At 47.5% G+C, this 72089-nt stretch overlaps 3 pseudogenes across 1 annotated transcript; all 3 read right to left on the minus strand.

Annotated features, from left to right (window-relative positions):
- Positions 1 to 15173: 15173 nt before the first annotated feature.
- On the minus strand, positions 15174 to 28472 carry LOC147717278 (uncharacterized; annotated as a pseudogene).
- Positions 28473 to 33665: 5193 nt separating this feature from the next.
- Positions 33666 to 36636, minus strand: LOC147717279 (uncharacterized; annotated as a pseudogene). The gene has a single exon (XR_015296068.1). The product of XR_015296068.1 is annotated as an uncharacterized LOC147717279 (transcript).
- Positions 36637 to 53695: 17059 nt separating this feature from the next.
- LOC147717280 (uncharacterized) lies at positions 53696 to 55306 on the minus strand (annotated as a pseudogene).
- Positions 55307 to 72089: the final 16783 nt, after the last annotated feature.

Genomic DNA, 72089 nt, shown 5'->3' on the forward strand with positions numbered 1-72089 from the left:
AACTTTAATTTTCCTTTCGGTTTTTCCGACATACATTTTTCCGCAGGGACATTTCAAAGCGTAGATAAGGTTCATGGAATCACATGTAGCGTTTACTTGTAGTTTAATGGGGTGGCCTTTCATAGGATGTTTGATGTTATTGCCTCTAATGATACAATTACAGTTGCTGCAGTTTAAGCATGGTTGGGTTCCTTTATAGTTCTGACTGGTTGGTGTTTGGGTAGAGAGAATTTCTTTGATGTTCTTGCTGCGGGTGTAGGCGAACAGTGGAGGAGTGTGAAAAATGTCATCCCCTTAAGGAGTGCCTCCTACAGGGGATGTATATGCATATCTTTGCGTACACCCATAAGTTTCATATCTCTAGGCGTCTGACGGAAACGCCACCCTGGAGTGCACCCATCCCTGTTTCAAATAAGCATTTAAACTACATTCAACCTTGTTGTGCACCTCCCACTCTTCTATTTTGTTAATTTATAACAGGAGCAGCACGTATCTAGGAAGAGCGAGCCAATTTCAGATACGGCCGTCATCGGCGTCCTCGTCCCTCTCCGATGTCACGAGAGCATCGCTCCCCGGCAGGTAAGTGTCGCAGTTTGTCCCCGGGGGCTTTTGTTTTGCCTGTTGGGAGTGTGGGCTCTCCGCGTGTGATCAACCCCGCATGTCGTCCTCCTATCCACCGTTTACCGGTGAAGGGGCGTTGAGAGTCCAGCTGGAGACTTATGCGGTGGCCTTGCAGCTCTCTCTGGCGTCTCTTCCTCCTTCCACATCTCGGGCGTCAGCGGATCCCTTGCCTTGCGTGGGGCCATCCACGGCGTCGCTGGTGACTCCGGCCCCGGCGCCGACTGGTTCGGCTCCAGATTTGAAGAATGTGGTTCTGTTGGGGTGTGGCCTTTCGGGGGTCCCTCCTTTGGACCACGGCGCCTCTGCCTCGCCACAAACTCCTGCAGGAGTTCCTGTGGTGTCACGGGAGGTCGCCGGGGCTTGGGTCGCATCCCCAAGCCGCTCTCGGTCCTTGGGCAGGGTGGTCCTGTCTAATGCCGAGGTGATGCTGCTACGGCGCCGGCAGCTGCTGGACCGGGTGGCGCTACAGGGGTCAGTGGACACTCCTCATCCTGCTCTGGGTCGAGGCTGGATGGGGACCCCTCATCCTCCTCCAGGCCTTTCTCATCCCTCCACGAAGGAGGCTGCCTCGTCGGCGGCGGCGCATGGATCGTCGGGCCACCTCCGTCACATGCTGGGCCGAGGCTGGCTGAGAGCTTCATGTCACTCCCCTGGTACCTCTCGTTCCTCCACGCAGGCGGCTGCCTCGGCAGAGGTCGAGTCACCGCCGTTCCGGCGCTGCCCCTTGGCCACTTCAGATCCGGCCCGCTCCGGTCCCCGTTGCAGTGTGGCTTCGAGGAGCTCTATCCGGCGTCTCCTTCGGCATCGGATGGCGCCGCCATCCTCCATCAGGCGGCGGACTCTACGGCGCCAGACTGGCGTCGTATTGCGGATTCGTCTTCAGACGCTCCCTCGTCTCAAAGGTTGGGTGCATACTGGTGTCATCCTCCCCGGAGACAGGTTGCCACGTGGTGGTGTTTTTGCCGGCGTCATCAAAGGGTGGCTCCCCACCATTCCCAGCGACAGGTCCCCCACTCTTCAGTCCCTTCTGACTTCCTGGTCTGGCCGTTGCCCGCCTCGCTTGGCTTCGGGGACAGCCGCCTTAGTTTACAGCCGTCGCCACGGAGGAGCTGCTTTCTCCACCGTGAGGCCCTACAGAGGCGGGTGCGGCCTTCACTCACGCGGTGTCCATGGTTGTGGGCATTCTGCGCTTGGGTGACCCAGTTGCTCATTTTCCGGCAGACCGTCTCTTGGAGGTTCTCCACCAGGGCTCTGGTGGGAGGGAGCTGTTGCTTCCGTTTGAGGGATCGCTTCTTTCTTCCTGACGGGGGCCTCAGGGGATCCGGTGCCTCAACTTCTTCTGCACGGCACCTTCTGGCGCCGCGAGACCCGGCATGTCTTTCCCTCCATCCGTCTGCCTCAAGTCCACTTTTGCGGACTGCTTTTCCCTCCCTGCCGCCACTGTTGACTCCGCTGCCAGGCTGGACTCTTGGGGGCGCAACATGTTCACCTCAACCAGCTCTGCCCTGCGGGCCCTTAACACCTTATGTGTGTTGGATAGGGCCTCCTTTTGTTTGTGGGACTCGGCTGAGACCTTGGGATCCACAGCTTCACAGGAGACTGTTCAGGTAGACTTACGGCATCATGCGTTGGAAAGCCGGGAACTAGCGGCGTTTATTCTCCGCTCCGCTCTGGACATCTCGGAGGTGCTAGGCCAGGCCATGGCTTCCTCAGTCACCCTCCGTCACCAAGCCTGGCTTCGGGACGGCGTGTTCCCTGAAAATGTTCGGTAGCGGCTGATTGATCTTCCGTTCAATGGCACCCTGTTGTTCCATGCCCCGGCAGAATCCACCATCCAAAGGTTCTTGGCAGAGCTCCGTCCCCCTCCTCCCCCTCCACCTTATACTCCTCCTTCCCCTCCTCAGTGATTGCTGAGTTGAGCTAGTTCTGGACCTTCTTTTGGGCCAGTTGCACTTGCTGTGGAGTGTGTTTCATTGCCACTCAAGTCCTCCTTGCTGGGACTGTGGCGTTGTTGGCTGCTGGACAACCCCTGTGTGTGTGTTTTTGCTGGAATTGTCTGTACGGACTTGGCCCTCAGATTAGGCCTTCTGTTTTCTCTTGGGCTGCTTAGCAAGCCTTCTGCGGGGGGTTCTTCCCCGTGGCTCTTTCGTTCCTTCCTCTGCTGCAGAAGTTTCTTCCAAAGAGGGTTCTCATGTCTTGGGACTTACCTTACCCTTTGTGGGGTAGTGGTAGCTGTTATATAGCTTGCATTCTGCTCGGGAGTTCAGGTCACCTTCGGGCCCATGCTCTCCGTGGTGTTAACGTATGTTGCTATTGGTTCTTTGGGCCGTGTACGCGAACCCCTCGTAGTAGTGTGTCTAGGCCTTTCCCCACCTTCCCGCTCCTGCGGGCTTGGATGGTTCTGTGTTTCTCCCTCAGCATTCCGTTCATCATTTGTTGCAGATGCACTTTTCGCCCTAAGTGGGATGGGTTTGCCCAGACGTGGGTCCCTTGCCCACTGTGCCACTGGATTCAAGCTAGCCTGGCTGATGAAGGGTGACTTACCCTGAAACCGGTCCCAGGATGCTTGTTTCTGGTCCAAGGAGGAGCTGGCTTGGCAGTTCGGTCTGAACTGTTCCCATGAGGCACAGGGCCAAGACTGATTTGCATAGGGCTGGGTCCAAACTGGGGTGGCGTAGTGGGAAAAAGAGCGATGTATTTAACCCAGATCTCTTGACTGGGGGAGAATGTCTGAATCATTCAGCATTCCGTCCATCATTTGTTGCAGATACACTTTTCGACCTGAGTGGGATGGGTAGGCCCAGACGTGGGTCCCTTGCCCACTGTGCCACTGGATTCATGCTAGCCTGGATGATGAAGAGACACTTACCCTGAAACCGGTCCCAGGATGCTTGTTTCCGGTCCAGGGAGAACCTTGCTTGGCAGTTCGGTCTGGACTGTTGCCTTGAGGCATAGGGTCAAGACTGATTTGCATATGGCTAGGTCAAAACTGGGGTGGCGTAGTGGGCACAAGAGCGATGGATTTAACCCAGATCTCTTGACTGGGGGAGAACTTCTGAATCATTCAGCATTCCGTCCATCATTTGTTGCAGATATACTTTTTGCCTTAAGTGGGATGGGTATGCCCAGACGTGGGTCCCTTGCCCACTGTACCACTGGATTCAAGCTAGCCTGGCTGATGAAGGGTGACATATCCTGGAACCGTTCCCAGGACGCTTGTTTCTGGTCCAGGGAGGACCTGGCTTGGCAGTTCAGTCTGGACTTTTCCCTCTCAGTGATGGACAGAAAAAATAGAAAACTCTCAAGGTTTGAGGTCATTAGTTTTTTGTTTGGTATGACTTGGGAAAAAGTTTAATGAACGGTCATCAAAACCCACTGTGTCAGAATGAGCTCCGAGCCAGCCCCCTCCAACCAATCCTGATGCTTCTCGCATGCTCGTTAATATTAATAACAGTAGATTCTGGATTGGTTAGTGGGTTGGCTCTTGGACCCTGCGCTCAGATGGACTGGAGAACACCGAGGACCAGAGGACTCGCAGCCAGTGTGTAAGTCAACATTGCATTTGTAATGCATATTTAAGCAATATAAACAGTAACTAAAGTGCTGACATGCATTCCATTAAAGTTTCAAAGATAAACATTTTCAACTTTAAAACATTGGTGTAATGCATGTCTGCGATTTTTTTTTACTGTTTATATTACATTCATATTATTATTTATTATACTTACCCACAACACACCTATGTAGTGTTGTGCATTTGCCACCCTATTCGTGCTAAATTTTCTTTGTGTGTAAAATCAGTGGCTTCTGCGTTTTTTTGCACACACTATAAATTATCTTCCACCGACAAGCAACAACAACATCGCTTTGCACCGAGAAGCCACATCCCAACAGGACCATAGGTTCCTGCACAGCGCTGCTGTCCCAGCACCATTGTCCTGCAGCACTCCTTGACCCAGCCCGGTGTTTTTACAGCTTTTTGGCCCAGTGACAGGCAGTGTGAGTAACTCGAACAAACTTCAGCCTCAACTCCAAAACTCTGTTTTGGGCCATATTTAGAACGAGCCACCGTTGAGAGCTTTGGCAGTGAGCCTTAAGGCATTGCTGGTGACTCACAGTGCCAGTTTGCTAGGCCTACCACTTTCATATGTCGCCAGCCGCCACTGTTGGGATGGTGGGCATCCTTCAATTTGAAGACGGTAGTCCATCAAGATAAAGGAGGTAATGTGTAATTTGTATTGCTGTGGACCATCTGTCCAGCTATAAACCCAGCCCTAATTTACTTAACTGGCTACGGTATCGTGCCTAACAGCCCGCTTATATAGAATAGAAATCGCTGCTGGGTGGTGAGCATACTACAAGGCAAGCTTGGGTTAGGGCTTCAGAGCCGAGGTAGCATGATGTGTAGGCAATAGCCAGGTCCAGGTCTCAGTCTTGTAAAGCTAGAATACTTCTGCATGCTTAGGTGCATTAACATAGCTTACCGTAGACTGTTATAGTATGGCTGATGTATGATAGAATGGAGATGGATGCAGCACTGCAATGGAGAGGGATCAAGTGGAATTATAGTTCTGACAGCATTCTTGACTTAGAACAGAGATCTGGGCCAGTCCCACTGAAGCTTCTCACGTGTCCCGTGGCATAGGGCTTATACATCCAGGGGGGGTCACACATTTCATTTCCTTTCGGTGGAGGAAGCTGCAGCCTTAGGTGGGGCACAGTCCAGCAGCAAATGGCTCATTCGGTGAGAAATCTCCAATTCCCTTGTGTCTGAGCAAAGCGTCCTGCAGGGAACAAGTGGAGTAAAATGTATAATAAACCTTTCATACAGATTTAGCAACTGTAGTACACTTGGTGGTCACTTTAAAAGTTTCAGTGAGGTTTTGAAAGGTTTTGTTGACTGTACTCCCTGCATTGGTCAGATTGTGTGCTTCGAAATAAGGTCAAGTTAGTCTGTCTGTGTCCAGAAATATATATTTATTTATTTATTTACGGTTTTATAGAGCGCGAACAAGACCCGTGAGGGTATCAAAGCTAACCCCTGATTGATTCCAAATCATAGGAGGCGTGTCATTGGTCTGATTGTGACACGTGACCAGAAGGCAAAATATAGAGCTCTGTAACAACAATATTAACCCACTGAGCTATCGTACATAAAATAGAATTCTGTGAGCAGGACCTTACATGTCGTTCTCTGCAACAGACTTTCCAACTCAAGAGTTATTTAATGACTCAAACCTACGACCAGAATATGCATACAGTGCATCAACCAACTTCCTAACCTATGGCATAGCAGGTGCATTTACACTATCAGCTACCTTAGAGCACGGCCTATTTGGGACCAATTAAGTAAGACACGTGATATTTTCTGTCATTCTTATAATTTTTTTCCAAGTTGTCAATTTCTTTGGGGTTATAGTTTGCAAAAAATAATGAAGTTTCCGATGAAACACCAACGGGCCCAATTTCTGGTTTTCCAGGGTGATTGTTTTCCAGTATAGGTTGCATGCCAGACACTTGTGTGGGTGTCTACCTTAAATAAAGACGTTATGCATATAAGGTTAGAGATGCATTAGCAGAAAGCTGGGGGATTGCCTGATCGCACTGCAGGTCTGGGTTGCTTTGCTTGCTTGTTTTATAGAGTGCTAACATGCTGCAGTATGACTCTTCCGAAGCACTCTGAGGCACTGTAGGCAGGGCGGCTTTCCCGCAGAGCAGAAAAAAAAGAAAAGGAAAATGATAATATTCTTGTTATTATCATGTTATTTTTCTTTGCTACAGGGCTGGGTTAGGGCAGGGCTGGGGTCACAGGGGGAGGAGTGGTTTGCACACTCAAGTGCCCATGGCTGCTTGGCACAGTCATGCACACTTTGCATCTTCGGCACCAGGATATAATGCACAGCCTGGTGAGAAACATGCACATTCTCCCTCTCCCCATCTGATTGCCAAACCATGGCGCTCAGGCCAATCACAACGCTGGATTGTAGCATTGTTATTGGCTATGGAAAGGCTGGGTGCTTTCTGGTTCATACCTCGCCAGGAAGGGCGGCAGAGCGAAGGAGAGGCGGAGGCCGTATAAAAGGTCATTTTTTAAAAATGTTTTTGTTTCCCAACCTCTCTACCACCATTGTTCCCTGCCAGCCGCCACTTTCTGTAGGCATGTATAAAGGTCACAATAAAGAATGAAAAATAAAAACAGTCCTTGAAATTACACATAGCAATTCCAAATTGCACCAACTGAGCCAGCCTAGTGAGTGAGCCTGACTCTTTCGGAGGCAGCTGTGAGTCTCCCCACCCCCAAATACATTTTATTTAAATCGGATCAAATGGTGCATTTTATAGCAATGTTTTTCAAATAAAGTCCTTTTAAAAGCATAGGCTTCGCAGAAGTTCTGTAAGTGGAAACCATGAATTATGTAATGATATCACAGCCTGCGCAGGTTCTGGGATCACTATTTCTCAAGAGCACCAAATCATGCACTTGACTCCGGGGAAATGGTTTGAATTGAAATACGCAAAGAAATGGAATGTGTGCCCACAGATTGTGTCTGTGAAGTATTTGGGGAGAGCAGTTGAGAAGAAGTGGCACCCTGGGAACAGCTCACAAAAGACTCACAGTGTGATGGGTAGCTGTTGAAAATATTATATAGTGGCGGCTCCTCACTATGGCGGAGGAGCATCGCCCGCCAGGCCAGCAGCCTCAAAAGTTGAAAAATAAAACTATAATAAAACAGATTTATTATCATTTTACTTTTCAACTTCTAAGTGCTGAGTCCTGGGGGCGAGGCCATCGTGAGGCCAGTCACAAAGGTGGAGTGATGGTCCCTGCTATGCACATGTCGGTTTGGTCAACTGTCTGTGGACGGTCAAACCGACATGTGCACTAGGCTATCTCCAACCCGAGCTGCGTTGCCGGGTTGGAGACAGCAGGCACAGGCTCCTAGTCTCTCTGGGAGCGTACATCTAGGCTGCTCAGACCAATCCTGACGCTTCTATCACGCATGAGAGCAGCATCAGTATTGGCTGTAGGGGAGCCTTGGAGCCTGTGCTGAGTCAGGAGAAGAAAAGGGGTGATGAGTCGGTTGGCAGATTAGTTCTTTTTTCCCTTCTTTTTATGTATATTCGCAGTTGTCATCCCATGACATTTTCTTACTCTCAGTGCCCGCCAAATCTTAAACTTTGCCTAAAATTAAACATTTTCCTCACATTTTTATGACCTTTACTTTTTCAAGCAGTGGCAGGAATCTACAACATTTGCACTACCCACCATTTCCACACTTCTCCAGAAGTGCCTGCGACACAAAACAGCGCACAATGCAACATTGAGACATCTGCAATAGGGGTGGCTACAGTTTTTGGGCCCTGGCTCAGCCTCCACTAAGGGAAACCTACCAAACCCAGATATTTTTGAAAAATAAACACCCGAGGAAGTCCAGTCTTGTGTGGATTCCACAAATTGTTCTTATTTACAGGACTACCATTGTCCCTGGCTTGATCCATTCCTTTTGCGGGTACTAGGCACTTACAGCCCGATTCATCATCGGCATGTTTTGCGAGTCTGTAATAGCGAATAATAAGGAATCGCTATTACAGACTCGCAAAACGGGATTCATGTAGGAATCGCAAAATAAATTGCGATTCCTACACATTCCTTATTTGCGATTAGCAAATTGCTAATCGCAAATAAGGAATAACTCCCCATTCATTCCTATGGGAATGAATGGGGAGTTATTCCTTATTTGCGATTAGCAATTTGCTAATCGCAAATAAGGATGCGATTTCAAGGGTGCTAGGGGTGTCCAAAGGACACCCTGTAGCACCCCTGAAATGTAATCTACATTGGTGTTGCGCACACACATGTCCAAAGGACATGTGTGTGTGCAACATGCAACTTAGAAAAATGCATTTAAAAGCAATTTCTAAGTTTTCGCTATTTACCACGAGGTTTGACCTCGCGGTAAATAGCGGCCCGAAATTGCGATTTCGCAATTTAAAAATGGTTAATGAATTGCATTTAAGGAATCTCAAATAGAGATTCCTTAAATGTAATTCCTCGCAATTTAGCGAATTCGCAATTACCGATTTTTGCATTTGGGATGATGAATCCCAAATGCAAAAATTGCGCTCGCAAAGGGCCAGATTCGCAGAATCTGGCCCTTTGCGAGCCGATTTTTCTATGATGAATCTACCTGTTAGCCACACAAGTAGGGTAGTGTTTTACAGGACAAGTGTGAAAATGCTGGTCAGTAGGAATTTTGTGAATCCATGCAGATCCCTGAAGTTTCGTCACAGAAATGCAAGAACAATGTGTGATGTTAGGCAATGTTTGTCATTTGCAGTGCTTTTTAGGTAAGAAAACTCAGTGAGATCCATGCAAAGCGCACCACCCTGGACTCTCCCCGTGACTAGTTTTCAAAACTGTCTGGGTTTGGTAGGTTTCCTTGGGTGCCATCCGATCCAAGGCCCAAACACTGCAGCCATCATCATTGCGAAATCAAGTAATTTTTTCGACAGTCAATGTTGATGTCACCACATTGTGTTGTTTTGAGACCTTATGTGTTGTCTGTGCTAGAAAACATCAGAGGACCCAGACAAATCACATCGCCGTGGACTCCGCTGGGTGTCTTATTTTCATAAATATCTGGCTATGGTAGGTTTCCCTTGGTGGCGTCCAGGCCCAAAATACACAGCTACTCACATTGCAAAAAATGTGAAGATGTTTGTTTTTTGCCAAAGTTTTGGATTTGAAGGGTATTGTGGGTAAGAAAATTTAGGGAAATTAATGTAAGTCAGACAATTTTGGACCTCCCTTAGATAACCTATGGGAATCCCCCAGTTTTGGATGGTTTAGCTCTGACAACCCCTGTTCCCTCAAGCCATTGGAGGAAGCTTTGCACCAATTAGGAACATTTTACTCAGTTGGCGTAAACCTGGCAGTCCACCCACCTCTAAATTGGGTGAACAGAACGACTGAGAGTTTGGCAGACATGGTACTGCATCACCATTGTTGCAGAATCTCAGCTAAGTGCCTGGTAGCTGTGGCGCAAATATCAGCAATTTCCAGGGAAAATAATGTGATGTAATGACTCCCAATGTAAAAGTTACCCTGATGCAGTGCAAAATAAAATCTCCTATGTAATAGTATCTGTTCTATAGTAATACAACGTTTTGGGTCAAGCTATACTGGTTTTTACAGACCGACTCCCATGTTATCGCCTCCCCTGCACCTCAGGCCTATAACTCAGTAGAGGGATTTGAACAACTGGTATAGTCCTCAGCATCAGACATTAACATCATTACAGCTGAGAAGTTACACAGGCTAAAGCCACAAAAGCTCTGGACCAGCCACACATCAGAAATACAAATTATGCATATCAAGATGCAGTTCTCATACCACACAGTTGTGCATTTAAAACCCAGATATCACATCACACCAACGAAGAGCTGCATAAAAGACTCTGTTTTCCAGATGGAAAGAGGGATGAGATAGAGCCTAGAAGCTAGAGCTGCCAGCTTTGGAACCTGGGGACACAGATTCAAATCCCAGCATCCATGCTTAGCTCAATATTGTGGTTTTCCAGGCAAGTCATTTAATCACCCTGTGTCTATATGTGTGAAAGATATTTGTCTAATCCCTTCTTGATGTACAGGATCTGCCATTCTCTCCCAACCCTCCCACCCCATTATATGTACAGCGCCCACCTGCTTCATAGCTAGGTTTGCGCTTCATTATGCATATATACATACATAAGCACCAGCGCACTACTCAATCGCAGCACGGCTGAGGCATTACAACGCATCCCCTTCGCACTGTGAACTAGAAAACATCCAAATTAAAGAGCAATCACTGTGCACCCACGGGAATGTCTGTCTGACAAGCAGGATCAACTACAGATTGGACTGGTCAACCTCTGGCACTGTGGTTGTGAAGGACACTGTTCCAAGATTGCTCCAAAGAAAGAACAGAAGAAACTGGAGGAGGCAGACGTACTTGAAAAGTGCAAGGGTCCAGTGCTTACCTTGTAAAACAATTAAGCCCGGCTTTACAATCATTCCAAGCAGCGCTGTGCGGCAAGTGAAGTTGCTGCACAGAGCGGCGTGAAAGGGGGAGAGCAGTGCTGTGTCATTTTTTCAAAGACATCATGCAGGTCTGCTTCCTACCTGTGCTGGTGCACTTTGGGCTTCCTGGTGCTAATGTGCACACCATTGCGCTAGAGTGCAAAGGTGCCTACATTGTGGGCAGGATTTTTATTTGTGCAGGAAGGAGCAATTTCCAGCACAAAATCAATACTTGGAGCTTTTTTTTTGCATCTTTGTAATTGTGCTGCAGAATGCAGCACGTGTGCAAAGAGAGAAAGAAAGATATTTTTACTTGTTATTCCAGCTTTAAGCAGGTACACTACTGTGGCACAAACTCATGACATTGCATCAAAATATAGAGGAATTGTCAGTCACAACCCATGAAAGGCTCCCTGATGCATAGTAATACAAGGCATAATAATGTGCTTTGTGGCTTTTTTTTTTTACAAAGCAATGGAAACCAACATTTTGCTGCGCTCTAGATATTAAAATGGATTTTGCATCGGGTCTGCATTATAAAAGTAGTACACACCTGACACAGAATCTTTGTAAATGTGGGTCTACGTGCTTGGACTCAGAGTTTTTCTCAGTAGTCAGTGGTCAGCCCTACATATATTGTGGGTGCTGAATACCAAGACTGCTTATTTGGATTTCACCTCATGTCTTTTTCATTCACCACTGGACACCCCTCTCCCACTTTATCTCACTCTTGCAAACACTTTTTCATCCCTGCTTCTTTCCTTTGCCACTGTTTTTCCATTTTTCTATTCCTCTTTCTTTCCCCATTTTGTGTTTTTCTCTCTCTTGCTCTGGGTAAAACCCTGATGAGGAATAATTCATGCCAGTCCCAAACATGACTGCTGGTGTCTCCCACCTGCAACCACCAGCTCAAGGGTCCCACTCCCTGGGTCTCACCAACAAGGGTCATGAATATGGGGAAGGTTTAGTTAGGTATGTGTAAATGAGTAAGTGTACCACCATACAGAATTAGTGAAGTGGTGTGTTTATGTCCCAGGATTGTTAGTTGGGAGAATATGCTGTCTGGGGGGTGGGGGTGGGGGGGGGGGGGGCAATGGACTCTACATGGTCAGTGTGCATGGTGTGGCACTGTGTTTAACTGAGGAGATGGAAAGGGTAACCTGTGGCCACATTATAAATAGTTACCTAGAGAACCACAGACGTGTGTGCCTGCTTTGTGTACCCTCGCTTGTGTAGCAGCTCCTCGAACTCTCGGTCAGCGTGCCGCTCCACACACTGCCAATAGCTCACTGATATATGGGACTGCCATAGTCCCCAGTTGCTTTGCATCTCATTGTTCTTTGTGACTGTATTATATTCTGCCACTGTTGTACTTTTTCTTTTGCTCTTTCCCTCGCTGCTCCCGCCGTTTTTTCCTGCCCTGTGCCCACCCACCTCCTGCAAGCCACTCCCACCTCCCAGGACAACTTATGGAGGCTGCAACAGGCTCACCGAAGACAATCCTGTCTGCGTTTGGACAGCGCCCAGCTTAAGAAACCCTGGCCCTATCACCACCTGAAAATACACAGCCGGCAAGCTTCATTCCCTGGACCCAGGACTCTGCAACAACTGCTTCCGGACGTCTCCCCGATCCATTGTGGGACCTTTCACTTCCTGGCACTGCTTCTTCTCCTGCAAAACCAAAAATCCAGCATGCATGCAACCACCACTATGCTTACCACGACCAGCCCGACCATCTTCACTGCCTCCTGCTCAAAGCACAATCCCCCTTTCAAGCACGCAACCGAGATTTGGGACACCTTTATCTTCCTCACCCCAGACATCATCTTCCTCACCGAGACCTGGCTCAACCCCACATACACCCCTGACATCGCATCAGCCATGCCTGTCGGCTACAAGATTGCAAACCAAGCGCACATATATATACATGTCATAAGCTCACCTGGATAGACCATGCCATTGTCCACTTCACCTTCTCGGGATCCCCTGGCACCACCTCCAAGCCACACAGCACATCACACCGCACTTGGACCAAGATTTCAGAAAGTAAATGGACTGACGCTCGCCTTACCTCCTGCCCTCACCCTGCAACCAACCTAGAACAGGCAGTCAAAAACTTCTCTGCCTGGCTCACAGACTGCACTGACAGAGTCGCCCCCTGTAAACCCACTAAGCTCAAAAGGTCTTCCACACAAGCCAACTGGTACATGATGGAACAATGAACCATGAAGTGCACCTGCAAACAACTCGAAAGGAAATGGCGCACCAGCAGACCGAACAACATTCAAAACTGCCCTCAACCAATATCACCAACCTCTGAAAAAGACAAAAAAAGCACTCTGGCTGACCGCATCAAGGCAACACACAACACCAACAGAACTCCAACCACAGCAAGGAACTCTTCAACATTGTCAGAGAGTTCTCCAGCCCTCAGCCACTGGAACCATCATCACTCCTTTGCAGGAACCCTGTAACTCCCAGGCGGACTTCTTCCACAAGATCCCCACCATCTACAGCAATTTCGAACCCCAACCTACCAACCTCCTCAGCCACCTCGACCCCACGAATGAGGAACACAATCACCTGTTCACCACCTGGGGCCAGCTCAACACACAAATCACAGCAGCCATTATGATTGTCATCCACTGAGGGGCACCCAGGGACTCCTGCCCCCACCAGATCTTCAACCACGAGAGCAAGACGACCAGAAGTAAACTTACCGCCATCCTCAGTGCATCCATCACCACGGCCATATTCCCCAACAAACAGAAGCATGCACAAGTCAAGCATCTACTCAAGTAACCATCCACCGCCCCCAACAAACTCAAGTACTACCGCCTCATCTCTCTGCTCCTTTTTCTTGCAAAAGTCCTGGAGAAGGCCTTCAACCGCCAGCTCAGAGAACACCTGGAAAAAAACTATCTTTTGTACACTTCCCAATCATGATTCCACTCCAACCACAGCACAGAAAACACCCTGATCGCAGATACAGAGGACATCAGATTCCTCCCTGACCAAAATAAAATGGCAGCACTGTTCCTCCTCAACCTCTCAATAGCGTTCAACTCAGTATCACACCACACCCATATCAAACGTCTTCACGACATTGAAATCCAAGGAGACGCCCTCAAGTGGATTGCCTCCTTCTGTTGCAGGGATTCTGCTGAGTCACATAACTATGCTTGGGATCATGGAACCTTAGTGGGCAGGGATAGAGTCATCCTACCACCTGAGTGTCCATGAGCCCGGGGACTGACTAGCTATAGTGTCTCACTTGCCCTCCTACAAACTAACAGAGGGATAAGTAATTGGACACCCCAGAATACAACACTCCCGGCCCTCTCAGGAATAGCGGTTACAGGACACACCCTTTTGCTCTCACTTTCATACCAGTCCACAATAAGATTAGACAGAGACACGAAAAAGTGTAAAATTTTTATTTTAACTAACATGCTCTAGTATACAGTATTTAGATGGAAGATCTACATCACAGGGCTGTCACGCTCCCTTCTCTGGAAAGATCCCTCTCCAACTATGTGTTACCTACCAATGTATACCTATATGACCAAAATACATGTTCCCAAACAACAGCTGCATCTGCGTGTTTTGTCTAGGTGCTAGGGCATGACCAGAACAGAATAAAAATAGGCATTGTTGTTCGACTTTGTCTGCAGTGTTCAGACTAAATCCCAGGAAAGAGCAAAACACAAAACAACAGTATGTTCTGTGTGAAAATTGCAGTGTGACACAAAGCAAAAATATGCTCGTCTAGTAACATGCACAAAGCAGAGGACAGTCTGGCACGGGCTCATGCTAACTTAGGGAAAACAAAAATGTCTACCTGGACCAGATGACACCCTCCCTTTGATCTGGACAGTAGCAAGTAATGGACACAGAAATCACTGGTAAACAGAATCAAAGCATTATAGGTGAGTATCCTGAAGAATGCCCAATAGACTGATAGGACAATATTTTGTACACAAAAATATATCCAATTACAGTGTCATCAAGGCCCAGTATGTATGCGGCCAAGTGGAACACCATCAACTCCAGTAAGGCATCAGAACCTTACAAATTGAATAGTGCAGCCATCCAATTGAGCAAGTGAAATGAACAGACTTGTTCCTCATATCCAGTGGTTGCCAGGACCATCCAAGGAGTGTCGGTATTGACTTCAGTGAAAGAGATCCAAGAGACTCTGTGCAGCTGCAAAGGAAGCCATGTTGGCCACTGGCCCCAATGATGGATTGTACACAAGCTGCATACCCAAGGAACAGTCCTGGTTATGGGACATTAACGGACCCATTAACAGTTCATAATCAAGGGCAGGGTGTGAAGGTGTAGCCAGGCATATATCCAGAGCTCACTGGAAGGGGCACTGGATGCAGTAAAACATAGATTGTACACAGGTGAAATAGGCATAGCGGAAAGTCAGACAGAAATTGACATCTAGTGCTTCTAGTGGCATTCATCCAAAAAGCTGATGCATCTGCTCACGGCACAGCTGCAGCTGTTGCTGTCCGGGCAGAACCACAGATCAAGCAGCCATTGCAGAACAGTAGGAGGAGGACAACAATGCCGTAAACCAAGAAAAGCAGCAGTGGGAAACCACCGAACACGCTGGAATAAATAGATTGTATAAAATCAGGAATTACTCCAAAAATCATCTAAAAAGAGGACACAAGGTCAGAGCCCACAAGTTTAAAAAAGTTAGCTAGGCCTCCTGTACCAGACACATTAAATAGTTGATGTATCAATTCCCCCGAAACGAAGGGGGAGATTTGTGTTTAACAATGATTGTATTTCACTGCACATTCTTGCCACTTGCAATTCGAAAGTCTCACAGGCTGATGTGAGAGCTACTTCTTGTTGAAACAATAGCGCTTTGAGTCTGCTCAGCTTATTGAAGTCTGTTTTCAGGGTTGGAATGGAAGGCCACAAGGAAGAATCTACACTGCGGAGGGGGAAACAGAACGTTGTTGCAACAAGTTACTAGCTGGGAAACAGTCAACATAAGGGATTCCCGCCAGCAGACCGCAGCAGTCCTCCTGATTATTAAGAACGAGATAACTGTTAATGGAAAGCAATGTGAGTGTGGGAATAATAGTGGGAACAGGAGTTCCTTTTAGAAAACAAGCCAAATTAGAGGCCGAAATATTACAAGCGCTGTGCAATTTTACTTGTTGACATACAAAGGAATGCCTGGCAGTGGAATCCTACTCTACTCCATTTAGAAAAACTTCTCTTTCTGCTGGTTGACAGTGATATGTAAACGGTAAAGACCATACCTCATGTATGTAACTACTACCCAGGGGCTCATATCTACCTACGGGAAAGTGTTTCATACATGCTGTGATCGTAAACAGAGATGGGCAATGAAATGAGCCCACGTATTAACCATATTGCAGAATCAGTTTCTGCTACCGTAAATGGAAGTTGTTCAAGTGTTTCTATATGTATCATAGTGTATGTAGATTCTTTCGTGGCCATTAATTGTTGTTTATGTGGTAAATTGAAAGGTAGGAACAGCGCACTTGCATTCAAATAATTCCAGGGAACTTTCCCATTTTTGAGCGCTTGTATGGTCCACGCAAACTGTATAACTGATCGAAGTTGGTGTTGTCTGTGATATAATGTAGACACTTCATTTTGTACAATATCAATAACAAAAGATACAATATTGTTCAAAGTATATATATATGAGATGACAATGTGTTAATACTGTTATCGACCATGGTGAGGACTTAGTTCAGATTTTCCTCATCTATTTGTCGTAGACATACAGCAGCTTCTAATTGTGACAATTTCGAAAACTCATTATACGTAACATAAACAAAACGCTTAGTTTGGGGAGATTTGGACTCAAAAGGAAATCGGGCAAGAATTATGTCACCAGACAAAAGAGAAAGATGTTGTTTTACAGAAGACAGTGTGGAATGTTCTAACCATTGTTGACATAATTTCCCCACAGAATAAGTGGTGACAGCCTTGGAATGGGGGATGGGAGGGTCTGAGGGTAGCGTGGATCAGGTCTACGTAGTGAAAACCCTGAAGTAGTATTCATAAAATGTGAATGACAAACATTTGTGTCCAACAGTCACAGTGCCCACCCCGCTGATTCACCGTAGAGGAATTAAATGTACCATTTCGTATCATGCAATTAAGTTGATCTTCCTATAATTTGTATATGTTTGCCAACTATCATAAAGGGCCAATGGTGGAATAGTGGGAGAATTACACTCTTTAATTTTTTTTTTTTCACAACGATTTTATTGATAAAGATGAGCATATGAAATAGAGTGGCACCCCACAATCAGGATGATACCACCAGACATTTTGATATAATCGCAACATAGGACTGAGTGTCCAATCGAGGAGCCAATGCAAATCAAGGATACAAGGAAACGTTTACCCCACCTTCATCCCTTTAGTTAACCACCCACCCAACTCCCAGAACCCTCCCTGGAACCCGCCCTAACCCCATGCATGTGTGTACGAACTGTGCTGATGTAAGGTCTTGATGAGGCAATTGTATGCGTAGGAAATGGGTTTTGCCGGACCATATGGGGCTAAAGGTCCTCCTCTTGTTCCGCCGGGGGGTCCAGTGTCAAGCCCCTGTAGTCCGCCCACCTCTTCCATACCTTAAAGTGCTTGCGGGGGCATCCCCGTGCTTCAAAGATCGATTTCTCCAGACCCATACAGAAGTCTATGCCAGCCTTCCATGCACTCAGGGGGGGGGCCGCACGTCCTTCCATGCTCGGGCCAGGTCCCTTTTGGCTACTACTAGCCCCAGGAGGAGCAGGTGTCGCTTGTAGATATTGCCACCAACCCCCTCTAGGACGTGCAACAGACCCAGGCGATGAGTACGGGGGAGGGTCCAGCCCAGCACCTCCGACAGGCATCCCCATACACCCCTCCAGAAGCCAATCAGTTTGGAGCACAACCATACTGTGTGGAGCAGCGTACCCACCTCCACCCCACATCGCAGACACTCTGGGGACTCAATCAGGCCCGCCCTCCACAGACGCTCACGGGTATAATAGGCTCTATGAAGAATCTTGAATTGTATCAGTCGAAACCGTATTGCGATAGCCGCTCCCCTCGGGGATTCTAAGGCCTCCCGCCAATCATCTTCATCTAACGGACCGACATCCGCCTCCCAGGTTGTCTTCAGTGGAAGAAGGGTGGAGGAGCAGTGGGTGACCATCGTCTGGTAGATTCGCGATACTTTTTTGTCCCCGAGGTCACCCATGAAGACCTTCGCCTCAATCGGGCTAAATTTAGGGAGTGAGTCAAGGTTGGTGATACTGGGCGTCAGTGCATGCCGGAATTGTAGGTATCGAAAAAATTGAGATTGGGGCATATCGAATTTGGTGCTAAGTACCTGGAAGGACTTGAGCGTCGTCCCGGACATCACCTGGCCCAGCTGCGAGATACCTATTGCGTCCCAGCCATCGAAGCCTGATAGCTTAGATAGTTCGGGTAGTATACCGTTACGCCACAGTGGCGTTTCCGCGGTCAGTCTGCCCCACCAGCCCATGCGACGCAAGGCCTGTCGCCACACAGCAAAGACAAGTTTAGTGACCCTCGGCAACGAACGACGCAGCCGGGGTGAGTAGAGGATGGTGTGGAGCGAGTTATCGCCCATCAATGTACGTTCCAGGGCATAGGCTGGGTCTCCACCGTCACCATACCACCATTCGTTCAGAATGAGAAGATGAGCGGCTTGATAATACGACTGCAGATCCGAGGTGGCCAAGCCCCCACAGTAGGTGGACAAAAAACACGTAGTGCCACCCTGGCGGCACCTCCAGCCCAAAGAAAGCGGCCCAAAACCGAGTTGACCTGCCTAAACCACTGGGGTGGGATAGGATACGGATGATTCTGTAGTTGATAGAGTAGGCGCGGGAGCGCAACCATCTTGAAAATCGCAGAACGGCCAAAGATTGACAGGGGCATTCGAGACCAAGTTTTTACATCCGTCTGGACACGCTCCCAGACGGGCAGGAGGTTGCGTTCCCAGGCAGTGTCCGCCGAGTCCGAGAGAAACACCCCAAGGTACTTCAGACCAGCTGTAGCCACTCGTAGCCCCGAAGCCCAGGGATCCGTCACCGTGCCTCCTTCCAGCACCCACAGAGTGGATTTATGTAGGTTCAGATATAAGCCTGAAGCCTCCCCAAATAGTTGCATAACCTCTAGGACACGCGGGCCTGAGCGCTGCAAGTCGGTAAGAAAGAAAAGGACATCGTCCGCGTATAACGCAATCTTATCCGATAGGGTGGCATTCCACACAAAGCCCCGAATCAGCGCATCAAGGCGCACTCTGGCAGCCAGGGGCTCCATGGCCAGAGCAAATTAGTAGGGGGAAAGAGGGCACCCCTGTTTGGTCCCGCGGCCAATGCGAAATGTCTCTGACACCGCCCCGGCGACCCGCACCGAGGCTGTGATGTCTGTATATAGGAGCTTGACATAGGACAGGAAAACCGGGCCCAGGTTGAGACAAGGCAACAATGCAAATAAGTACGACCAGCTAACAGAGTCGAAGGCCTTGTTAATGTCAGCCAGCAACAACGCCGCCTGGTCCCCCAAGGCCCCAACAGCGTCGATCGCCGTCTGCGCACGTCGGATATTATGTCTCGTTGCCCTGTGGGGCATAAAACCTGCTTGGTCCGAATGGACTAGGTCCGTGATATGTGGAGCCAGTCGGTTCGCCAGGGCCTTGGCCAATATCTTAGCCTCAATATTAATTAAAGAGATGGGTCTATACGAGTCATGACTATCTGGGGGTCTACCAGGCTTCTGAAAGACCACTATTTCAGCATGGCGCCAGTCCGGGGGCAGTACACCCCGTGCACGCGCCACCTCAAGCACCCGGCGATAGTGTGGCCCCAGCTGCACATGAAATTTTTTAAAGAATTCACACGGGTAGCCATTCGGGCCAGGGGCCTTACCAGCATTGAGTTGCCCCAGCGCGTCTCCCAGCTCCTCAGCTGTGAGGGGTGCATCTAGGGCCTTCTTGGTCTCGTCCGATACCGGTACAGGCGGCAACTCTGCGAGAAAACGGGCTAGCTCGCCCTCTGACAATTGGTCGCGCGGGGCATACTGGGCTGTAAAGTATGTGGCGAAGCTTGCCGCCAACTCGTTTGGGTCGGTCAGGACCTCCCCACCATCATTCGTGAGACCCGGCAGTATGAGGGGTTGGAAGTTGTGTTGGCACAGTCTATGGAGCATTGAGCAAGACTTGTCCCCCCATTGGTACACCCTACTTCTCGTGGCCAGCCACGCCTGTTTGGCTTCATCCATCAACAGGGATGCGTACGATTGCTGTGCCTGTAGAAGCAGCCGTAGCCCAACTTCATCGCCTCCCTCGCGGTTTTCTTGTTCCAGGGTCGCCACTCGCGCAGCCGCCTCTGTAGTCTGTTCTCGACGCTTCCTACGGGCCGCTGAGCACCATGCGATATCCACCCCCCGTATGGTAGGCTTCATAGCCTCCCACACCACTCCCACATCGACACCCTCTACTAGGTTTTCACGCCAATAGTGGTCTATGGTTTCTCGCAAGTGTTTAGTATAGGCAGGTTGCAGGAGATGCCACGAGGACATTCTCCATCGAAACGGCTGCCGTTTCCGAAGGAGGTCGACTCTAACTGAGACTGGGGAGTGGTCGGATAGGCCCCTCGGCAAGATGTCAGCGCCCTTCACTCTACATAAGCATTCTCTAGGCACAAACACACAATCCAACCGCGAGAAGGAGCCATGTACAGCTGATACATAGGTATACTCACGGGCTGCAGGGTGCATATGCCGCCAAGCATCCACCCAGCCCAGCCCCTCACTCATAGCATTCAATCTGGTGGGTGGAGGGGAAGGGGGGGGTCTCGGTCACTGCCTGACGTCTCCGGCGATCTACACATACGTCCATCACGTCATTCCAATCTCCCCCGATCACTGCCAGTGATCCGGAGACATCCTCCCACACTGCAAACAACCTCTCGGCCAGGGCCCACAGCAGGGGGGGGGGGCGTAAACACTCCCAAACACCACAGGCTCTGTGCCCATCATGCCCTTAACAAACAGGTAACGACCCTGAGGATCCACCCATTGCTTCTCATGGACGTACGCCACCCTGCGGTGTATCAATATGGCCACTCCCCTAGATCCCCTGGAAAACCCCGCATGGAAAACCTGCTGATAACCAAACCTCTGTAGGCCCAGTGCCTTTGTGCCCATCATGTGAGTTTCTTGAAGCAATAGCACATCTGTAACTTCCTTTTTCCCCCAGCGTAACACCGCCCCACGTTTAATTTTGTCCAGGAGACCCCTGACATTCCACGTAATCACTCGCATAGAGTCTTCAGGGAGTCTATGAGTCGTTTCAGCCATAGTCCATTGGGATCCACCATGTGAGCCCCCTACGCCAGCGCCACCCATCACACACCATATGGAACATCGTTGTGACACACACATGCATTCTACTTTCTACCCCCAAAAAAACCCCCAACCCCTCAGTCCCACAGTCCCCAACAGTTCCCATCCCCAACTCAGCAGCCACATCCCCGGCCGCCCACGCCCCGCCTCCCCCCACCCTATACCTCAATGAACTATGAAGTACCTGTCGCGGCATGGGTAGTCCCGAGACCAAAACAGAGGGCCCGGGCCCACCCATACCAATGGATCCCAACATCCCAAAAAGAACAGTGAACTCACCCCCCCTCCCTCGGTGTCCCTCTCACGAATGGGAGAGTGGTAGCCCCTACTATGTAGTCCCCGAACCCCCCACCCCACAACCCTATCCACGATCAGAGGACAGAAGCAGTACTGTCTCAAGGCAGCAATACAGCTAGTGATTCATGTGTCCCAGGCGACCGGGTGCACCCAGCCAGGATTTACAGCATTAACAGCAGAAGAGGGAGCCGAGGCCCCGGAGTCTTCAGTGATCCGTTCCAGATTGATCCGAATCCTCGGTTCTACCATTGCCCTGCGTGCCATCGACCAAGGCCGCGCGCTTGCGCGATTTGGAGCGCTTGTTCCGTCTGTTCTTTGCCGTCCGGTCACTCTGTGCCTGTGGTGACCCCTCGGGAGAGCCCGGATTAGCCCTGGTTGGGAATTCGGTCTGAGCCGCACCGTTTCATCCGTCCACCTGAAAAGGTCCTCCGGTGTATCAAAGAACAGTGTCTGTGATTGGAAGATCACCCTCAGACGCGCCGGGTATAGCAGGGAATACTGGAGCTTAAGGCCTCTCAACTTTGCCTTTGCGGCCAAGAAAGAATGGCGCTGCTGCTGTACAAGTTTAGTATAGTCAGGGAAAATCATTATCTTTCGGTTTTCATAGAGGAGGGCTTCCTTGGTTCTAGCTTCCCTCAGTATGGCGTCCCTGTCATGATAATTTAACAGCCTAGCGATTACCGCCCTAGGCCGTTCGCCCTCAGGTGGCCTTTGCGTCAAGGCGCGGTGTGCTCTCTCAATAATGAAGCAGGCAGATAGCGTCCCTGGGGGCATCCATGTCTCTAGCCACTGCGTGAGGAATTGTTCCATGTTGCCCTTTTCACAGCGCTCCGGAAAGCCAAGGAAGCGGAGGTTGTTACGGCGTGCCCGCCCTTCGGCATCCTCCACGCGGAGCGCTGTGTTCCGCTGCGCAGTTTCCATTGCCGCCATTTTCTTTTTAAGGGTACTCATGTCTTCTTCCACAACCGACACCCTGGATTCGGCCTCCGTAATTCGCGCCACGGCATTTCTCAGGTCCTGGCGCAGCAGGGTCACGTCTGCGCCAACTGCCCCTATTTTGGCGTCTAGCATGTCCCTTGACTGGGTGATGGCCGCCATAAGGGCTGAATTGTCCGGCCCCCCTCCAGGTGGACCACTCCCCGACGGTCCAGGGCCCCCACCGGGCCCCGTAAATTTATCAATCGTTACTTGCTTGGTGGGGCCTCCACCTCCTCTGGTCATGACTGCTGAGATTATAAGTGCCACGAAGAGTGAAAATGTACGTGTGGGACCCCAACTGCCCACGTTGAAGTCTATCCAAAGGGGGGGGACCCAATACACAGTCACTGGCCCCGGGGTGGGTCCTGGAAGGGTCGCTCCGGTATGGCCCAGTTCCGGATTCAGAGCGGGGCGGGCCTCGAGTACTGCCCCCAAGAGCTGCCCCCCCAGCCGCCAACGGGCAGGGCCTCCCGCGACCAGCAACCCTCTCCCTGAAGGTGTACAGACTGAGTGTGTCTTGCGCCACCGCGCCGGTGTCTCCTCCGGTCCTGGGGGGGTGGGGGGAGGGCCACTACTCACTATTACCGCCAGTCGCCCTGCAGGTCAGCTGTGCCCCGGGCCGTCCACCGCTGGGCGAGACCACCAAGACGTCTGTCCCTCTCCGAGTCCGCAGGCCCCCGGTTGACACGGGGCCGCGAAAATCGAGGTCCCGGCTGCGCCTGGGCCACCAGGCCGCCGCAACTGTTCCCGACTGTTTGCTGCACCCGGGCCTCCTCTCGATCTAGCCGGGCCCCGGGATAAGAATCGCCAGCAGTTCCTCTGCGTCTTTCAGTGTCTAGGATCGCTGAATGTCGCGGCCGTCACCAGGCCAGTCGACTCACTTCACGGCTCCCCGGCCGGGGAGCACCAAAATCGAGGCCCCGGCTGCTCCTCAGCCCTCCAGGCTGCACCTCTCGCCTCGCAGCCCAGCCCGGTCCAGGAGCGCGGGACCACCGCCGAGCACACCGGAGGGTCCCTGGCACTTCTGGCAGCATTCGCCCCGCTTCGGTTGTGGGTTTTGGGGGTCAGGGACCAGGATAATTAGCCGGATTAATGGCGGGCAGGCGGGAGCTCTAGCAAGCTGCGACCGCCATCTCCGCTTGCGTAGCCACGCCCCTACACTCTTTAATTTTAGCCAATTCCAAACAAGTAGTTTGTTGGACGGTGTCATTAAGAAAAAGGATTTGGGTCGGTATTAGACATGCGCAGAACAAGGACTCAGTGCCCTGCACTTACCAAGGCTTAGTGCCCCATACTGATTTTAAATCAATGGTATCCTTCCAAAAATCATATCCCTTTGTGCCTCATTTTCAATGAAAGAAAGGAATAGAATAATTGAGTTTGGGTCAACATATTTTTTTTTAAGACATGGGCGCTAATTTAAAGAAATAAGAAACCAGGTCTGAAAGGTTATAACCGGTCAAATATGTGTATTTTCACTTTTGCGCATTTGAACTACCCTGTGATGTAGCAGGGCAGTGCTCCCATTGAGTATAATTAGAAAAGGGCCGCTGTCCGTTAGTTCGATGTAGAAAATTATGTCCATAGTGTTGGTAACAAAATAGCTCGGCATAGTTAGCAGAAATGAAATATAAATCTTCGATATCAAATACAGTGTAATGTTGTAATTCAGAAAAAATAGAGAAAGCACAGCATTGACATTCCAATCATCTGACTGTAGCCCAGGTATAATCACATCACCCAATGAAACCCAGAATACAAATGGTATCTGAAGGGTCTTTGTAGGACCATATACATCGAATGGTACTTTATCCCATACAATTACATCAGAAACTGGGACCGCTGAAATGTTAACAAGCGACAGGTCTCTTTTCATTCTACGCGAGGAAGAATGTGGAGCCAACACTCAGTCAACCGATTCCACCCTCGCGCACTCTGGAAGGTAGTGGCCATTAATCAAAAGGAAGAACAAAGTCACAAATTCCATCCACATGAAGAGGAACACCATGGAAAACATGACCTACACGTATGCCCAAGGGGGGACCGGATAAGAGTGTTTCAACCAAGAGATGAGAACACAAATCCTTGCCAGTGTAGTGGAGAAGACTGTAGACGAAGAGGAACTGTTTGATGAGAAATTATCCTGATCTATATAGTATCCAGAAGAGCTCCGCTCCAAATTTAAAACAGATGTGTGTAGGTCCACAGGGCCCTCAGCAGGTGAATGAGAATACACAATTTTGTTTATAGGACTTGAGATTGGTAAAACTGACAATCGGTCCCATGAAGACTCGACTTCCCCCTCCGGCAGCCGGGGACAATCAGAAGGTACGAGGCTCATAGGCTGTTAAGAAATACTCCCTTGTGAGGCACTTTGAGGCATACTATTAAGAATTGGCCATACAGTGTAAATTGACATGTTCAATAGAAATGAAGCGATTTATCTTTGTGTCCAGGTAGTGGAGGTAAAATCACTATTTGGGTGCCCATAAGACCAAGGACTGGACAGGAGCACTCTATGTGGGTCTGAATTTTTTCTTGACCATTATTTTCGCACGAACCAGATCACCAACTTTGGGAAGCCAGTCAGAAGCAGGAATCATAACTGCTGCATACCCTGGTGAGGTTGAGGGCAAATGTGTTTTTGCCAGAGCGCCACTACTCTTTTGTAGATCCTGCAATTCAGCTTAGTGGTTATCTACGTCGTAGGTTGCGGCAGCCGCTACAATGTCTAGACCATCAAGGTCTGGTACAAACATTTTAATGCCAAAGACCATTTTGTACGGGGTCCGCCCACCCAGAGATCTTCGAGGGAGATTATTAAATGCATGTTGAACCCCATAGAGGTGAGTCAACCAGCTATGGCCCATACCTTATACCCTTGATGTTAAAGACTGCTTTAAGTCACGGTGCATCTGCTCCACTAAAGAATTGCCCTCTGGCCTATATGGAGACGAGAAATGCACCTGCACTCCCATAGCCTTCATCGAATCACGGTATGCCTTAGAGGCAAAAGCCGGACTTTGGTCTGAATGGAAATTGCCACAGGCATAAGTCCCGACAAAGACATGCAAATGTTTTATAACAGTATGAGCATTTGCAGTGCGCTGTGGCCAAACCTAGAGGAACATTGTGCAAGAATCCACTGCAACCAAAATACATTTGAATGCATTGTTGGATGTTGAAGGACCGCAGTGATCAAGATAAATACACCCAAATGAATTATTAGAAATCAAAAGATGAGTCTCAGGTGGATGTGAGACAGTAGAACTCTTAATTTTTTGACAAATATCACAACAAATGGCATGTTTACAGGTCTGCTGATATAACCCACACCACCAATATCACTGTTGTAAAAGAGAAACTGTAGCCGACACTCCTGCATGAGCAGAAGCCAACCGTTCATGGGCAGCCACAATGAGAGATAGTCTGCGATCACTGTCGGGAATCAATTGATCACCAACAGTAGGGATAGTCATAAATGGCACATTTTCAGAATTCATTTGATAAGTATAACGCAATGAGAAACCCTGTGGAAAAGGAGCTCCATCCGTGGATGCTGCTACAGCTGCTTAGATGTCATCGTCAATTCTAGGCTTATACCTAGTAACTGCTGCTACTTTGATTGTGGCTACTGCTGATTTGGCTGCTTCATCAACCAATGGATTTCCAATAGCGTGCACCCCAGCACGTTGATGTCCTAAAGTATGAACTACATGTTTCAGAAGCAAACGATCTTCATGAGCAGCCACTCAGATCCAAAGCAGTTTAAGCATGATTGTGCTACTTTAGAATCCCAAAAATCATTCTGTTTCCAGAAAAACAAATTGTCATTGTAAGACTGTACACAGTAAAAGGAGTCACTCACTATAAGTGTGGGCGAATCAGAGTTTGCATCTTCAAGAGCTAAATGTAGAGCTCCCAATTCAGCCAATTCAGCCATACAGTCACCAAGGGACTGTGTTTGAACGAAGGTAGACTGAAAGGCTCTGTCCATTATTGCACCTATCACAATAGCGCAAGCCGCAGAATAGGCTTGTTTAGAACCAATGGCCAGTTGAGCTGAGCCATCAGTGTAGATGATACATTTGTATTGGTCAAGAAGAAGAAACGTCAAAGGCAGAGGGTGAACATGTTCATACTGTAGAAACTCTTGAGTTTGTAATGACGTGTCAGAAACAAAATCGACATCAGCTGACGTCAAGGACGTAGCCCACTGGATCCATCAAGAATGCAGAGCTTTAGAATAAGGAACACTAGCTTTCATGACCGCTTCTAAAGTAGGCACAGGAGAAACGACAAAAATGTGTTTACCTGGTGAAAGAGGGCCTACTTTTAGAATAGCCAGCTGCACAGCAGTAAGAATTTTCTCAGTGTACACATCATCTTCAATGCGAACCGCGGCGCAATCTCTTGTGTAGCGCCCACTCGTCACCCTTCCTTCTTCCGTCTTCCAAAATACCAAAAGTGAAAAAGAAAAAAATTAAATAAAACATGTAATAACAAGCAACTGTTCTGTTTGGAGAATAATGTTCATTATGCCCCATGTTTGAGCTTTGAGAAGCTGCTATTTAAAGAAATCTAGGTCTTGAGGGAACGCTACTTTTGTAGTTTTGTTTGGTCTTTTTTTCCCCTGTTCCCTGACCTGTCAAGTAATTTTTCTAGGGGGTTGCCTTGTTAATTCAAAACTCTGCAGAAGTATACAGATGCAATTTATAGGAGATGGGAACCGTGTCACCCTCATTAAAAGTCACGTGAGTGAAATAGATTGAACCGGGAACAATCTAGATAACCAAATTGGTTGTATTTAATCTAGTTTGTAAATATTGTGCTGCGAGCAAATCTGATTGTAACGTGCGCAGCACTGCTGTGTGTTTCGGTAGCCAAGAGCAAGCAGAAAAGGAAAGAAGTAACAATGCGTAAAGCAGCTTGATATGCTGATCATAATCAGGAATGTATGTTCTGCCAACATTTTACAAACCCAGTAGAAACTGTAACTTTTTTTGGCTAGTTAGAGGTTGCAGTTGAGCACACTTCCCCAGAAAGTGAGGTGCTAAACCCCTACCTTCATTTGTAAGTTGATAACCAAGAAAAAGTACAGCTAGAAATGCTATATGCGATTTTGCAAAGTTGAATTTGTACCCCAAAGCTTCAAATCCAGTTATAATGTGCTCTACTCATGCAAGACGAGCATTCAGTTTATCATCCGTCAGTTATATGTCATCAACATATGAAAAAGCTTTGGGATCAATTTCATTTAAAAGGGACACGTCACGTGATGCAAAAACTCTGGGGCTATTATTATACCCAATGGGCAATCTCGCAAAGTGCTTCTGAAAGCCTAGAGCGCTGAATGCAGATAAGTCACGGCTCTCTGAATTCAAATTGTGACTAAAAAATCAGTTCAAAATGTCCAAAGTAGTTTTAAACTTTTTGCGTAAATATTAGTAACCAGTTCTGTGGCATGCGTATTTTGTACAGCAAAGGTACGGGTATGACCATTCAAATGTCTGTAATCTAAAACTACGCGATATGAACCATCAGGTTCAAAAGAGGATTATTAATCGCAGAAATACAGGGTTCAATTACGCCCTCATGTTCCAATTGAGTAAGAATTTCTTTAACTGACGCTTTTGCATCATGTTTAATTGGATATTGAGTTTGAGGCTGAGGATTTGAGCGTACAGGCACAACATGAAAAGAAGAATCCTTATCCCAACCCGCTTGGTTGCGGTATAAGGCAGGGGCTAAGGCAAGAGCCCACTCTGAAGCATAAGCATGTTTAGTGTCTTCCAGGACACATTAAGAAAAAGAAGGAATAATCACCTCCTCGCCTTGAGGAAAAGCAAGATCAAATGGGGGAGGCCAATCCACCTCTGGTAATAAAGAGTCATGAGAAGACGTCAAATTGTCCCAAATACAGCATTTAAGTTGCATTTAATATCACCCTCTATTTGAAGGTCTACATGATAAAGTCTACCTGGAGGAGCTACGTGGATATCCGCGGTTTCTACAGTTATAAACGTGTCAGTTGCTTTTGCCTCCAGAAACGGGCGGAGGTTCTGCCGCACTACGGTAACTTCTGCCATGCTGTTGAGGAGAGTCACTGCCCAATTCCTGTCCAGGAGAAGGGTTCTCACCATCTGGGGCATACATCGCCATCAAGGCAGCAACTTTTTTCTTCTGAAAAGAGGCTCGATACGGAGGACTTTCATGTCAAACTGGCGGTGCGGATCCCGCTTGAATTGCGTGAACTCGCTTTGTCTGCGATCCTGACATCCCCCTCCACCAAAATGTTGATCTGACAATTCCTGAAAGGAACGAGGAAAACGGGGATCAGGGACCTGGAACCTCTCTGGAGTTTTCCTTTTAGAGCGATCACGGTAAACATATCTACGTTCAGAAGCCTCAGGTGGTGACCCAGCATGAGGCTTTCGTTGCTGTTTATTTCTGTCCCATGTCTTTTTAGGAAAGACTGGACGTCCCTCCTTGTCAGGAGGTGGCTTACCTTGAGATTGGGTAGAAGGTCTGATCCCCAAATTTTTGGGACCCAAGGATGTATACACATCGGCAATAATAATCAGTAACTCACGCTCCTGATCAATGTCAGCCATCGCCGAAAGGCATTGGCAAACCTATAAGCAAACTGCCTCACCTTTAATGTTAGAAAGAATCATTTCGGAGATGACTGGAAAAATACCCACTAATTTCATCCCCAAATTCAGACCAGCCCTGTGTTCATTCTGTATTTGCTTCAGAACGCTTGGCATTAGACACCCCAGAGCACAACACTCCCAACCCTTTCAGGTATCGCCGTAACAGGACACACCTTTTCTGCTCTCACTCTCGTACCAGTCTACAATAAGATTAGACAGAGAACAGTGTATAGTGTTTGTTTTAACTGATGTGCTCTATAATGCAGGATATGTGCGACAACAAGTAGAAAGATGCCTAAAACAAATACAGCCTGCATAGCAAGTAGTCCGTAAATCATAAAAGGCGCTGTCATTATATAAGAAAGTCAGACCTAACCCCCCTTCCCTGATTATATAGTAGAAGATCTCTGGGAGTTTAGCATCAGACCCTGTACCTCAGTCTATAGATGGAAGATCTACTTCACAGGTGCTGTCACGCTCCCTTCTTTGGAAAGATCCCTCTCCAACTATGTGTTACCCACCTGTGTATACCTATATGACCAAAGTACATGTTTCCAAACACAGCTGCATCTGCATGTTTTGTCTAGGTGCTAAGGCCTGACCAGAGCCGAATAATAAGGGGCATTGTTATTCGACCTTGTCTGCAGTGTTCAGACTAAATCCCAGGAAAGAGCAGAACGCAAAACACCAGTATGTTCTGTGTGAAAATTGCAGTGCGGCACACAGCAAAAATATGTTCGTCTAGTAACATGCACAAAGCAGAGGACAGTCTGGCATGGGCTCATGCTAACTAATGGGAAATGACAATGGCTACCTGGACCATATGACACTTCCTCACAGGGAGAACCCAGAGAATATGCCTTTCACCCATCACCTCTGAGCCCAAGAACATGATCTGCGACATTCCCCAAGGTTTGTCCCTCAGCACCACCCTGTTCAACACCTACATGACTCCCTTGGCTACGTTGTCAGACAGGATGGACTGAACATCATATCCTATGCCGACGATACCCAGCTCATCCTCTCAGTATCAGAAAATCCCTCTGTCAATCTGACAAACTTCTGCAGGAGCATGACGAACATCGCTGACTGGATGAGAGACAACTGCCTACAACTCAACACAGACAAGACAGAAGTGCTGATTTTTGGGAGCAACACATCCCCATGGAACGACACCTGGTGGACTCCCGAACTAGGACCCTCACCTACTCTGACCAACCACGCCCTCAACCTCAGCATCATCCAGTGTGCCCAGTCTGGCCCTGCTGCCTGGCCCAGCATGAATCTTGGATGTGGACTGCCCATAAACTGATAAAGTTAAGTGTCTGAAAATGCACTTATGGTAAATATCAGAAAGGAATGAATGTGTACCTCAATAGTTAGCCTGCCCACAGAAGATGGTTGTAGTAGGATTACGGCATCAGAGATACGGTGATATTTATAATTGCTGTGTGTTCTTTATGCCCTGCACAATGGTTTGTCCGGAAACCTTTTATTGGTTATTTTTTTAAAATAGGACTCACTTTAATGATCCCAGTTCAAAACAAGCATTAAAAATGCAATAGGCCTTGCCCTTAATTGAGTTAAAGCCATTTGCTTTGCTATACAATACCATTAGCAAAGCAAATGGCTATAACTTAATAAAAGGCAAGACCTATTGCATTTTCAATGCTTGTTGATTAGTGTTAAGTCAGCAGCGAATAATGCATTTTCACCGCTACCCGTTGGGAAAATAAGAAATCTAGGGCCAGATATAGGAAGCCTAATACCGGTCGGTAACGGCCGAAATGACTGAATTTCGGTTGTTACCTGGCCGTTACCAACCGGTATTAGGCATTTGAGATGTAGGTGGCTACATTTAGCCTTCCAAGGAGCACTTGAGAAAGTCATCAATGCGGCCCAGATAAAAGCTTACAAGACCATGCTACAAGCTCCCAGACAAGCAAGGAACACCAGGCTAAGGCTGGAAATAGGACTGAACAGACCGGACCTGGCACTACAGGGGGACCTAATAAAATATTACATCAGAGTACTGAAAGCCCCTGAAAACAATCTTAAATATTTTTCTTAACTAATTTTCAGGGCGGAGGACTCCCCATGGCACTTCAAGCAATAGACCAACTGAATATCGAGCCAAAGAGCATGCCCCTTCACGAAATTCCTTACTCTGCCTGGGCCAAAGCTGTGTAGCACCAAGTCCAGACCATCTCCTTTGAACTGGATCGATCCTCACTCTGGTTCAACTCTCTCACACTGGCCCTGGATAAGTCATATACTCCTAGGAAAGTTCCACTATATTTGCGAGGCTCACTCTCAGCCCAAGCAATAAAGAAATTTCTGTACTTGTTCCTCACGGCCCTCAAGATTTCAGATTTCTACCCAAAATGTGTTTGTACAGACATCATCTCCTGCCGGTTATGCAATTACCACAGAGAATCCTGGCTACATCTCTTATGCTGCTGCCAAAAGCTGGCCATATGCTGCTGCCAAAAGCTGGCCAGCGATCGTTGTTGTTTGCTGTGCCCGGCCCTAAGGGACATGGGCCTCAGAATTTGCAGTGAGGCATCGGAATGGTGCTTTTCAGAAACCACAACTTGCTTACTTGCCAGAGTTGCCAAGTTTACCCATCAAATTAGAATTGCACTTGATTCCCTTCAAAGGGCCGCAGATTTCACGGTCCCTGTCATTCTGTAATGAAAATCATCTGGTGCCCCAACTCTGTCAGTCGTCACCTAACCCAGGGACAGACACTGGAATCATAAAGTGAACGTGGGCACACTAGGGGGCACACTATGAACTTTTATCAATGACAATTGACATCTTGAAGGGAATAAGCCTGTTGGATTTTTACATATCATTGATCGCTACAGGAGTAAAAGTGTGAAAGGGTTGGTGACCCAATATTTAAACTCATTTTTTATTTGAAGTTTTAAATGGACATAAAGCTGTAATTAGAGCCCATGTACCAATGGTGCTATTTTAAAACTGGATCCCGGTTTGCTCCTGGGGGAAGGGTGGTTGGGAGGGGGCATTGTTCATGTGTTTTATACTGTAAAGATTTTAGGTAATCACACAGTTAACAATAAAAAGAGATAATGTCACAGGATTACATCACACACTACTCAGTGCGCACACATCTGGCGTTTTACAGCTGCGGGGATGCTGCTGTTCGCGCACGCTAATTAAAGTAAACAAAGATGGCGTTGGGCTGTCCACATGCACGTGCATTTTTTGATACCTCCGTATGCGTGCACATATTGAAACGATTACAAAAGGCCCTTGCATGGCGAGGGCAGCGCTGCGCACTGATAATGCCAGGTGAGACCTAAAAATGCACAATTCAATGACCCAAGTCAAGCACACAACACAGTGCAAAATTGGCACAATACAAGTCCTTGCGTTCATATGTACTAATGTGTGCCATGTGAATGTGGCATTGGGTTGTGCCACAGTAAATACATGACTATATCATGTGCTTGGTATATTGCATTGTCTAACGTTTGTTTGTTGCTCCACTGGGCTTTGTAGCATGTCACTAGCTAGGGGTGTGTGAAGTTGTTTTGCTAGTGGATGGTTCTATCAATGTATTAGGACTACCAAGAATTTAACTCCCACTTTCCAAACAAATTTAAATTTAAATTTTTATATTTGGCTCAATTCTAGGCGGGGGTGCTACACATACTGTCCACAATGATTAACATACAGCTAATATACTCTCAACATATCTGTTTGCTGGGATTGGTGCCTGCTGTGAAGGGTGCTCTTGGTAGGATGGTGAGGGTGGCTCTCCTGATGGCTAAAAGGAGGGTGGCAATGACTTGGGAGAGCACGGCAGCTCCAACGACTACGCGTTGGCTCCAGGACTTGGCAAGCTGTTAAGACCGTCTCATCCTCTATGCGGAGGAGCTTCCCTCCTCATCCAGACCTGCTTGCAATATTTGCGTTCAGTGTCGATAGACGAGCCCCCACAGACTGTTGTAAGTGTACCTCATGATGTATAGAACAGCAGCATGACAATATCTGATTCATTATCTTTATAATCACATGTCAGTGCTTCATGATTTGTAATTGTCGCCACGTTATGAGACTGTTCTACTGTTTTGTATGGGACTGTTGCTGATGATATTGTTCATTATACATGCTTAACTAAAATTTCAATAAAAAAAATAAAAATAAAAAACTTTTCAAACTAAATTTCTATAACTCCGCCCACTCCAAAAAATGCTCAGCCCACCACATATCCTTTTTATTACATTGGGTAAACTGTGCAGCTTACTGGGGATCTCAAACTCACACCACCCCAAGCATTTCAGACTAAGCTATGACCATGTGTTTACCTATAGTGATGCTAATAAGGAATGTGATCACGTCTTGAAGCTTACCATAAACTGCAAGGGACCAACCTTAATGCAGTCAGTGTGCCAGGCATGAACCAGCTAAGATGAACAGCTGATCTGATCTGTCAGTGTGTACGTGAGTCAGTGAATAAGTATAGTTTCTTCTACCTCCCTTGGTGCTAGGTTGTACACGGGGAGTTGATTCGATGCAGGTGTGCAGTGTTTTTTCTACCACATGCTTGGTTTTCATTCAACCATCTTCAACTGAACAGAGAGATTGGACAGTAACTTCAAATATATGTCATCTTTATTTTTGGGAAAAAAGTGCTCAAACATCATTACAGTTCAAAAGTAAAGCAAACGTGCAATACTGCAGAACTTTATATAATAATAACAGTTAATTATAAAAATATCATTACAAAACAACTTGCATTAAATCAGGAATAACTGTACAAAAAAATATTTAAGAATATATTTTGCTGTGTAAATTAAGAAAAACACAAGATTCATAAATTGGTTTGAACGAGGATCCTGTATAGAACGTACGCAGTTTCATTTACATAATGTATTAATCTCAATGTGCATTATTGGAAGAAAAATCATTCTTCCGATTACAGCTTTATGAATCCAAAACACCGCCACTGTTAAGCTGTTTTTCAGTTCCTTAACAACATATTACAATTTAAATATTCCGGTGCAGCCTGACTGTGTGGGAAGGTATTTGCGTTATTATGTGGTTGTTTGTAATTTCCATCTGCTGATTAATTTCTGCATGCCACTGATCTGATATCCTACGCTTCCCTTAAGTCACTCTTGGCTAAGCAAAGGGCAAGTTGCATTCTGGGACTTGTAGTTGTACTTTTAACACTATCAGATAAATCCCAGCAAGGTACTAGTAGCTATAAAGCCAGGACTGGCTGAAGGAGGGACTACTCAGCAGCTAGGCACATGCACTTACATTCTATGCCTCTTACACTATCAGGTGAGCTAAAGTACTCTTCAAAGCGGAAGCACATGAACATAGCTAGACGTTTCCTAGGTCCATGCGTGATGTGCCGCTCCAGCTCAGATTTTTTTCCTTTGAATTCTGGAACTTCGAGTCTTGTTTTTACGGTGAATTAAACATGACTATAAGTCCCCAAATTCTAAGAAAAACCCTGGACTGGAGCCACACATAACGCATGAACATGAGAAACTTGTCAGTTCTTACATCAACATAAAAATTGGTCGCACACAAAAACTTGTAGAGACTCAAACGCACACAGATACAAACAAATACACTAGCAACGTGCAAATGCCGACACAAATACACTAATAAGTAACCTATCATGCGCACAAGCTTCAACATAATCACAAATATATAAGTACTTGAAAATACACAAATACAAACATTTGCATAAAAACAAGAATGCAAACGCACATACAATGATGACCGCACGCACAGATTCAACAAACACCAATATTTTATGCACACAAAAAACGCACACCTTTTCTACCAGTGAAGTTATATGCCGAAGTTGCAATTAGCCGCTCACAGCTTGGGATAGCTGTCAGTTAGCCTAGTGCCATGAACTACGCCTTCAGCCAGTTCAGTCTTCTTCTTCAACTGCATTTTGCATTATGTGACTTGTGGTTGCCCTTTTTCCATTCAACGTGTGATATTTTAGCACACACAGTGTGTTCCCCTAAAAAGGAACGACAAATTGATGGAGTCATGCACGATATGGAGGTGCTTAGCAACTATACAGGTTGCAAATAGTTTTAGAAATACTACGCATTAGGATTGGAAATCAATTATCTATTCCCCATATAAACCACTTGCAGTTATAAAGGAATGTGGCTCATGGAATGCTTCATCTGCATATATGCACACCTTCATTGATTTATACATGCAGTAAATACAGAGTATATTTGTGCAGATTATATACATCTGTTCTGTCCATCTAACACTTGCCATTACACCAATCAGGCTGCCTCTGAACACATGTACACCATACAAACAGCTTGCCATCGTACTTTTCGAGTAGTGTCCCTTAAACAGAAGTAGATGTCAAGAGACAGAGAAAGAACACGCTGGAACATCCCTTGTGTGCTCTTGTCTTTCACCACATGTCTCAGTACGTCTTGGTAGAAGTCCGATTGAACTTTCAAAGTAATGGAGATTCATACTGTCAAATAAACATCTGGCATTCCAGCTGCTGTAATTCTATTTGCCAACAGTGCAAATCTGTGCCAACGAAGGCCCCAGGTAAGCGATATCATTAGTGGTTAGGTTGTCCATTGTGGAAGCAGACGACTTGTAGTCACCATCTGTGATCTTGGACACGTCACTTTGTCTTTGTGTGCCTCAGTAGCCATAGCTGTTAAACACGGGAGCCCCTAGAAACAGGCAGAAGACCACAATTAAGTGCTATATTAAAAAGTGCACAGGTGCGAGCTGATTGGTTGGTGGTTATTCATCTTGACATACGTGCTCTGAATACCACCATGCCAGTTCACCTGCTGGATGCTTAGAACAGTCTGGTTTTCTTAAGCTGCTTCACCATCTTGGCATAGTCTTCCTGCGCTGCTTTACCATCTCAGACAGCTTCTCCAGCCCTTCCACCAGCCCCTCACCATTGGTGGCACAGCAGGCCTGCACGTGCCACTCGTGGCCCAGAAGCTTCCGCAGCCCCAGCTCCTCCATTAGCGCCGAGGGACTCCTCGCTCCAGGAAGGTCCTGCTTGTTGGCCAGGACCACCAGCGGCACACCCCGCATCTCATCATTCTCAAAGATAGCGTCCAGCTCAGATCGAGACTCCTCGAAGCGCTCAGGGTCGGCGCTGTCCACCACAAAGAGCAGCCCGTCTGTGTTGGTGAAGTAGTGCTTCCACAGGGCTCGGATCTTGGTTTGGCCGCCCACGTCCCAGACCGTGAAGGTCACACCCTTCATGGGCTCCACCGTTTCCACGTTGAAGCCGATGGTGGGGATGGTGGTCACAGTCTCGTTCAGCTTCAGCTTGTAGACAATGGTGGTTTTGCCAGCGGCGTCCAGCCCCAACATCAGGATCCGGGCTTCAAGGCCGTAGAAGCTCTTCAGCGCCTCGTGGAGTGTGCTGAGAAAGATGCCCATGATGCCAGCCAGACACCAGATCTCCAAGAGTCTTCTGTTAGTAACTGTTCGTCTCTGCAGAACTGGGCGCAGACAGTCTCTTTGTGGAGCCTGCCGCCGTATCTCTCTTTCTCCTTCTGGTCGTAAACGTGCCTTGATGCACCAGAGTCGAAGTCGTGCACTCTCCAAATAGTAAATTAAATGCGGTCTCTTCCTCTTGTGATCTGGACGGTAGCGAGAGCGCTCTGATAACACCCGCTCCATTGTCTCCCTATTTATAGCGAGAAGCTCTCCTGAGAAGTGGTAATTCAGGTTTCATAAGCTCCATTTGATTGGTTAAAGGACTGAACGAAGTATTTCAACACATCATTGCTGCCAACTCTGTCAGTGCATTGCAGGAAGGCGACCTGCTGGAACTGTACACTGCTTCCTGGAGCAACTTGTGACGTCACAGGAACTGATACCGCATCAAATGAAACCGAAACAGCGCCAGAAACTGCAGGAGTCTTTCCGATTGGTTAAGAACCACCTTCACCGAAATGTCTGTCAAAAATCTCCGGAACTTAATACAGCGTGTATGATAATACTATTATTTATGTTGAGTTTGCACAAAGTCACCTGCCTTTTTATATTTTTACTCACAAAAGGAAAAGCTGAACATTTTGTAATGGAGAAAATAGTGTTTTTTTTAAGCGGAGACATCAATCAATCAATCAATCAATCAAAGCATTTATATAGCGCACTACTCACCCAGAGCGTCTCAAGGCGCTGGGGGAGGGGGGTCCGCTACTGCTCGACCAGCCAGGTCTTGAGTTGCTTCCTGAAGGCGAGGTGGTCCTGGGTCAGGCGGAGGTGGGCCGGGAGGGAGTTCCATGTCTTGGCGGCGAGGTAGGAGAAGGACCGTCCCCCTGTGGTGGCTCTTTGAATGCGGGGGACGGCGGCGAGGGCGTGGCCGGTCGATCGAAGCTGGCGTTTGGGAGCGTAGAAGTTGAGGCGGCTGTTGAGGTATCCTGGGCCTTGGTTGTGTAGGGCTTTGTGTGCGTGGGTGAGGAGTCGGAAGGTGATTCTCTTGTTGACCGGGAGCCAGTGCAGGTCTCTCAGGTGTCCGGATATGTGGCTTCGACGGGGGATGTCCAGGATGAGTCGTGCTGAGGCGTTCTGGATCCGCTGGAGTCTCTTCTGGAGTTTGGCGGTGGTTCCGGCGTAGAGGGAGTTGCCGTAGTCCAGCCGGCTGGTGACGAGGGCCTGGGTGACCGTCTTCCTGGTCTCGGTGGGGATCCACCGGAAGATCTTACGTAGCATGCGCAGGATGTTGAAGCACGAAGAGGAGACGGCGTTGAATTGTCTGGTCATGGAGAGGGAGGAGTCCAGGATGAAGCCCAGGTTGCGTGCGTGGTCTGTTGGTTTGGGTGCGCAGCCTAGGGCGGGGGGCCACCAGGAGTCGTCCCAGGCGGAGGGTGAGGATCCCAGGATGAGGACTTCCGTCTTGTCCGAGTTCAGTTTCAGGCGGCTGTTCTTCATCCATTCGGCTACCTCTTTCATCCCTTCGTGAAGGTTGGCTCTGGCGGTGGCGGGGTCGTTGGTGAGGGAGAGAATCAGCTGGGTGTCGTCGGCGTAGGAGATGATGTTGAGGTTGTGCTGGCGTGCGATGTCTGCGAGGGGGCTCATGTAGACGTTGAAGAGGGTTGGACTGAGCGAGGAGCCTTGAGGAACGCCGCAGATGACTTCGGTGGCTTCTGATCTGAACGGGGGGAGGCGGACTCTCTGTGTCCTTCCGGCGAGGAAGGAGATGATCCACTCCAGTGCCTTCTCCTTGATTCTGACGTTGCTGAGTCGCTGCACTAGTGTACGGTGGCAGACAGTGTCGAAGGCCGCGGAGAGGTCTAGGAGGATGAGGGCTGCTTTTTCTCCGTTGTCAAGCAGTGCTCAGATGTCATCGGTGGCTGCGATCAGGGCGGTCTCGGTGCTGTGGTTGGCCCGGAAGCCGGACTGCGAGAGGTCGAGGGATCCGTTCGTCTCGTGGAAGGCGGCCAGCTGCTTGTTGATGGTCTTCTCGATGACTTTAGCAGGAAACGGGAGCAGCAAGATGGGGCGGTAGTTCTTGAGGTCGGTGGGGTCGGCTGATGGCTTCTTTAGTAGAGCGCTGAGTTCGGCGTGCTTCCAGCTCTCCGGGAAGGTAGCGGTGTCGAAGGAGGTGTTGATGATGTCCCGCAGGTGGGGTGCGATGACAGCGTCGGCCTTGTTGAAGACGTGGTGAGGGCAGGGGTCGGTAGGAGATCCGGAGTGGATGGAGTTCATCGTGCGGACGGTGTCTTCGGTGCTGATCGGGGTCTAGGCGCGGAGGGTGGTGGTGGTTCGGTCGTGGCGTGCGTTGGTTGAGTGCTGAAGCTGTTGTGTATGTCCGCGATCTTGTTGTGGAAGTAGGAGGCGAGGGAGTTTCAGAGGTCTTGAGAAGGGGTGATGTAGTTGTTTCCGGCGTTGGGGTTGGAGAGCTCTTTAACGATGTTGAAGAGTTCCGTGTTGTTGTGTGCGTTGTTGTCCAGTCGTTCCTTGAATGCGGTTTTCTTGGTGGCGTGGATGAGTTGGTGGTGTTTTTGGGTGGCGAGGTTGAGGACAGTCATGTTGTCCGGTGTTGGGTCTCTGTGCCATGTTCTCTCGAGGGCTCTGCAGTTCTTCTTGGAGCTCTTGAGTTCGTCGGTGAACCATGGGGCTTTCTTGCTACCGGGTCTGCTAGGCGGGGTCTTCAGAGGAGCGAGGTCTTCTGCGCAGTCGCTGATCCACTTCGTGAGGTTGGTGGCCACCTGGCTTGGGTTTGTTGCGCTGGTGGGAGGGTTCATGGTCAGGGAGGTCGCGAGCTGGTCGGCTGTGATCTTGTTCCAGCTTCTGCGTGCAACCTGATGCTGGTGGTGGTGGATCGTGGTCCTTCTGAAGCTGAAGTGGACGCAACTGTGGTCCGTCCAGTGGAGTCCGGTGGCGTGGCTGAAGGCGATGTCCTTGCTGGATGAGAAGACGGGGTCGAGTGTGTGTCCGGCGTAGTGGGTGGGGGTGGTGACCAGCTGCTTGAGTCCCAGGTTTGCGAGGTTGTCCAGCAGGGTGGTGGTGTTGCGGTCGTTGTTGTTCTCCAGGTGGAAGTTGAGGTCCCCGAGGAGGATGTAGTCAGCGGAGAGGAAGGCGTGCGTGCTGATGAAGTCGGCGATGTCTTCGCTGAATTGTGTGCGTGGTCCCGGGGGTCTGTAGATGAGGGTGCCTCTGAGGGTGGTCTTGGGGTTGATGTGGACCTGGAAGTGCAGGTGCTCGGCGGGTGCGAGGGTATCCTCGGTGGTGGTCGTGATGCGGATGGTGTTCCTGTGGATGATGGCGATGCCTCCTCCGGTCTGGTTGATGCGGTCCCTTCGGATGATCTTGTAGCCGTCTGGGATGGCGATGGCGATGTCGGGCGCTGAAGAGGCGTTCATCCAGGTTTCCGTGAGGAAGGCGACGTCTGGTGAGTTTGTGTCGAGCAGGTTCCAGAGCTCGATGGTGTGTCTGTGGACGGAGCGGGTGTTGAGCAGGATGCATTTCAGGTGGCTGCTGTTGTTGCTCGTCTTGGTCTTGGTTGGTGCAGGAGTAGTGCTGGTCCGGATGCAGGTGAACTTGCAGGCGTTTCAGCAGAAGGCTCCGTGGGTGCGTCTCGGGGTGGCTCGGTAGCATCCTGGGATTCGGCCGGCGTTGAGTGCGTTGAGGGTGGCGGCGTCGTACGTCCGGCGGGTGGGCTGGGGTCTGCGGGGGCCAGGGTCCTGGCGCTGGGCGCGGTCCAGGCGCGGACGGGCGCAGACGGGCTTACCTTTGGCGCACCTTCGGCGCTCAATCGGTGCTCCCGCTGCGCGGTCGCTCTGGGGGCGTCATAAGAAGGGGGACGAGAGGGCGGGTCAGCTGGGCGGCAGGAGTGGCTCGGCCAATGGGCCGGTGGTGGGCGGGGCCTGTGGCGAGCTGCGGCGGGAAACTGGCGAGCGGGCGGCTCTGCTGAGGCTGGGCTGCTCGGGGGGCCAGGGGGCGTCTGCGGCGAAAAAAGGCGGCAAGGCTGGCAGGCAGGAGCAGGAGGCGGCAGGAGGAGCAAGGGGGTGACCCGGCCTGGTGAGAGGCGCATCTCACGATTTGTTGTAAAACTGGGGATCTGCCACACAATTCAAGTATAAAGTCTAGCAAGGTCCAAGGTAATGCAAAGTACCGACACATATTTGTTCTACAATACCATATGGGGTCCTAAACGGATTCTTTTGGTGGTAGAGGGCTTCGAATTAGTCTGTCAGAAGAGTTTTGCAAGAGCTGGACAGTGCACTGTCCTCGCCACATACGTGTGGTGAGGACTGCAAGCACCAGTCAGCTCCGACAACAACTCCCCCAACAGGATCATTTGGTACATTCTACAACTAGTGGTGATTGTACCACACGCTACAGATAGTGGGTCCTTTCCAAGTATCCTGGGCCCCACTCTTCTTGAATTATGAGTATGGCCACTGGAGTTATGCAATTGTGTGCATTGTGTCGCTAATATTATTTATTCAATGCCCCTCACATATCTCAGTTTCATAGAGGCTACATCGATCTTGCCCTAGAGCAGCCACTTAGTAACGAAAAGAACATTTCCACCAGCTGTGACGTCCCCAGCACTATTCCATTTTGTCTGCTTTAACAACGTCTTGTTGCTTCCACATTTACCTTATTTCTAATTCCTTAATGAACCGAACAATGAGTTTGTGATTGCTGTCTAAGAGTTGCCCATTCATTTCTTCAGTGCTCGTTAGAGCAATTCTAATACTCAAAAAAGTTTTTTCCAGGACAGTTTGACTGTCAGTAGCCATCAACCATTTGAATAAAAAATCCATGGAGCCCAGAAGACCTCCCAAGAGCAGCCTTCCCACACTGAGGATGTATTGGTTTCTGATGTAATTTAGGTGTTGAATTATGTACCTCTGAACACAAAGGCATGCTACATGCATTCTTTAAGAATACAGCCACTCACTCGCTGCACATTTTTCAGTAACCACAGTTAACCTATTCAATAAAAACTGAAATATATTGATGACGTTTTACACCTCTGTCTGAGCATGCCTTTCTGCATAATTTTTTGAATTACAAAAATCCCTGTCACCTCTCTGAGAGATAGTGGTACGGGACAGACAGTGCTGGAGGAAATCCTGGTAACCCCAAATCATTACCAGCCAGGACAGGTGTGTAAGGTAATCCAGGCCATGGGCAAAACTTTGTCAACCCTAAGGCTCTGGTATCATTGGAATGGGGTGGGAAAGTGGCCAACAGGAGTGTCATTGTCAGTCCTTAGATGCCTATTGACTGCTTCCATGGAAATTAGTCACCACTGGTGATAGCATACTTGTTGGGGCGAAGGCCCAGGACAGACCGAAAGCTGAGGGAGGGTTCTCGGATACTACTCCCAAACAAAGGGTACAGAGGCCCAGATTTTTTAAAAACAATTTTTATTCAATTTTATATTAGTATCATATAGACATATGACTAACATGCAGATCAGTGTTACACATCAATTTTTAGTGACCCCACCATGGCCCCTCTACATACTTTGCAGTAAATCAGATTCAACAGGAGTAATAGGATCAATGACTTAATTAAATCATAATGAACATTAAGCAGTTGTAGATTCTAATATCAGAAATCAAAGATAAGACAGCCGTCGCCCTCTCGTGTGTCCTAACTGCGCACATGTATCCTCTATTTTAGGAGATTCACGCAAATGCGATATGGTATCCCCCAGTAAGTATCCTTGCACAGTACGTCACACATCCATGGTACATTCAAGCACGGGTGAGGCGGGGAGTAAGGTGCTAGTCTCTTGGAGCTGATAAGTCAATATCCATTCTCTTGCAGGGTGATCTTCCTGAAGCACAATTGTAGCTCATGTAGTAAAGTGTCACAGTCTGTAGCTATAGAGACCCTGCCCCCTCCTTGGGTAGCCTCTTGCTGAAGTGCTACTGATTGAGCTCTGCCCCATTAAGCATCGCCAAGCAATAGTGCCTCAACCTGGGTGACGTGCTGGCTTTCAAGTGCATGGGGATGAACCTACAGACTATAAGCAATGCTAGGTCTATGAAACGGGTTGTGGCGCTCCCTGCCTTCCTGTGTCTAAACAGTCCTAAGACTCCGCTCGCCATGGTGTATAGGTCGTCGCACCCTACAATGTCAGTACATGCGTTCATTACCTTACGCTATAAGTTTACTGCTACTGGGGCAACTGAAAAATATATGTCATACCAGCGTCTAAACCATGACACCGGGGACAATTGAGGCAGACCCAAAAAAATTGTAATCTCGCCGGGGTGAGATAGGCCCTGTGAAGTATATTAAGTTGCATGTACTGAAGCATGGCTTTGCAGGAAAGTTTACGTGGCTATATTAGTGCCCTGGCCCATTCCTTTTGTGTCAAGTCCCAGCCCATTTCATGCTCCCAGCACCTATGGGTTGGCACTAGGGGGTCTTGTGAAGTGTGTGCCGGGGCTCAAGTGAGCCAGGTGATGAGTTGGCAGCCCCCCCTATGGTGTGTAAGTTATGAACCAGCGATTGGTGTTCCGGCTGTATGTCGACAATCTGCCACAGTCGATCCATCTCTGCCAATAATGGGCCATAGGCCGGAAAAGGGCCCACTGGCAATCTGCAGTCAGTCTGCAGTTGCTCAAAAGGGATGAGCATGCTGTTTTGAAACAGAGCGCCTAAGGTATCCACCCCTGTTGTTTCTCATGTCATATGACCCTTCCCCCCAACTAGGTTCTGGAGGGGTCTTGTGGAACCTGTTTGATCCCAGGGGAATTTTGTGCCATAGTCGGCATTAGGAGCAGCCTTCTCTTGAAGCTGTTACACGCTAAAGCTTGTTGACCTCCTGGGTAATCCCTTCAAGTGGCAGAAAGGCCTCTTGCACCAACCGCTGTGCCCCGTCTGCAGAGGGCAGTCCTTGTTCATCTGTTAGCCATCCCGCCAGCCACAGGCAGGCCATTGCAGTTGCGCTGACAAATACAATTCAAGGTGGGGGGGGGGGGCTTTTTCAACTGGTAGCTGCAGCTTGTGCAGAAAGACTTAACACCTACATATATTCCATAGGAAACCCCCCAACATGGCGTGCATTACGGGGTATATCCACAAGTAGATTGCGAAATAAATATAGTAAGCGTGGGACCATCACCATTATAGACAGCAATACGCTGTCCTGGACTGGGAGTGGGAGTGTGCTCCAGAATGCCATTTGGGGCAAAAGGGAGGCAATGGCTGTAGTAAGGTTGCCATCTATGAGAGCTCATGTGGTATGATAAATATTGATGCCCAAATATTGGAAGGTGTGTGGCTCCCAGGGGAGGATTTGTGTGTTCACCAAAAAGTGCTGTGGCAGGCACTCCAGGAGAATCACTCCCAAGCCTGAGAATATGCAGTCTTAAATATTGCGGACATATATTAGTACATCATCAATGTATAAGGCGACAGTGTGTGTCACCCCAAGTCTCTCTGCCAAAGGCTCCCTTGCCATTGCAAAAAGGAGCAGGGACAAGGGGCACTCCTGGAGCGTTCCCCTGCTCACCGGGAAGGGGAATCTTCACCCGAGCATTGGGCTCTGTGTAGAAGAGTCTCATAAGTATCTATAGCCCATCAGTTATGCCCATGGCTGTTAGCGTTGAAAACATAAATTCCCAGTCAACAGTGTCAAATGCCTTTTCCAAGTCCAGTAGGGAAACAACCTTTACAATGCAACTTTTACAACGCACTACCATTACAACGAAACTTTTACAACACAACATCCTTTACAACGCATGCATTTACAACGCAACCATTACAACGCATGACACTACAACGCACACCACTACAACGCATGCCATTACAACGCAGTCATTACAACGCATACCATTACAACGCATAGCATTACAACACATAGTACCCTTACACTATCCAACACTTACCCTACTGTTGCACCCCCTGGAGTTGGAATAGTAATTTTTACCCCTACACTATCCAACACTTACCCTACTGTTGCACCCCCTGGAGTTAGAATAGTAATTTTAACCCCTACACTATCCAATACTTACCTTACATGCAATGTAATGTTATGCGTTGTAATGGTATGCGTTGTAAATGTAGTATGCGTTGTAGTGGAATGCGTTGTAAAGGTAGTTTCAAAGAATTCATTGTAATGGCATGTGTTGTAATGGTATGCGTTGTAATGGATGTTGCGGTGTAAAAAATGCGTTGTAACGGTAGGCGTTGTAAAAGTATGCGTTGTAACGTCATACATCCAGTCAAGTACTATGCATGCTGCATGAGGCCAATGGGTAGGAGGAACCAACTCCATCCCTTTGTGGAGTTCGCGGACTTAAGAGTGGTGAATCTGCCAGGGATGAAGCCAATTTGATCCGGGTGTACCAAGTGGGGAGGATGTTCCAGGAGTCGCACCGCGATGATCTTACTATATATTTCTTTATCTGTCCCTAACATAGACTGTGGATGATATGACGTCACCTCCAGAAGGTCCCTGCAGGGTTTAGGGATGGACACGAGTAATGTTTCGGGAAGTGTTGGCAGAAGCTGACCCTCCATTAGTGCAGTCTTTTATAATTCTTGTAGCTTAGGAGCCAAAAGGTCTTCGCAGGCCTTATAGGACTTGACTGGTGGCCTGTCTAACCCCGGGGTTTTAACTGTGGCAGTGCCCCTGATGGCACCCCAGATTTCTTGCACTGTTATAGGGTCATTGAGCTCCTCCCTGTAAGTTGGATCAATGACAGGCAGTGTAACCCCATCAATGAATTCACTGATGTGGGCATGGCAGTCTGCTGGAGTAGGATCATACAGGATTTGGTAGTGGGCTGTGAACACTGTGTGTATGTGTATTTGGCTAGTGACCAGGTGGGTCGGAGTCTCTATAATCATGGTAATGGGGATGACCAGCACAGCACTCTTCAGTAGTAATGCCAGCAAGCGGCCACAGAGGCCCAGATACATAGCGAGGGGTAAAGGGTTGGGACAACCTCAGTAGGAAGACCGGATCTGACAGAAGAGGACCATATGACTTATCCTGGTGAGACCACTTCTGACTTGAAGGTGCTGCCTGTGCTGATCCAGAGGCAACTGATCAGCCACAGGATACAGACCCTAGGCTGAGAGGCCAGTCTCAGGACACCAACCCTGAGATGGCAGGAAAGAGAGCGGAAGCATGGTACCTAACACATGGTCCCGATGCCCCCCCCCTTTCTGGAAAATCTAAGAGGTGAGGGAAACCGCAGGAGTGAGTAGGTGCCTCTTTACCAGCCTGAGGCTGAAAGTGAGACCTGTTCAAGGCTCCAGCTTGGAGCCTCCACCTGGCAGTGGATGGCCCGCTGGGTCCGGCTCTTAACACTGACATCTGTCAGTTGCCTTTGTTAGTTGTTGTCCCTTTGGGAAGAGTATTCTCTGGGTTGGGGATAGACATCTGATTCAAGGGGCAGAATCAGCCACACCACACAGTGGTACCATCTACCTACTGGGATGCATCTCTGAGCAAACTAATGTTAGGAGTCCTATATATGGGGTTCATAGCTGAGGAGAAGAGCTCCCCATGGGTGAGTGCAGCTACTCAGGAGTGTGCTGACAGAGGGATCCAACTAGGTTCAGAAGGGCACAGAACTGAAAAGTGCCACTGCAGAAGAGGCACGTTATCCACATTCTACAGCCTGAGCATTGAAGAAAAGCCCATCTAGGAAGCCTCAGCCGGTCCATTGGGGCTCAGGGGCCACGCTCCCTCACCTTTAGTCCAGCAGCGGCCTGTCTCCTGCCAAACTGGCGGTGCTGGCTGGAGGAGGGAACCGGGGGAGGTGCCACCGCTGCTTTTGCCCCTCAAGAACAGTGTCTGTCAGACTGAGCAAAGGTCGGCCTGACAGACACTGTTCATTTTCAGGTGAGCCAACCAGGATCTAAACATGCGCTAAATGTGCAGGCTTCTGGCTGCCTGAGCTGCACTTTGCCTGGCTGAGGAAGTCACAGCTCCTGTGGGTGTGACTTCCTCAACTCAGCAAAGGACCTTAGACCCTCCCCCTCAGTGATGATGGGTAGCGTCACTCATGGCCTCGCACCCTGGTGCTGAAGTTTTAAGCCTTGAAGCGCCAAGGGTCGTGTGTCAATCAGTGACACTTCATCACAAAGTGGGGTGGGGTCAGCAGTCTCACTGGCCCCAATCCACACCGTGACGATGTAGGGACTGCTGCTTTCCATCATTGGCTGACCTGGGAAAGTATCAGTCACAAGCCTCCAGGAGACCTCTGAGGCAGAGCTGAAGGTAAGTGTCACTTTAAAAACAAAATTACTGTTTGGTGCATGTGTGTATGTTCGAGTATTTGGTAATGAGTGTTGTGAATGGACGTGTGCATGTGTGAATGCATGGTTGTGAGTGTTTATGTGTGTGTCCTGTCCACCCCCTTGTAAAATTACCACCTGCCACTGCACCTAGATATTGATTAGTCTACCCTAGCTTTTGGCTGGAGAGGGGTTATGTTGTACTGGGCTCATTATGCAGGGTCACCCCAGATGTTTGCCTTCCTTTACTGAACTTTTTTGTATGTTTTTAGGACTCTGTGCACCCTACTTTGCTAATCAGTGGTAAAGAGCTAGAGCTCTCTCCCTTAAACATGAAAACAATAGGTGTACACCTAATTGGCACATATAATTTACTTATACATCCCTATTAAATTAAATGCTACCAGTGGGCCTCAGCACCCATTTTGCCACCCACTAAAGTAGCACTGTAAACACGTCTCAGGCTTGCCACTGCAGTCTGTCGTGCAGATTTAAATTACCATTTTGACTTGGCAAAATAATTTTTTGCCAGGTCTGAACCTTACCTTTTAATACTTATAAGGCACCCCTAAGGTAGGCTCTAACCACTCATAGGGCAAAGGGTGTGGTATTTAAAATAAAAGACATGTGTAAGTAAGTTGTACATGTCCTGACAGTGAAAAACTGTTAAAGTCATTTTTCACTGATGTAAGGCTATCTCTCTCGTAAACTAACACTGGATTACCTTATTACAATTCTTAAGGGATAGCTTCAGTTTGGGAATAACTAGAGAACTACTTCTTCCACTCAAATGAATTATAATTTAATATCCTCTCTAGTGGAACAGTTGGGCGTTATGTTACCATGCTGAAAAGGCCACTTTTAAAAAGTTGGTGCTTTACTGCCTAAACCAAATGTGCATTTCTGTCCAAGGTCACATGACTGTAAATGGCTTTCCTGTGGTGTGTTTGTGTCTTCCTTCAAGAAATGGTGACAAAAGGGCCTTGGGTGTGGAGCAGGTTGTTTCTCTCCTGAACAGATTGTCTTGGCGGTTGCACTCTGCCTTCTTGAGCTTCAAAGGGTATCCTTGTGGGCTTGCCTACCGCTTTCCTGGCTTCTAAGGGCTGCCTGACCTGCCACTGACAAATGTGAGAATGCAGCAGTTCTACAATATCAAAATGTGTGCAAGTGCTAGGTGTATGCGGTCGTAAAGCAAGGGAGGAAGTAGCCGCGCAGTCATGATGCATGCAGGAGTACCTTCTGCACAGCAGACCCACCGTAGGGGTGGCAGAAGGGGCACTATGTAGAGTTAGCAGGGAAGTGTACATTGTTACAGTGTCGGGGTGCAGGAGGGGGTCTACTGTCACAGCGGATTAGCACTGACAACTAAATAGTGACATAGTAACTAAATAATTTCCGCTGCAATACAGGAGGCTCTTTAGTCACTCGAAGTAGCGCCTGCAAAATGAGCAGAATACTACTATCGCACAGTAAAGAAACAGCAGCTGTGTACTGTTACAACTCAGAAAAGCCACCATTGGTGTACACCCTCGAAGCGTGGCGGATCCGTAGTTGTACAGCAATGACACTCCGCCCCTCTGGGCGGGCTCTGTCCTGACATTAGCGATTGACTGTAGAGCTTTTTCACCAGGGTTGATGTCCGGTACCTTCACTACCGAAAGACCACCCACTGCACCGCAAGAGGCCCACCTCTCGCACTCTCGAGCGAGCAGGGGAACAGAGGAGAGGAGCTGTCCGGGGGTCTGTTATTCCCTGGTGTGGGATAGCCTGCAGGGTGGTGGATCAACCAAACTGCAGCCACAGTACGGGCCCTTATACTCGCAGCACATAATCACACCCATAATCTGATCCCCATTCTCGGTCCCCATTGACAGGGTACGTGTGACATGACACGCCAAGTCACGTGAAGAACAGATGGGGTCCCTGGCCCAAACGACATTCCCGCTCAAGTCTTCAAAGCTGCTCTAGCATTTTTTGCAGCCATCCTTACCCCGCTATGCAATCATTCATTCTTCACAGCAATTTTACCAAATTCTGGAAAGGCTCGGTCTTATTTCCAATACACAAGAAGGGAGACCATTCGAACCCTGCTAATTATAGGCTCATAGCCCTGCTTGACATTGAAGCTAAGGTTTGTGCATGCCTATTATTAAGGGACCTAGAGGCCTGGGTGGACAAGAACGGTATCCTCGCGCCTTTTCAGACTAGCTTCAGGGCAAATAGTTCCACCATGGACAACATTTTAGCGCTCTCCTACCTCTCGAAGCAAGCTGTATTGAGTAATAAGCCGCCCCTGTTTTGCTGCATCATAGACTACTCCACCTTCTTCGACTGAGTCAATCGAAGACGGTTATGGGTAAAACTCGAATCTTGAGGGATCCCGGAGACCCTGCTAAAAGCAATGAAAGCCCTGTACAAGGGGACATGGATTCTGGTTAAACTAAGTCCAACAATTGTAAACGCAAGAGTCGAAACTAACACCGGGCTAAAGCAGGGATGTGTTTTGGCCCCCCTACTATTTAACTTGTACGCGGCAGACTTGGGTTCAGCCTTGAAAGACGCCAGCCTAGTGCCACCGAGATTGGGGAAGTTGGCCCTGGGAACCCTCCAGTATAGGGTCAATACAGTGGTCATGGACCACACTAGGGTGGGGATCCAAAGAGCATTAAATAGGTTTAACAAGGTACAACAAGGAAAATAGCCTACAGATCAATGATAGCAAGACCAAGATAGTAAGGTAAATACCTCCACAAAAAACAAGCAACATGGTCTTTGGGTGAGCACCAAATCAGGACAGCTACATCCTACAATTACTTGGGGGTATGGGTGACAGAGAGGGCCACAGCATCCAAACACATAAAGGAGTTAACACCGAGAATTAACAAAACAATTCTGTCACTCAGACATCTAAGCCATCACCTAGTAAGTCCATCTATAGAACACATGCTGACTGTACTTAGGGGAAAATGATTTCCAGCAATTACCTATGGTCACTTAGCCTTCCCAGGAGCACTTGAGAAAGTCATCAATGCGGCCCAGATAAAAGCTTACAAGACCATGCTACAAGCTCCCAGACAAGCAAGGAACACCAGGCTAAGGCTGGAAATAGGACTGAACAGACCGGACCTGGCACTACAGAGGGACCTAATAAAATATTACATCAGAGTACTGAAAGCCCCTGAAAACAATCTTAAATATTTTTCTTAACTAATTTTCAGGGCAGAGGACTCCCCATGGCACTTCAAGTTGGATCAAGCAATAGACCAACTGAATATCGAGCCAAAGAGCATGCCCCTTCACGAAATTCCTTACTCTGCCTGGGCCAAAGCTGTGTAGCGCCAAGTCCAGACCATCTCGTTTGAACTGGATCGATCCTCACTGCGGTTTAACTCTCTCACACTGGCCCTGGATAAGTCATATACTCCTAGGAAAGTTCCATCATATTTGCTAGGCTCACTCTCAGCCCAAGCAAGAAAGAAAATTCTGTACTTGTGCCTCACGGCCCTCAAGATTTTGGATTTCAACCCAAAATGGGCTCGTACAGACATCATCTCCTGCCAGTTATGCAATTACCACAGAGAATCCTGGCTCATCTCTTATGCTGCTGCCAAAAGCTGGCCAGCGATCGTCGTTGTTTGCTGCACCCAGCCCTAAGGGACATGGGCCTCAGAACTTGCAGTGAGGCCTCGGAATGGTGCTTTTCAGAAACCACAACTTGCTTACTTGCCAGAGTTGGCAAGTTTACCCATCAAATTAGAATTGCACTTAATTCCCATCAAAAGGCCGCAGATTTCAGGGTCCCTGTCATTCTGTAATGAATATCATCTGGTGTCCCAACTCTGTCAGTCGTCACCTAACCCAGGGGTTTTTCGGACGGACACTGGAGTCATAAAGTGAACGTGGGGCACACTATGAACTTTTATCAATGACAATTGACATCTTGGAGGGAATGACCGTTGGATTTTTACATACCATTGATCGCTACAGGAGTGTGAAAGGGTTGGTGACCCAATATTTAAACTCATTTTTAATTTGAAGTTTTAAATGGACATAAAGCTGTAATTAGAGCCCATGTACCAATGGTGCTATTTTAAAACTGGATCCCGGTTTGCTCCTGGGGGAAGGGTGGTTGGGAGGGGGCATTGTTCATGTGTTTTATACTGTAAAGATTTTAGGTAATCACACAGTTAACAATAAAAAGAGATAATGTCACAGGATTACATCACACACTACTCAGTGCGCACACATCTGGCGTTTTACAGCTGCGGGGATGCTGCTGTTCGCGCACGCTAATTAAAGTAAACAAAGATGGCGTTGGGCTGTCCACATGTGCGTGCTTTTTTTGATACCTCCGTACGCGTGCACATCTTGAAACGATTACAAAAGGCCCTTGCATGGCGAGGGCAACGCTGTGCACTGCTAACGCCAGGTGAGACCTAAAAATGCACAATTCATTGACCCAAGTCAAGCACACAACACAGTGCAAAATTGGCACAATACAAGTCCTTGCGTTCATATGTTCTAATGTGTGCCATGTGAATGTGGCATTGGGTTGTGCCACTGTAAATACATGCACTATATCATGTGCTTGGTGTATTGCATTGTTTAACGTTTGTTTGTTTTTCCACTGGACTTTGTAGCATGTCACTAGCTAGGGGTGTGTGAAGTTGTTTTGCTAGTGGATGGTTCTATCAATGTATTAGGACTACCAAGAGTTTAACTCCAACTTTCCAAACAAATTTCTATAACTCCGCCCACCCCAAAAAATGCTCAGCCCACCACACATCCTTTTTATTACATTGGGTAAACTGTGCAGCTTATTGGGGATCTCAAACTCACACCACCCCAAGCATTTCAGACTAAGCTATGACCATGTGTTTACCTATAGTGATGCTAATAAAGAATGTGATCACGCGTCTTTAAGCATACCATAAACTGCAAGGGACCAGCCTTAATGCAGTCAGTGTGCCAGGCATGAACCAGCTAAGATGAACAGCTGATCTGATCTGTCAGTGTGTACGTGAGTCAGTGAATAAGTATAGTTTCTTATACCTCCCTTGGTGCTAGGTTGTACACGGGGAGTTGATTCGATGCAGGTGTGCAGTGTTTATTCTACCACATGCTTGGTTTTCATTCAACCATCTTCAACTGAACAGAGAGATTGGGCAGTAACTTTAGATATATGTCATCTTTATTTTTGGGGAAAAAGTGCTCAAACATCATTACAGTCCAAAAGTAAAGCAAACGTTCAATACTGCAGAACTTTATATAATAATAACAGTTAATTATAAAAATATCATTACAAAACAATCTGCATTAAATCAGGAATAACTGTACAAAAAAGTATTTAAGAATATATTTTGCTCTGTAAATTAAGAAAACACAATATTCATAAATTGGTTTGAACGAGGATCCCGTATAGAAAGTAAGTAGTTTAATTTACATAATGTCTCACAGTGCATTATTGAAAGAAAAATCCTTCTTCTGATTACAGGTATATGAATCCAAAACCCCGCCACTGTTAAGCTGTTTTTCAGTTCCTTAATAACATATTACAATTTAAATATTCCGGTGCAGCCTGACTGTGTGGGAAGGTATTTGCGTTATTATGTGCTTGTTTGTAATTTCCATCTGCTGATTAATTTCTGCATGCCACTGATCTGATATCCTACGCTTCCCTTAAGTCACTCTTGGCTAAGCAAAGGGCAAGTTGCATTCTGGGACTTGTAGTTGTACTTTTAACACTATCAGATAAATCCCAGCAAGGTACTAGTAGCTATAAAGCCAGGACTGGCTGAAGGAGGGACTACTCAGCAGCTAGGCACATACACTTACATTCTATGCCTCTTACACTATTGGGTGAGCTAAAGTACTCTTCAAAGCGGAAGCACATGAACATAGCTGCAACGTTTCCCAGGTCCAGGCGTGATGTACCGCTCCAGCTCAGATTTTTTTCCTTTGAATTATGGAACTTCGAGTTTTGTTTTTACGGTGAATTAAACATGACTAAAAGTCCCCAAATTCTAAGAAAAAACCTGGACTGGAGCCACACATAACGCATGGACATGAGAAACTTGTCAGTTCTTACGTTAACATAAAAATTGGGCGCACACAAAAACTTGTAGAGACTCAAACGCACACAGATACAAATAAATACACTAGCAACGGGCAAATGCCGACACAAATACACTAATAAGTAACAAACTTCAACATAATCACGAATATATAAGTACTTGAAAACACACAAATACAAACATTTGCATAAGAACAAGAATGCAAACGCACATACAATGATGACCGCACGCACAGATACAACAAACACCAACATTTTATGCACACAAAAAACACACCTTTTCTACCAGTGAAGTTATATGCCGAAATTGCAATTAGCCCCTCACAGCTTGGGATTGCTGTCAGATAGCCTAGTGCCATGAACTACGCCTTCAGCCAGTTCAGTCTTCTTCTTCAACTGCATTTTGCATTATGTGACGTGTAGTTGCCCTTTTTCCATTCAACGTGTGATATTTTAGCACACACAGGGCCCGATGTAGGTGGCCTTTACCGGTCGGTAACGGCCGATTTCGGCCGTTACCGACCGGTAAATGGGTCAATGAGATGTAGGGGGACCTTGTTTACCGAATCGGTATATTTACCGAATCGGTAAATACCGAATCGGTAAAGCCTATTGATTCCTATGGGCTTTGAAGCCCATAGGAATCAATAGGCATTACCGATTCGGTATTTACCGAATCGGTAAATACCGAATTTTACCGATTCGGTAAAAGGGAACATCTGGATTCCCTACATACCAACCCCTCACATTTACCGAATCTTAATTACCGAATCGGTAAAATTCGGTAATTTTCGGTAATTAAGATTCGGTAAATGTTACTTACCTACATCTGGCCCACAGTGTGTTCCCCTAAAAAGGAACGACAAATTGATGGAGTCATGCACGATATGGAGGTGCTTAGCAATTATACAGGTTGCAAATAGTTTTAGAAATACTATGCATTAGGATTGGGAATCAATTATATATAAACCACTTGCAGTTATAAAGTAATGTGGCTCATGGAATGCTTCATCTGCATATATGCACACCTTCATTGATTTATACATGCAGTAAATACAGAGTATATTTGTGCAGATTATATACATCTGTTATGTCCATCTAACACTTGCCATTACACCAATCAGGCTGCCTCTGAACACATGTACACCATACAAACAGCTTGCCATCCTACTTTTTGAGTATTGTCCCTTAAACAGAAGTGGATGTCAAGAGACAGAGAAAGAACACGCTGGAACATCCCTTGTGTGCTCTTGTCTTTCACCACATGTCTCAGTACGTCTTGGTAGAAGTCCGATTGAACTTTCAAAGTAATAGAAATTCATACTGTCAAATAAACATCTGGCATTCCAGCTGCTGTCATTCTATTTGCCAACAGTGCAAATCTGTGCCAACAAAGGCCCCAGGTAAGCGATATCATTAGTGGTTAGGTTGTCCATTGTGGAAGCAGACGACTTGTAGTCTATCTTACCCTACTTCACCATGTGTGATCTTGGACACGTCACTTTGTCTTTGTGTGCCTCAGTAGCCATAGCTGTTAAACACGGGAGCCCCTAGAAACAGGCAGAAGACCACAATGAAGTGCTATATGAAAAAGGGCACAGGTGCGAGCTGATTGGTTGCTGGTTATTCATCTTGACATACGTGCCCTGAATACCATCATGCCAGTACACCTGCTGGATGCTTAGAACAGCCTGGTTTTCTTAAGCTGCTTCACCATCTTGGCATAGTCTTCCTGCGCTGCTTTACCATCTCGGACAGCTTCTCCAGCCCTTCCACCAGCCCCTCCCCATTGGTGGCACAGCAGGCCTGCACGTGCCACTCGTGGCCCACCAGCTTCCGCAGCCCCAGGTCCTCCATTAGCGCCGAGGGACTCCTTGCTCCAGGAAGGTCCTGCTTGTTGGCCAGGACCACCAGCGGCACACCCCGCATCTCATCATTCTCAAAGATAGCGTCCAGCTCAGACCGGGACTCCTCGAAGCGCTCAGGGTCGGCGCTGTCCACCACAAAGAGCAGCCCGTCTGTGTTGGTGAAGTAGTGCTTCCACAGGGCTCGGATCTTGGTTTGGCCGCCCACGTCCCAGACCGTGAAGGTCACACCCCTCATGGGCTCCACCGTTTCCACGTTGAAGCCGATGGTGGGGATGGTAGTCACAGTCTCGTTCAGCTTCAGCTTGTAGACAATGGTGGTTTTGCCAGCGGCGTCCAGCCCCAACATCAGGATCCGGGCTTCAAGGCCGTAGAAGCTCTTCAGCGCCTCGTGGAGTGTGCTGAGAAAGATGCCCATGATGCCAGTCAGACACCAGATCTCCAAGAGTCTTCTGTTAGTAACTGTTCGTCTCTGCAGAACTGGGCGCAGACAGTCTCTTTGTGGAGCCTGCCGCCGTATCTCTCTTTCTCGTTCTGGTGGTAAACGTGCCTTGATGCACCAGATTCGAGGTTGCACTCCAAATAGTAATCGGTCTCTTCCTCTTGTGACCTGGACGGTAGCGAGAGCGCTCTGATAACACCCGCTCCATTGTCTCCCTATTTATAGCGAGGAGCTCTCCTGAGAAGTGGTAATTCAGGTTTCATAAGCTCCGTTTGATTGGTTAAAGGACTGAACGAAGTATTTCAACACACCATTGCTGCCAACTCTGTCAGTGCAGTGCTGGAAGGCGACGTGCTGGAACTGTACACTGCTTCCTGGAGCAACGTGTGACGTCACAGGAACTGATACCGCGTCAAATGAAACCGAAACAGCGACAGAAACGGCAGGAGTCTTTCAGATTGGTTAAGAACCACCTTCACCGAAATGTCTGTCAAAAATCTCCGGAACTTAATACAGCGTGTATGATAATACTATTTGTTATGTTGAGTTTACACAAAGTCACCTGCCTTTTTATATTTTTACTCACAAAATGAAAAACTGAACATTTTGTAATGGTGTAATGGAGAAAATAGTGTTTTTTTTTTAAGCGGAGACATTTCACGATTTGTTGTAAAACTGGGGATCTGCCACACAATTCAAGTATAAAGTCTAGCAAGGTCCAAGGTAATGCAAAGTACCGACACATATTTGTTCTACAATACCAAATGGGGTGCTAAACGGATTCTTTTGGTGGTAGAGGGCTTCGAATTAGTCTGTCAGAAGAGTTTGCAAGAGCTGGACAGTGCACTGTGTTATGAAAGTTGGAAAAACATCCAAAGAAAGAAATAACAAAATCCAGGTAAAGATGAAAATACGTGTCCTTTAATCCACAAGGCTTCACAGGTCAGATGGATATGACTGTAAAAAAAAGTCCAGATTGGTTCGGAGTGGACCTCAAACCATGTCATCTAAAACCAAAGAGACAAAAAAAAGTGACAGCTGCGGGGAGTACACTGCAGGCAGTCAATGGTTCCTGTGATTTATTGTTCCATCTGCGTTGCTGCTGTGAGGACAAGTTCCTCCTGATTTGGTTATAATGAAAAGGGCCTTAGAGAGCAGAACCTGCGTTTTGAAAACGCGCAGAAACTATTTTTTCTTTTACTTGAGTTATGTCTTTTCCTCCACAACGCTTGCACCAAACCGTTAGCCAATAATGATTGCAGAGAAATTGGAACTTAATTCCGCACACATACAAATAGATGAAGAAAAAAAAACACACACACACACAAGAAGGACATGGCCAAGTTATTTGCTCTGTTAGTGGCAGTGCCAACCAGGGCTTCTGTGTTTGTGGAAGTGAATTCTTAATGATAGCCAGAACAGCTAAGGCCAATTACAAGGCAGTCTTAGAAAAATATAGGGGAGGGGCGACCTACACTGTGTTCTCTTGGTAGTTCATTCTTTCTTTATTTAATTATTAAGGCGTTTTATGAATCGCCAAATTGTCACCTTGCACTTACTTGAAATAGCTGCGAAAAAAATGAGAAACACAACAAATTGTGTTACTGAAAAATGGGTGCAAATAAATAGGGCGATAATAAGCGGGGTTAGAAACACATAGTTCTGACTCCTAGTTTAGTACGAAGACAAAATTCATCGTTTGTGAGCATTCCTTTTACTAACTTCCAGTTCCAGGAACTCCACATAGCCCACCAATGCACCACAATCCCCTTTCTACTAATACTGGGGTCCACAACAAGCTCTACCAGTGTCCCTCAATCCTAACCTGCAGCTCCACCTGGTGTTGCAATACTGGCATCTCCAACGCACTTCAATACTGGCCCTAAAGCTGACCACACAACACAGCTCTACCAATGCACCTCAGTACTGGCCCTAAGGATGCACACACAACACAGTTCTACCAATGCACCTCAGTACTGGCCCTAAGGATGCACACACAACACAGTTCTACCAATGCACCTCAGTACTGGCCCTACGGATGCACACACAACACAGCTCTACCAATGCTCCTCAATACTGGCCCTGAACATGCACAGTTCCACCAATTAACCTCAGTTCAGGCCCTGAAGATGCACACACCACACAGCTCTACCCATGCACCTCAGTACTGGCCCTAAGGATGCACACACAACACAGCTCTACCAATGCTCCTCAATAGTGATCCCTGAACATGCACAGCTCCACCAATTAACCTCAGTTCAGGCCCTGATGATGCACACACCCCACAGCTCTACCAATGCTCCTCAATACTGGCTCTGAAGACGCACACATCTCTATCAATGCTCCTCAATACTGGCCCTGAGCATGCACAGCTCCACCAATGCACCTCAATACTGGTCCTGAAGACGCACACACCACACAGCTCTACCAATGCTCCTCAGTACTGGCCCTAAAGACACACACATCTCTCAATGCTCCTCAATACTGGCCCTGAACATGCACAGCTCCACCAATGCACCTCTATACTGGCCCTGAAGACACACACACCACACAGCTCTACCACTGCACCTCAAGACTGGCCCTGAAGATGCACACACTACAAAGCTCTACCAATGCACCTCAGTACTGGCCCGAGGTCGCACAGCACTGCCAATGCACCTCAAGACTGTCCCTGAAGATGCACACAGCTCTACCAATGCACCTCAATACTTGCCCTGAAGACGCACACAGCTCTGCCAATGCACCTCAGTACTGGCCCAGAAAACGCACACCTCTACCAATGCACCTCAGTACTTGCCCTGAAAGACCCACACACCACAAAGCTCTGCCAATGCACCTCAGTCCTAGCCTACATACACTGGTTCTCATGGTGGTTTTCTCTGAATGGATGTTCGGATGCTAGTAACCTCTTGACACCCTTCAGGTGCAATTGAAGCCATTTTAGCCTCAGTGGAAGCCCCCCTCTCCCCTCCCCAGGAGTGCCAGGGGGCTGGTCTTTGCTCCCCTCTCACACCGCTCACCTTCCTGCGCAGCCGCAGGTGGCCCGTGAGGATGCCCGGGGCCCCCACCTACGCTCATTGCACAGGGCCACCATGAGCCTAGAGCCGCCCCTGGTCCGAGTAGCAACTGAATGCTGTGAAACCGTCATTTCCCAACATATCACTTTCCGGCTCCCTTTTCGAATCACAACACCACGTGGAAACCAAATACATTCACACAACACACAGCACGCGTAAACAACACGCGACCCACACTTTCAAAACACAACATAAAGAATATTGTTTGTAATGACGCACCTGTGACCACGCATGTCATTACAAACAGTAACATACAACACACCTCCCCCTTTTCTTTTTTTTTTAAGTAAGAACAAAGTCCCTGAACCTATCTGGAACCCTACGACTCCTTGAACTCCTCAATAATTCTTGCGAAGCAGAACCGCAGGAACTACCTGAAACTACAGTAGATTCAGGTACCACCAATCCATCAGTAGTAACATCCAAAAACACATTTGTTGAATCATCCTCTGAAATATGTCTGTCATTATTACATTTTGAGACTCTACTAAAATGGCAAACACTTCCATCCAACACTCTCACAGCATTCCTAAATACCTCAACTACCCTAGTTGGATCAGACCATTTTGCCAACCCCTTATGTACAAAACTATCTTTTTTTAATCTCACAAAATCCCCTACCTGTATAGAAACACAACTCTTTGTCCCCTTTTTAACAAATCATTCTTTATTTTCTCCCTATATGCATCAACTTTCCTGCGAATTTCTGTAAAATCAACGTCAGCAAAATCAATGCGACCACTATCCTTGTTCTTCAATCACCAAGGTACATGATTACTGCTAGGTTTCCGCCCTCTCAATAACTCAAAAGGAGACAACAAAGTAATTGCATTAGGAGCAGTTCTGTATGATAATAACATAGACTGGATTGCCTTATTCCAACATAAACCACCTTTAACAGCCAACTGAATAGCTTTCTTGACCGCTTCTATTAAATCGTTCTATTTGGCCATTGGCCTCTGGATGGAATACCGCTATTCTTTTGTGAAAGATCCCACATCTACTAAAATAACTTTCCATTTGCTTACTGACAAACTGTGGCCCATTGTCTATTACCACTTCTTGAGGAATGCCCTCTCTACAAAAAATGTCATCCATAAATTGTACAATAACATCACTAGTGACTTCCCTAACCATTTTTATTTCCGGCCATTTTGAAAAATAATCTATCATCACTATACCAAAAGAATGTTGTTGTGGTAGCACACTAAACGGTCCAATAATGTCAATACCAATTTTTGTTCCAAGGTGACGCAGGTAACTCCACTGGTTGTGGCACACTAGGCAAAGCCTTCGCTGTTTTATCACTATTGGCACATAATTCACATAACCTCACTTGATGTTCCACAAAATAATCAATACCAGGCCACCAAAAATTGTTTTTCAATCGTCTCCTGGTGATTGATATACCAAAATGCCCTTCATGAGCTAAATCAAAAAAAAATTCCTAAGACCAAAAGGTGGAATAAATTTATCACCTCTCAATAAAATTCCATTTTCTACAGCAAGTTCATCTTTAATTTTATGATAACTCATCAACCCACCTGTGAAATCTCTTCCTTCTGGCCAACCCTTCAATATGAATTCTTTCACTTCTTTAAGTTCTAAATCTTTATCCATTTCTTCATTCCATAATTGCTCTTGCACCACGGAATTCTCTCCAAATACCAGATTAACATCACTAACAACATGTGCTACCTCACACTCATCTCTGTTAACCACATCTGACTCTTTACACGTCAAAGGAAGCCTCGACATGCAGTCTGCATGAACATTAGATTTGCCAGGAATATATTCTAAAGAATACTGAAAATTTTGTAACCTAGAAGAAAGTCTTGCCAACCTTGATGAAAGTGTATGCCCCCCACCAGGTGACAATAAATGCACCAAAGGTTTGTGATCTGATTTAATAATGAACTTCGTTCCTCACAGAAAAGATCGAAAATGTTCAGCCCCCCAGACACACGCTAAAAGTTCCCTTTCAATTACTGAATAATGTTGTTCCGATTCTCATAATGTCCTTGAAGCATACGCCACAATCCATTCTTTGCCCCATTCTTCTTGAATTAATACTGCACCCAAACCACAATTACTTGCATCAACAATCACAATGCATTTCTTCCCAATTACAAATGGTTTAAGACAAGGTGCCTTATAATCATTGACTTTACATCATTGAATGTAGCTGTTATAAATCTGTCCACTCAAACCTTGCATTTTTCTTCAAAAGCATCCTAAATAGTTCAATCGCAGTTGCATAATTTTGTATAAATTTTGCATAAAACTCTACAAGCCCCAAAAAGGCTACCAACTGTTCCTTGTTTTGAGGAATAGGCGCTTTGCTGATATTCTCCAAATGTGAGGCTTTAGGTTTAATTCCATTTCCACTAATACAATGTCCAAGGTACTCCACTTCTTCTCTTCTGAACCTACACTTATTAGCACGAAGTGTTAGCCCTTTATTTGACAATGCATTTAACACTTTCAACATATTTTTGTCATGTTCATCCTCATCTTTACCGAAAACCAGAATATCGTCCTGAAATGCAACTGCCCCTGTTAAACCAGTCAAAGTTTCCTTCATCAACCTTTGTAATACCGCAGCAGCGCTGGCTAATCCAAAAGGCAATAACAAACATACGGAGGGTCAAAGGGGAAATATTTAAACGACCTGTCAACTCATGCCCCTAAATTATAGATACAAAACACAAAAGAGGAGACCAGGTCAAGTAGTGGTATGCTGTCCTGAGTGGAGGAAAAGGATCACAAGGACAACCGTGTGGGTATGTAAATTGGGTCACACTGAGCTGTAAACATCCCATCAGACCACCCTCTTGGCGGCATATCATCATGTGGGGAACGGCAGCCACTCCATATACCGCCCGTGCCACAGTGCGGGAAATGAAATGACCGTCTATTATGTCACAGTTGTGCCCAAAATAAAGTGTAAGAAAAGTGCAGTGCTATGAAAGAAGGTGATACTTAAAAATGACTACCTATACTAAACAGATGGCTTGTCAAAATAAGTAATAGGTGTCAAGATTAAAAACACGCCTGGTAGTAAATAGGTGGGACTACATCATGGCGCTGTGTGAAATGGTCAACTAGTTTCAGCTAGATAGGAGCATTGCTCCAGCTTTCATCAGGACCAGGAAGTAGTAAGCTTCTGCAACACAATATGCTATACAGGGTGTACAGATATGGGAGAGCAAAATTGGCATCGAAATATTTTAGGAGGAAGAAGTGTCACCCATTCGGAACCTCAATGTCCTCCGTAGACAACAAAAGGGTCTCCTGTCCAGCTTTGTGTGGGTGAAGACCTCACCTCGCCCGGCAACCGCTCGGGAAATTGAGGCCCCGCTCTGTCCGTCGGTGCCCACGCTCCAAGTCGAGGGGGGCCTCCCCTTCCGCTCGACTTGGAGCGTGGACTTGGAACGGAGGACATTGAGGTTCCGAATGGGTGACACTTCTTCCTCCTAAAATATTTCGATGCCAATTTTGCTCTCCCATATCTGTACACCCTGTATAGCATATTGTGTTGCAGTAGCTTACTACTTCCTGGTCCTGATGAAAGCTGGAGCAATGCTCCTATCTAGCTGAAACTAGTTGACCATTTCACACAGCGCCATGATGTAGTCCCACCTATTTACTACCAGGCGTGTTTTTAATCTTGACACCTATTACTTATTTTGACAAGCCATCTGTTTAGTATAGGTAGTCATTTTTAAGTATCACCTTCTTTCATAGCACTGCACTTTTCTTACACTTTATTTTGGGCACAACTGTGACATAATAGACAGTCATTTCATTTCCAGCACTGTGGCACGGGCGGTATATGGAGTGGCTGCCGTTCCCCACATGATGATATGCCGCCAAGAGGGTGGTCTGATGGGATGTTTACAGCTCAGTGTGACCCAATTTACATACCCACACGGTTGTCCTTGTGATCCTTTTCCTCCACTCAGGACAGCATACCACTACTTGACCTGGTCTCCTCTTTTGTGTTTTGTAATCCAAAAGGCACCCTGCAAAATCTAAATAAACCTTCAGGTGTAATAAAGGCGGTTAAGTCTCTTGAGTCTTCATGTAAGACAACCTGGTGATATGCACTTGCTAAGTCCAAGCAGGAGAATACTTTGGCATTATCTAAAGTAGAGACCATTTCGTGTAGATTAGGTAAAGGATGTGAATCTACACAAATGGCATTATTTAAACTGCGCAAATCTATGCACACACGAAGATCTCCTCCAGATTTAATTGAAATCACAATTGGCGAAACCCAGGGAGATGACTCAATGGGTTCTATTATCTTCTTGTCACACATGTCATTGAGCATTTCCTTCAACTTTAGTCTATACGAAAGAAGAACATTCCTAACCTTGTGACGGATGGGTATGGCATATGCATGTACTTTTATACGGTGTTCAAATCCTTTAGACCTTCCTAAATCATTACAGAATAATTTAGGAAATTTTTCTTTAATTTCTGAAATTAATGTATTCTGATTTCCTTTGCTCAACATAAAAGTACTTGGATCAGAGTCAATAGAATAAACAGGAGAATCAGCATTTGGATCAAGCTTCATGCCAAGTTGTTCTTGATGTGGCCAACCTAAAAGTGAATCACCAGACTTTGTAATATATATTTTAACACGTGTAGAATGACTCTTGAAATTTAGTTCAGCTATAAAGTAACCAATAAGTTGCAATTTATGACCAGTGTAGCCACGTACCCTCCTGAGGCGGAAAGCCGGGAGCGCTACGGTTCTTTTCAAAATTGTGTGTCACGAATTATCCTGTGCTTTTTTATAATCACCCTGTCTCCTGGCACCTCAGGACTCTGTTGCTCGAACCCCAAGCTCACCGCACAGCGGATTTAACGCTGTCTGCGGACTTGAGCTACAAAAAAATCAGATCGCCATTGCGGGCGAGGCGCGAGGCCACGCCCACTCCGAGGCCACGCCCCCAACCCTCACCTGCATAAAAACACTGAATACAAGTGTTTTCCTTGGAACCACGTACCCTTCTGAGGCGGAAAGCCGGGAGCGCTACGGTCCTTTTTAAAATTGTGTGTCACTAATTATCCTGTGCTTTTTATAATCACCCTGTCTCCTGGCACCTCAGGACTCTGTTGCTCGAACCCCAAGCTCACCGCACAGCGGATTTAACGCTGTCTGCGGACTCGAGCTACAAAACAAATCAGATCGCCATTGCCGGCGAGGCGCGAGGCCACGCCCACTCCGAGGCCACGCCCCCCACCCTCACCTGCATAAAATCACTGAATACGAGTGTTTTCCTTGGAACCACGTACCCTCCTGAGGCAGAAAGCCGGGAGCGCTACGGTCCTTTTTAAAATTGTGTGTCACGAATTATCCTGTGCTTTTTTATAATCACCCTGTCTCCTGGCACCTCAGGACTCTGTTGCTCGAACCCCAAGCTCACCGCACAGCGGATTTAACGCTGTCTGCGGACTCGAGCTACAAAAAAATCAGATCTCCATTGCCGGCGAGGCGCAAGGCCACGCCCACTCCGAGGCCACGCCTCCCACCCCCACCTGCATAAAAACACTGAATACAAGTGTTTTCCTTGGAACCACGTACCCTCCTGAGGCGGAAAGCCGGGAGCGCTACGGTCCTTTTTAAAATTGTGTGTCACGAATTATCCTGTGCTTTTTTATAATCACCCTGTCTCCTGGCACCTCAGGACTCTGTTGCTCGAACCCCAAGCTCACCGCACAGCGGATTTAACGCTGTCTGCGGACTCGAGCTACAAAACAAATCAGATCGCCATTGCCGGCAAGGCGCGAGGCCATGCCCACTCTGAGGCCACGCCCCCCTGCCCTCCTTACCCTCTTGAAAACATGTGCATCCATCGTACGCGCAGCGGACGGGCGCAGCGGGCGCGTCGTTTGCACGCCGAAGGCGCGCCTAAGGCAAACCCGTCTTCGCCCATCACCACCAAGACATCGCCTCTCGCCAGTCCCCCTGTTCAAATCACTCGGATGGCGTACCACTATGATAAAAACTGCCTCCTTGCACTTAACCCGGGCCAACGATGTGACAAGCTAGTGGGCTGCATTGGACAGACCGATCTACACTGCAAATCCTGCAACTTCGCCATATCTAAGCCAAGCCTACCTCGAAACAAAGCCAGCATGAGAAAACATACTCCCCTCACGATACTCCAGCTTAATGTCAGGTCACTGGTAAAGCACCACCCTGAGGTCCACACTCTACTGAACGATGAGAACCCAGGCATACTGTTCCTGTGCGAAACCTGGCTCAAGGATGAGCTAACCAGCATTCCAAATCTCACGCTGCCGGATGGATACTCTATGATACCCATCAACAGGGGCTCTAGGGGAGGCGGCATTGCCGTTATCTACAGAACGCTTTACTCCTGCTCCTTTCTGAAAGAAGACATCACGGAATGTGAGTGCGCCCGCTTCAAAATCACCACTAGCCCCCACCTCTCCCTCTCAGGTCTTTTCATCTATCGACCCCCGGGGCCCACCTCTAAATTCACGGAGGAACTCCTCGAGGTAGCCCACGCCTTGGTCATGAGCTCCCCCAACTTTACCATTTTGGGAGACCTCAATCTCCACTTTGACTCCTCTTCTGACCCCACCATCAGTAACCTAGTGGCGGATCTAACTGCCCTACAACTGATCCCTCTTATCCAGTCCACTACTCACTCTGCTGGTCACCTACTCGACCCTGTTTTCACTAATATCTTGGAAGCCAGAGCCGATCCACCTAAACCCATGGGTTGGACCGATCACTTCCTCATTAAATTTGTGATATCGGCTGATATCCAACACAACAAGGATTCGCCTCCTTCCTGTCTTAAACGGCCCTGGCATAAACTACAAAATCAGGATCTCTTTGCTATCTTAGGTGAACCTACTTTCGCAACCACTAACGACATTAATACGTCCTATGCCTCTTTTCAGGACTGGATCACTAAAGGACTCGATGCCCTCATACCTGCCAAATGGACTAGAGGACGTAGCACCCCCTCTAACCCATGGTATGATGATAATCTGAAACTTCTTAGAAAGGAATGCAAGGTAGCAGAACGTAACTGGAGAAAGGACTATACGGACATGGACAAAGCTCTCTACCTGTCCAAACTAAAATCATATCATAAAGCTATACGCGCGGCTCGCGCATCCTTTTACGCTAAGGAAATAGACAACAGCCTCAACCCTACGAAAACCATTTTTAAACTGGTTCAAAAACTGCAAAATTGTGGTAATCCTGTCTCGTGCATCTCTTCCACGCAGCAGTGCGAGGAACTCGCCACCTTTTTTATCGAAAAGGTGAGGAAAATTTATAACACCTTCCCACAGAATCCCCCTGACCGCACTAATTCCTCCAACTCTTCTCTTAAAGGCACCAGAGTTACATGTCTGCCTGCAATTTCCCATGGGGATCTAGCCAAACTCTGTAGAAAGGTGAAATCAGGCGCCCCTTCAGATCCCATGAGACCGGCGCAATTTTTAGAGGCCCTGGACTTCTTTCTTCCATCCTTGGCCACACTCCTCAACCTCTCCTTCTCCTCGGCAATTGTTCCTACCTGCTGGAAACAGGCTTGGGTTACCCCCATTATCAAAAAGCCGACCCTGGACCCCACAAAACCGGAGAACTACAGGCCCATCTCACTGCTTTCCTGGGTGTCCAAACTAGCAGAGGCCCATGCCAACACAGTACTTTCAAACCATATGGCCCAAAATAATATCTTGGACCCCCCCCAACACGGGTTCCGGTCAGGGCATAGTACGGAGTCCGCCCTTCTATCTACCACCGAACATCTCCGGAAGATACTAGATGCCGGTCAAAGTGCTGCGCTGATATTACTAGATCTCAGCGCAGCCTTTGACACGGTCTCCCATAACATCCTGCTGGGTCGCCTGGAAGATATAGGGATCAGTGACCTGGCCCTTGATCCTTCCGTGTCTCAGCACCCCCGTTCGCCTCCCAATCTCACTCTATCGGCCAAGGAGTTCTGCAAGGTTCGGCTCTCAGTCCATCCCTTTTTAACCTGTATGTGCAGCCCCTCGCGGCAGTGGCCAGAGAATGAGACCTCACGCTGGTGTCGTACGCCGATGACACACAGCTGGTAATCACCCTCACTGAGGCCCCCTCAACCTCTGCCAAGAGATTCAGGGATGGACTGGCTGCAGTCGCCCATTGGATGACAGGTAACTGCTTACAACTCAATGCAGGGAAAACCAAGGTGCTGCTCCTTGGCAAGAACACCAGTTGCTGGAACGACCTATGGTGACCATCATTGCTAGGCCCCATTCCTCCCCCTAAATCCTTGGTAAAAAACCTGGGAGTCTGGTTGGACTCCTCGCTGAGCTACCAAACCCACACCAAAAGAGTAGCAGCTACGTGTGTTGGCCTACTAAGAAGCCTCAATCCCATCCTTGGGTTCTTCGATCCCAATACACGTCAGCTCATAGTCCAATCCATCATCCTCTCCCGGCTGGACTATGCTAGCGTCCTACTGTTAGGCGCTAACAAAGCAGAGACAACGAGGCTTCAAAGTATTCAGAATTCTGCGGCCAGAGCTATAGTTGGCCTTCCAAGGAGATGCTCTGCTAGGGCCACCATACAAAGACTCCACTGGCTCCCAGTGGAAGCACGAATCCAATTTAAGGCACTTACCACTGCCTTTAAAATCCTCAAAACCGATGGCCCTGAACTCCTCCGCCCGCTCCTAACTCCCTACACCCCCCAGCGCAATTTGCGCTCCCTAGGTCAACATCTTGTAGTGGTTCCCCGCACAAAACTCTGCCGTGTCGGGGGTCGCTCCTTCAGAGCTATAGGAGCAAAACTCTGGAATTTTCTTCCCCCGAACATCCGCCGCCTGGACAATCTACCAGCTTTCCGCAAGGCAATAAAAACTCACTTGTTCCTACTGCCTTAAACCCTGACCTTCCCCCTTTTCAGTAGGTTATGCTATGGTTCTCAGCGCCGGGACGCCCCGTTGCTGGGGCAGCTGTCGCGCTTCAACAAACTCGTAACATAACATAACATAACTTGGAGTAATGTCCGGTTGTATTAAATCAACATTAGGCCAATTGGATTTAAATAAGGTGTCAGGTAGAATAGTGTACCATGAACAAGAGTCTACAAAAACTTTAGTTGGTACACTATCAATAATGATCTCACAAGAAGGAAATTTTTTGATCTTTGGTTCCTTGGTTATGCACATTATAGTATTGACATCAAATTCACAGTCACTTGAACTCTCTTGCGCCTGGTCTTGAACTAAATTAACTTTCCTTGGAGCTGATCTACAGACTTTTGAAAAATGCCCCTTTTTTTCACATCTTGAACATACTTTATCCAAAGCCCGACATGCCTTTGAATTACCTAAATGGTAGCCACTTCCACATCTAAAACAATACATATTGTACACCCTTGAATCTGGTCTTTGCCAATTGTACGTTCTTTGGTCTGGCCTTTGCCAACTGTTCATTCTTTGATCAGGTTTTTGCCATCTGTTTTTATTTTCAACCTTATATTGATTGTCATTCCTTGTATTAATGACCTTTTTATACTTATCTGAATCTTTGAATTTGTTGTTTTCCTTATTTACAATCAATACATCAGATTTACCATTGTTTTGCGATCTAATTTCATCCACAAATTTTTCAGAGTGTTCAATAGATTTTGCTATCTCGATCGCTGCATTGAGGGACATATCAGAAGTTGTCCATACCCTTTGTTGTATCTTTATATTATTAGTACGCATACGAATTTGATCCCTTAACACCTGATCATAATTAATATGTTCAAAGTCACATGTAACTGCTAATGCTCTCAGTGTAGATACATAGTTGTCAATAGACTCATCACTTTGTTGTTTCCTGGAATAGAATTTAAATCTTTCCATGACCATATTAATCTTCTTTCCATATCTAATGGAGAGTTGTTTAGATGCAATTTCATATACATTAAGATTAGAGGTATCACTTAAAGGAGGTAAACTTTTAAATTCTTTGAGTGCAATTCCTCCAAGACAATGTTTTAACAAAGCTAGTTTCCTCTCTGCTCCGCAATCTTCTTCCTCCAAAACTTCCACATATGCCAAAAACATAGGTTCCCAAATATCCCATTCAATTGGAGGATCCCTTTTAATGGCTAAAAAAGATGGAGGAGGTTGAATTCCAGCCATAATTGTGTACAGATATTTATATTAATACAATTGTTGTAGTACACAAAAAAATATAGTTATTTTTTAAATACTTTTCTCTTCCTTAATGTGATAAAAACGACACGCAGGATTTATGTGTGCGTGTCACAGAAGCTTACTTACAGTTCACCAGTTCAGTTATCTGCATTTTCCTTCAAATGCGCTGTTCCGACGAAAATAATAACTGAATTTGAAAAAACAGATCGCTAATGCAGCAATATCGAGTGATAAACACAACTGTAGAAATCCTGAATTCTCACCAATAAGATGTTACAAGAAACATCCAATGAGAAGAAGCTTTAGATTCATATTTGTTATTATCAAATACGAAGCGAAGATAACATCCAATGAAAAGGACTAACAGAAAATCTTCCGTGTTAATGACCAATGAAAAAAAAGTTTGACATAAATCTTGAAAAACTGCTCAAAAATCGGCAATAAATCCACGCAGGAGTGCATTCCCGATCGTCGCCAGTGTTATGAAAGTTGGAAAAACATCCAAAGAAAGAAATAACAAGATCCAGGTAAAGATGAAAATACGTGTCCTTTAATCCACAAGGCTTCACAGGTCCGAGTAGCAGCTGAATGCTGTGAAACCGTCATTTCCCAACATATCACTTCCCGGCTCCCTTTTCGAAACACAACACCACGTGGAAACCAGATAAATTCGCACAACACACAGCACGCGGGAAACAACACGCGACCCACACTTTCAAAACACAACATAAAGAATATTGTTTGTAATGACGCACCTGTGACCACGCGCGTCATTACAAACAGTAACATACAACACACTGTCCTCGCCGCATACGTCATTTTATGTGGTGAGGACTGCAAGCACCAGTCAGCTCCGACAACAACTCCCCCAACAGGATCATTTGGTACATTCTACAACTAGTGGTGATTGTACCACCCGCTACAGATAGTGGGTCCTTTCCAAGTATCCTGGGCCCCACTCTTCTTGAATTATGAGTATGGCCACTGGAGTTATGCGATTGTGTGCATTGTGGCGCTAATATTATTTATTCAATGCCCCTCACATATCTCAGTTTCATAGAGGCTACATCGACCTTGCCCTAGAGCAGCCAGTTAGTGACGAAAAGAACATTTCCACCTGCTGTGACGTCCCCAGCACTATTCCATTTTGTCTGCTTTAACAACGTATTGTTGCTTCCACATTTACCTTATTTCTAATTCCTTAATGAACTGAACAATGAGTTTGTGATTGCTGTCTAAGAGTTTCCCATTCATTTCTTCAGTGCTCGTTAGAGCAATTCTAATACTCCAAAAAGTTTTTTCCAGGACAGTTTGACTGTCAGTAGCCATCAACCATTTGAATAAAACACCATGGAGCCCAGAAGACCTCCCAAGAGCAGCCTTCACACACTGAGAATGTATTGGTTTCTGATGTAATTTAGGTGTTGAATTATGTACCTCTGAACACAAAGGCATGCTACATGCATTCTTTAAGAATACAGCCACTCACTCGCTGCACATTTTTCAGTAACCACAGTTAACCTATTCAATAAAACCTGAAATATATTGATGACGTTTTACACCTCTGTCTGAGAATGCCTTTCTGCATACTTTTTTGAATTACAAAAATCCATGTCACTTCTCTGAGAGATAGTGGTACGGGGCAGACAGTGCTGGAGGAAATCCTGGTAACCCCAAATCATTACCAGCCAGGACAGGTGTGTGAGGTAATCCAGGCCATGGGCAAAACTTTGTCAACCCTAAGGCTCTGGTATCATTGGAATGGGGTGGGAAAGTGGCCAGCAGGAGTGTCATTGTCAGTCCTTAGATGCCTATTGACTGCTTCCATGGAAAGTAGTCACCACTGGTGATAGACAAACTTGTTGGGGTGAAGGCCCAGGACAGCCCGAAAGCTAAAGGAGGGTTCTCGGATACTACTCCCAAACAAAGGGTACAGAGGCCCAGATTTATTTCAAACAATTTTTATTCAATTTTATATTAGTATCATATAGGCATATGACTAACATCAATCAATCAACAAAAGTTGTATAGCGCGCCGCTCACCCGTAAGGGTCTCAAGGCGCTGAGGGGGGGGGTCGCTACTGCTCGAACAGCCAGGTCTTTAGTTGTGTCCTGAAGAAGAGATGGTCCAGGGTCAGCCGTAGGTGAGTGGGGAGGGAGTTCCATGTCTTGGCTGCTAGGTAGGAGAAGGATCTTCCTCCGACGGTGGATTTGCGAATACGTGGGACGGAGGCGAGGGCGAGGCTGGCGGATCAGAGCTGGCGGTGGGTGTGTAGAATGTGAGGCAGCTGTTGAGGTACTTCGGGCCCGTGTCGTGGAGAGCCTTGTGTGCGTGGGTGAGTAGTCTGAATGTGATCTTCTTGTTGATGGGGAGCCAGTGCAGGTCTTACAGGTGGGCGGAGATGTGGTTGTGGCGAGGGATATCCAGGATGAGTCGTGCTGAGGCGTTCTGAATGCGCTGGAGTCCTGTCTGGAGTTTGGCTGTGGTTTCAGCGTTGAGGGTGTTCCCGTAGTCCAGACGGCTGGTGACGAGGGCCTGGGTGACCGACTTCCTGGTTTCGGTGGGGATCCATCGGATGATCTTTCGGAGCATGCACAGGGTGTTGAAGCAGGATGACGAGACGGCGTTGACTTGCTTGGTCATCGTGAAGGAGGAGTCCAGGATGAAGCCCAGGTTGCGTGCGTGGTCTGTTGACTTGGGGGCGGTGCCCAGGGCGGGGGGCCACCAGGAGTCGTCTCAGGCAGAGGGAGATGGTCCGAGGATGAGGACTTCCGTCTTGTCTGAGTTCAGTTTTAGACGGCTGATCTTCATCCATTCTGCGACGTCTTTCATTCCCTCCTGGAGGTTGGCTCTGGCGGTGGCGGGGTCGTTGGTGAGGGAGAGGATCAGCTGGGTGTCGTCGGCGTAGGAGATGATGTTGAGGTTGTGTTGGCGAGCGATGGCTGCGAGAGGGCTCATGTAGACATTGAAGAGGGTGGGGCTGAGTGAGGATCCTTGCGGAACGCCGCAGATGACTTCGGTGGCCTCGGATCGGAACGGGGGTAGGCGGACTCTCTGGGTTCTTCCGGCAAGGAACGAGATGATCCACTCAAGGGCCGCTCCATGGATTCCAGTATTGCTGAGACGCTGTATCAGGGTGCAGTGGCATACGGTGTCCAAGGCTGCCGAGAGGTCTAGAAGTATGAGGGCAGCAGTTTCCCTGTTGTCGAGCAGGGACCTGATGTCGTCGGTGGCTGCGATGAGGGCGGTCTCGGTGCTGTGGTTTGCTCGGAAACCGGACTGTGAGGGGTCGAGGGATCCGTTGGTCTCGAGGAAGGCGGAGAGTTGTCTGTTGGCGGTCTTCTCGATGACTTTGGCTGGAAAGGGGGGGAGCGAGATGGGGCTGAAGTTCTTGAGGTCCGTGGGGTCCGCGGTGGGTTTCTTCAGGAGGGCGCTCAGCTCGGCATGTTTCCAGCTCTCCGGGAAGGTGGCGGATGCGAAGGAGCTGTTGATGATGTTCTGGAGTTGGGGTGCAATGATGAAGTCGGCTTTGTTGAAGATGTGATGTGGGTAGGGGAGCCGGAGTGGATGGTGTTCATCAGGTGGGTGGTGTCTTCGGTGCTGACAAGGGTCCAGGTGCAAACGGTGATAGTGGGGGGCTCTGGTTCG

The sequence above is a fragment of the Lissotriton vulgaris genome, chromosome 5 (genome assembly GCF_964263255.1).
Source record: "Lissotriton vulgaris chromosome 5, aLisVul1.2, whole genome shotgun sequence".
NCBI lineage: Eukaryota > Metazoa > Chordata > Amphibia > Caudata > Salamandridae > Lissotriton > Lissotriton vulgaris.